Genomic DNA, 72089 nt, shown 5'->3' on the forward strand with positions numbered 1-72089 from the left:
GAAAGTGCACCTGCAGCTCCACCTTCCCCCACAGGCAGTCACACCTCCGTTGGGACCCTCGTTGTAGGCCTCCTGCCTTCCAGAATAGGGTTATACCCAGAAAGTGAAGACACTTTCTTTAGGCCATGGTATCCGAGGTTTAACCCAAGATGAATGAATGCACATCTCTGATGTTCACTGAGCAGCGTGGCCATGCGCTAGGTCAGGCATGATGCAGCACTAAGCAGAGCAGCGGGGAGGGGGACAGCAGGGGTGGGCTCTAGACCTCCGTCTTCAGCCCTTCCTCTGACCCAAGAGAGAGAACTTCCTTCAGGCAATGTGGCCTCCTTTGTGAGACAGATCCTTATCTCCCTGACTTGCTGTGAGGTTGACCTGGCAGGAAGTACATGACTGGGGTGGCAGGACCATCTTACACGTTAGCTGTGGTGTGGGTGTTAGCTGTGGTGTGGGCGTCAGCTGTGGTGTGGGGCCTCACCCGCCTTCCTTCTGTCCTCCTTTCAGGTGGAGAGTTTGGGAGGTGGAGCCCCATGTTTCCTGTCTGCCTCAGAGTCTTGAGTAGAGATAACAGAGGTAGCCTCTTTCTTAATTCCAGAACAGTTCCAAGTAGTCACTCCCCTGGAGGATCACTTCAATATTGTTTTGGGAGCTTTTTCTGGAACCTAAGTCTAGATGCTGTTCCTTCAGCCCTTCAGTTCTTCTACTAACTTACTCCTTGATGAGAGCCCTTCCTACTTAATATGAGGAAATCAATTTTTATTTCCTGCACTGATTCCTGATAGATACAGCTATCATTATTATTTATTTATAAAATTTAAATAATAGCAGCTACCACATATTGGTTATACTATAAGTCCAGATTTTGACAGATGTTATCTAATTCCATCCTTGAGGATGGCTTAATGTGATTTAAGGGACCTAATCAGGTTGTGAACCTAGGTCGTTCTGCACTAATGTCTACACCCTACTGTTCCCTCTCTGTAGGAGCTCACAACAACACAGTAAGGATGGTATTCTCATCCCTCAGGTGGCTACCTCACAGTATGAGAAATGCTGAAAAGAGCTGTGGCCCCAGAGCTATAGGCGTCCAGGAGACACAATGTCTAATTGCCTAGGGCTCAGAAATCCAAGATGGCATCTACTTTCCACCTAGACAAGGGGTCATGACCTCCTGACTCCTTAAAGTATAGTGGGTCCCTGTCTCAAAACTCCTGTGGCCTATTTCTCAAGTTATCATGATTTAGAAATTTCTGTTTTGGATAAGTACAAAGGACATCTGTCTGTCCTTATGTCAAGGAGAGTCAGGGCAAGGCCTGGGGTTCTCAGATAGCTTGGTGTGACATTCCTGGCAGCTGGAGAAGGTCACCAGGCCAGGGTTCAGCCAGCCTAAAGCAGGTGTGCACGCACCGTCAGCACAACTTTCTCCCTATTTCTCACAAGATTCCTCTGCAGCAACACCTTTTTCCTGAGAGTCCTTTGAGGTCAGGGACTTTCTCTTATTCAACTTATTAAGCTCAGTACCCTGGATTCTGATCCAGTGTAAATGCTCAGAGACAGACTGACTGACTGACTGCATCAATAAATCAATGAGTCAATCAGTGGAGTAGCTGAGTTAGGTTATCTGGAGAGCTGGGTCCTTTCCATCCTCTGCCAGGTCTTTTGCTCATGCTTCTAAGTTGCCCTGCTTCACTCTCACATTTGCCCTTACATGGGCTCAGCATCTTCTCAGCATCGGTAAACTGGGGTTTGCCTTTATTCAGTGCTACCTTTAATGTTCATGAAATGATCTATCTTTTCATGGACTGAAATCATTTTTCCTTCTCTCCAATTAAAAGCTATGTGCAAATACAAAGCTTAGGACTTCCAATGTTGTTTCAGAACAACTAAAATGTCTGTTGTTTCAGAAACAAACTAGACCTCTATTCAGCTGAAGCACTGGTGAGAGTTTCCATCTTTAAACAGAAGGTTCCTCTGAGTAACCAGTTGTAGGTGACCTTCCCTTAATGAGCCTGGCTCTAGGCTGTAGGAAATATAATTCCCCTTGCATTTGTATGCTTGACAATGACAATTGGTTTTTTAATTAAGAAAACAAAAATGTTCCTAACTGTTCAAGATCTGCAGAGGAGGTATTTTCCTATTGAAAGAGTAGCTTGACTCCAGAGTCCAAACTAGTAAGGGGCAGTCAATTCATGACTCCAAATTGGTGTATTTTCCAATTTTCCTTGGAGCTAACCCTCCCCAGAGCTGTTGGAACCAAGGGCATGGACATCTCTTTTTGCTCTTCGGTTGCTTCCCCCAAGCTGGAGTACAGAGTAGGTTCTGCAATCCCTGGCTGGTCACTGGAGCAGGAAGCACAGCCCAGCCTGCAGCCTCAGCCTGGATGGAGCAGATGCAGGGTCCTGTTGAAATACTCAGACTTCCTGGCTCTCCATTCTCTCATTTCCAGGATTCATTGCCACCCTCTCATTTCCAGATTATGATTCTTATAAAATTTTATAAATCGGACAGTCTGGAGCCTAGCCTGGAGCACATTTTCTGTTTCCTGGTCCCTGCATAGCTGATGCCTCTCCCTCCATATTTGACTCAAGGCTCAGTGGCTGCAGTCTCAGCAGAGCTCTGGACAGAGGAGCAGGGGATTGCAGGAGATTCTGGGCACAGACAACTCTGAGGTGATGTTAGAGAAACAAAGACCACACCTGCAGTTCAAATAGTCCCAGGTCACACAGGACCTGAAACATCATGAGGCATGAAAAGAGAAGCTTATAAATTACTCAGCTTCCAGAAAATGAGGTGATTGGAAGGAAGTTACAGTGGAAATGATAACGTGCTCTTAAAACAATGATCCCCAAAATGGCATGCATATATAGTACTTGACATTTTTGAATGAGGAAGTCTGAGATATTTATTATTTTAATTTTTAAAGAAATACGAGGATACAAACAATACTAATTAAAATTGTTAACTGGGAAAAGGTGAAGAATATTTTATTGTTGCTTTTTTAATTGAAGTAATATTGATAACATTATATAAATTTCAGATATGTATCTTTATAAATCAGCATCTGTATATGCTACACTAAGTTCACCACTGAAAGTCTGTTTCTATCATTCACCATTGTCTCCTTCACCTCAATTGCCCTCCCCACCTTTGTTGGTTTATAGTCTAAAAGTTTAATTTTGTTTCATTTCATTTACTCATTTGTTGACTTCTCTATATGCCACATATGCAGCTCCTGATATTTTTCAAAGCTCTCTCATATACATTATTGCATGTAATTCTCAAAGTCACACCCCTTGGAAGTAGGCAGATATTGTTATGCCAAAGACAATCAACCTGAAGCTTGAGTTTGAGGGCTTTTGATCCAAAATTCAGCTCCCTGGTGAAAATCAGGACCAATAAGTACAAGGTAACATCATTAAAAAAAGAAAAACTGGGCCTCCCCGGTGGCGCAGCGGGTTGAACGCCACGCTGTGGGGCTGTCCGCAGCCTCTGCAGTGCGGGTTCCATTCCTGGCCGGCAAGGGAGAAACCCACATGGCGCGGCAGACCTCTCCTGCCTCACCAGCTGCTCCCCTCCTCAGTGTCTTCAGTCCGTCTGCCTGTTCTGCTCCCCACTCTGTCTCTGGTGAATCCTCTCACCCTCCTGCACCTCTGACTGTACCCTAGTTCTTGTATAAATAAATAAATCTTTTTTCAAAAAAAAGAAAAACTGTAGTTGGACTTGCCCTGTCCTGGCCCGCAGCGTATGCAGGCATCCGGCCTCCCTCTTGGGCATCTGGCATTCCATAGGCAGTTTCCCTATGAACTCAGCAACAAGGCCACTCACAGAAAGTGCCCCCTCCTCCCCCCCAGGGATTGCCCAGTCCTGCCCGGCTGTGTGCAGGTCATACTTGCAGAGGCCAGAGCCCAGCACCACCAGTACTCCTCCCTGGAGCTATGCACTTTCCTGCCTCTCCACAGGCCTGGCATCCCTGGCTGTGCCCACGCCAGGCACAGGTTGTCAGGGATGTCAGATGGGATGTAGTAGGGGCAGAAGAGGACAGTGTCTCCCTCTTCATGGTACTGCACTGTGTCAGAAGCCCCAAAGCAATGTCATTATGACTGCAGTGTGAGATAGAGAATAATTTAACAATGATGTCAGCTTTTATGTATCCAAGGTAGGCTTGGAACTGGTGCATTGAACAGCCACAGAGTTCTGCTATCTCCATTTTTACCTCTACTGTAGGGCTTGTCACTAGCCTGCCGTCATCAGTCAAGCAGAACTCAGGAACCCAGAGCGATGCAGTGCTTTTTTGGATAAACCCTTGGCTTTCAAACCTGAGGAATCCAGCAAGTTAGGATAGCTCATTGTTTCTCAATATCTAAGTGCTTTTATTGTGCTTTTATTGAGTTTTTTTTCCTTTTATTTTTTTTCAAATTTCAGACAGTTTTTTTTTGTCTGCTTGTTTTCTTATGTTTTTTTTTTTTGGGGGGGGGGCTTGTAGGAAACCCTTGTCGGGGGCACAATTCCTGCTTTATTGGCTCCTGCAGCTGACAGGTCAAGGTCATAGTATTAGATTCCTTCTTTATGTGGAATGATTTCTTTCCTGGGACACTTATCTTGATATCCTATTTATGCCTGTCCCCCTTCTTTCATCTTTCATGCCACCTTCCAACTTGTATGTGAACTTTTTAAATTTGATTTTTATTCTGAGATGATACTAGATTCATCTAAGGAGAAAAACCAAAGGATGCCCAAGAATCTCAAACCAGTAAGGGGAAAAGCCCATACTGCCTGATGTAAAGGTCTGTGCTCACCTGTACACGTGAAAGCAAAGTAACCACTCTCTAGTGTGCCCAAAGATAATCACCGGTGTTTAAAGGGAATCTAGAGAAGGAAAAGAACAGTGGGGGAGAAAAAGGTTTCAAAATATGGGTTCCAGATCAAACTCCTAAATTAACCATTCCTTGTAGGCAAATTGTTCCTGAACAAAGGGTCTAAAAACCGACAGCAGGTCAGAACCACTCTCACCAGCATCCAGCCACCTGCCACTGAAAATGGAAACAAAAGGGCTTTTGGTGCATCAAATAGAGAAAAAGAATTTTGCTCTAAACAACAGAGTAGAGGAAGAGGTAGAAGTAGCAGGGCAGAGAGGGAGGGAGAATGTCCAGATACCAATTGATGGTAGAGCTAAAACTGCAGCCACAGGAGCTGGCAGGTTGTGGCAGAGGCCGGCTGATGCTGAGATTGCCACCCTGGGGGTGGAGATGACTACCCACCTGCCAGCAGGACAACTCCTTCCTCAATAGCACCAAAGAAAAAGAGACAAAAAATCCACCTGCTCTTCCTTTTAGTGAGGTCCCCCCCAAGATGGCTGCTCAGCTCCACCCCTTCCCAGCACCTACCTTGCTTAGAGGACCCCAGGACCAGAGTCAGATCACAGCATTTCATAGGTGTTGTCCCCTCTGATTTGTGGAGTTTCTGGATGTCAGATGGCAGAGTTCTGCCCTTCTTTGCCCCTAGCTGCTCCAAGGAAACATTCAGCCAGACAGACAGGATCCGAAGCAGAGGCAATCAGAAGAATGAATCACAGAAAATACAAGCAAGAGGTTGCACAGAGCCCAAAGGCCTGGGAGAGAAAGTGAACCAAGCTGCAAAATCTATCACTCAAGAAATACCCACCACCAGGTCAAGAAGGAGATTGCCATGGTCTCTCAAGAGAGTAGGATTGTGCTGTATTCCTGGAAGAGAGCCTCTGGCAGGAGCCAGCTGAAGGGTGCTGAAGGGGTGTGTGAGAGAAATGAGGGAAATGTGTGAGGGAAATGAGCAAAAGCAGGAGCTGCCGCCACCTCCAGAGGGACAGTAAAGCCAAAGGGTGTGCAGGAACAGGAAATCCTGAAAAGTGTAAAGTTCCCTTATGAATGTCTACAACCTCTGTCTTTAAAGTCTACCAGAGGCTCCACGCCACCCTTGGTTCAAGAAATCAGGGAGTATTGGCAGGGGTGGTTGGTGGAGAGTGAATGGAACAAGTGCATACAAGGAAGAGCAAAAATGTAACATCCAAATAAAAATAAATTAATAAATAATAAATAAAATATTTTTTCATAAATAATATAGATAAAAATAAATAAATTAATTAGTTAATTAATTAAGAAAAGAAGTCAAGGGGTGAAGCAGTGAGACTAGCCACAAATTTCCCCCAGCTCTCTTTGGGGAGCTAGGAGGTATCTTGGGGAGATTCACGACTCTCTTATAATTGTAATAAATAATACAGAGTCATTCCTTATACCACTTACCCAGTCTCCCCTGGGGGTAACATCTTGCAAAACTGTATTACAATGTCACAGTCAGGATAATACCATCCATATAGCAACATATGGAACAGTTCTGTGTCCATCAACGCCAGAAGGCCTCCTATCAGATATGTCTTCCCTGAGGTCAAATATCCCTTTGAGGGGCCTCCCCTTGTCGGTTGAGCACTGGGCTGCGAAGCTGCATGCAGCCTCTGCTGCGTTGGTTCCATCCCCAGCCCCCGGTGAGGGTCCCACATGGCGTGCAGAACTCTCCTGCCGTGCTCACTGCTCCCCTCAACAGTGTGTTTCGTCCATCTGCCTGTTCTGTTCCCTGCTCTGGCTCTGGTGAATTCTCTCACCCTCCTGCGCTTCTGGCTGTGCCCAGTGCTTGTATAGATTAAAAAAAAAAAAAAATCCCTTTGAGGCACTTCAGTCATTATGCAGTTATTGTCAGCCACCATGTTATTATAGTTACTCCACCTCCTTCCCCATCCACCTCTGTCTCTGACCCCTGGAATTCATGAATTTGTTCTACATTTCTAGAATGTTGTTATTTTAAAAATATTATAGAAATAGAATCATAAAACATATGTGTTTTTGGAACTGACTTTTTTTACTCAGGATAATTCCTAAGTTGTCTAGAGAGTCACTGTGGTTGCTCTGTGTATCAGTGCTTCATTCTTGTTTATCCCTGAGTAGTGTTCCAGGGTGTGGATATGCCAAGTCTGTCTAACCCTTCATCTGTTGAAGGACATCTGGATTGTTTTTCGTGTTTGTCTACTATGAATAAAATTGCTATTCTGTAGGTTCATTGTGTGAATCTAGGTTCTCATTTCTCTGGAACAAAACCCAGAAATTCAATTGCTTAGCATATAATAGTTGCATGTTTAGTTTGATAAGAAATTGCCAGACTGATTTCTAGAGCAATTGGACCATTGCACATTCTATATTCTAAGAGGGATCCAATTTTTCCATATCCTTACCAGCAAGATAACTTTCAACTGACTTCCCCATCAAGTCTCCAGACAAACCCAGATAGGTCAAAATCTACCAGGGGACACAACTTGAGGCTATGGGTTTTGGTTGCTGTTGTTGCTTTTTTTTTTTTTTTTTTTTGGTTCCTCCCACCCCTTTACTCTCTTTGCAAGTCTGACCAGTCCTATAATTTCTCTGGATACATCGAGACAGGCCTAAAACCTTAACAGCAGAAGCCTTCAGCTCCAGCTACAAATATCTGCATAGAATGAGATAGTGAGATGTGTTTGGGGAGGAAGGGCATTATTCCCAAAGTCCCTTCTAAAGATCACCTCTGCTCCATAACCAGCTGAAATGCAGATCCCAGAGACCAGTTTGTACCGGCCCACCTGACATGAAGGAGTCCCTCCAGAGTTTGGGTACTAACAAACCCATCTTTCTCTTAGTATCTGCTATGTCAGGCACTCTTCTGAGTGTTGCAGAAAAAGATTACGAACAATCAATAGGGCTCCTTCTCTTGTGAATCTTACGTTGTAGGAAGGGGAAATAGACAATCCCGAAACAGTGATTTCAGATGGTGATTCTCACTACAAAGACAATACACAGGCCGAGTGACAGAGTGTGAGAGCATAGGGAGACCCCTTCCCCCACCCCCCACCCTGCAGCTGAGCTTTCCCAGTGTCAGGATTCTTACAGGCCTCTTTTTCCCAAATTAATCATTTCCATTTCTTCCACCATTTTTTTTTATGTCATATCTTTTCTGATCTCAAGATACCATGGTCAACTTTCACTATCAACAATTTCTGTAGTTGTTCTAGATCCTTTTATAATGTGGTTCTTTGAATGAAAAAACATCAAATGTGGTTTTGAATTCCGTGTAAAGACAGACATGTAACATAGCTATGACTTTGGGGAAAGGCATGTGATTTTTTTTTTTAAGAGCTACAGAACCAAACACCATTAAATCATTTTCTCTTATGCAAAAGCACCCAAAACCAAAACAAAAACATTGACATTGTTTCTGCAAGTCATGAGGGAATTATGCTAATTAGCAACATGCCTCCTCCCTAGACAGAGCACTCCTAGTATTAAACATATTTTTTTTAAGTGTAATGGTTTCTTCTTCTTATTATTTTTTAAATTTTATATATTTTTACATCATTTTTCATTTTTGCACAATGTATGCATTTTCATCTTAGTTATAGTCCCCATACAATTCCAAAAGCAAGGGAGAGTTGTCGTCAAGTAAGAAATCAATCAAGTAATACCATCAAGTAAAAAAAGACAATAGATGGTTGGTCTGCTGAGGGGTGGGCCTTGTCCACACTATTCAATTGGGGAAAAGATTGCCTTGAACAAGTTACTTAACTGTGCTGAGTTCCTATTTCCTCACTTAAAAAGTGAAGAGAATAATTAGACTTGTATATCCTTGCCTGTTATATGGAACATTACTTGAAAAGGTTTTATATCTACAAATGGCAATGGGTCTGTTATTGATCTGATATTGATGGTATAGAAAGCTTTGTCAAATACAGTAAAGTCAGAGTAATTCTTAGTACAAGTTTTCTCTTAAAAAACTTCTAGCCAATCCAAACCAGGTCTTTAAAAAACTGGACTCAGTTTGTCTGATGTTATGGCCTAGTAATGTTACATCTCTCCAAGGTAGAATAGCATATTTAGAAAAGCTTTGTATTAAAACTTGCCTGCAGAAGAAAAAGAAAAAAGAAAAGAAAAAAAAAAAAGAAAAAAGAAGAAAAACCTCAAATGTGGAATGTATGCTAAAGATACAGTGAAAATTCTTTCTTGAATACCATATTCCTAGGAAGATAGCCAAAGTTTGCTGGCCTTGGGCAGACTCCATTCTTGCCCATCCCTCCTGTTTTGTGAGTTAATTTTCCTGGGTCCTTTTCAAGTCCATACCGTAAAGTCAAATCGCTCACACCCTGTACCAGTTCCAGTGATTTTTGGAGGCAAGTTATTTGCATAGATACATCAAACATGCTAGCCTCAGCCTGTCAGATATTTCTGCTACTTTGAGTCTGTCACTTAACATACATATCAGTCATCTCTTCCAGCTGCAGGTCATCTGTGAGTGTGATCACGTGCTCGCTCAAGCCAAATCACATGTTCAGATGTTGACAAGGCCAGAACACGGGTAAGCCTGGGCCCCTAAAGGTCCACAGAAGTCTCTTTGGATCTAGTGGTTTCATGTGTCAGGAAGACCTCTTGTCTTCCCTGCCTTGCCCATGAAAGTATGATGAGTGTGCTGTTAAAATGTTTTGCCCAGATGAAGCTATCTTTCCTGTGTGGTAAACCCATCAAAAAAGCAAATAAGAATTTGACATGACTAGTTTTGATGATCCTGGGTTGACATCCAGCTCTTTAGTCCTGTTTGTAACCTCACACCATCAACCTCAAGAAGTTAGCCCTGCCTTTGTTTTGTTCTTCCTGCTCTGAACAAACTAACACAAATAGCTTTGTTATCCTTAGGCTTTTTGCAAGTCTAAACTTTTTCCCTTGGCCTTTTGGAACCTTCTGTTCCATTTTTTTTTGTGCTCATCTGAGTGCCCTGAGTAGCCAAATCATTAGTTTCCTGTGATTATCTTCAGTGTGTTGTTGCATTGACACCTGGAAGATTGGGTGACATGAGTAAAAATATTATTTTTTATTTTTCCCCCATTTCCACGCCCCTTGACATGTCTGCCTTTTGGAGTCATAGGCTACAGATCATTCTCTCTTTCCTATTTATTTTATAAAATCCACTTTCCTAAAGATGAATGTGTCTGGATGATTCTTCCTAAAATTCTTTTTCTTAAATATACCATCTTAAAAATGCCATAATTACCTTTCACCAATCTTAAGAGTCTTCACTAACAATAAGAATACTTGTCATGGGCCTCCCTTTGGCGCAGAGGTTGAGCACTGGGTTGCAAAGCTTCCCGCAGCCTCTGCAGCGCCAGTTCGATCCCCGGCTGCTCCCAGCCACTGGAGGAGGGTCCCACATGGCGCGCAGACCTCTCCTACTGCCCGCTGCTCCCCTCAACAGTGTACTTCAGTCCTTCTGCCTGCTCTGCTCCCTGCTCTGGCTCTGGTGAATTCTCTCATCCTCCCACGCTTCTGACTGTACCCAGTGCTTGTATAAATAAATAAATAAATAAATAAATAAATAAATAAATAAATAAATAAATAAATAAATACATACATAAATACATAAATACATAAATAAATCTTTAAAAAAAAAAGAACACTTGTCAGGTAGATCTGGGTCAAACTCCTTAGTCCTTTATTACTTGCTAAGTAACCATGCCCTTGTTAATCTCTTAACCCTCAGTCTTTTCATCTGTAAAGTGGGGATAGTTTCTTACGATTGTTAGAGGATGAACGGAAGTAATGATTGACACATAGCAAGAGCTCAATGTCAACTTTTATAATTACTAATTAAAGCATTTATTACTTTGACTAAATCTGTTAAGGACTCAATAAATATATGGTAATGTTATTTTTTATTAATCTTATACATGAGAATCAAATCCAGAGCATCATTTCCTCAAGTTAATTTTGCTTTTTTTTTTTTTTTTTTTCAGGAAGGAAAGAATTGACCAGTGTGCTTTTGGAGTGTTAGTCTCCCTGGTGTCCAGATAAATTCCCTTCTCTACTGCTCTCAGGTTTCTCATTGCATTAGTTTTCTATCTACATTACAAAATGACCTCTACATACTTTAATGCTTCCACAGTTGATACAGACCATTTTTCTATTCATTAATCCTCCTCCAAAAGCATCTATTCTCCACTTTACAAATGTCCCTTGTGGTGCAGATAATTCTATTATATATTGCAATTTTCTTACCCTTCAATTAGTTGTGTGCCATGAATGCCCAATCACCCAATGTACACCCTAACAATGGGAGAGGACATATTCTAGCCTTGAATTACTTTGTTACAGTCTCCATTTTAAAAGGATGATTTTCTTTTTATGTGAATCATCACCTTCATTTTTATTATTTATGCTTAGCTCATATCTGAGATCATATGTTTGCTACCAAACTTTTCCAATCTTCTTTTCTCCTGAGATCTGCTGAGACTCTTCACTGCTATTGTTCTTTTTATTGAACACCTGAGCCCCTCCATCATCTATAGTTATCAACTTTGTCTGAATCTTTTTCTCCCTCTTCATCAAATGTTAATGTAAAGCCCTCTTGATCAGTTTATGAACTTCTGCCAAACTCTCTCTTCCTGTTCTGCCTCTTGCCAAGAGCCTGTTGCTCTATTATTATAAGCCATGGTCCAGGAAAATAAAACCTGTTTTTCAATTTGTTTATGAAGCTAACTGTTCCCTTCCAGTATCCCCTTTTCTGTTCCAAGGTCATTATTTCAACTGTGATGAAACAATCTTCACTGCCTTATAAATGTCCATTTCCTGCTCATTATTTCACAGTCATCTGAGATGCACCCTCAAATGTCATTGTGCTATATTTTCCCTTTCTTGAAGATCAGTGGAAGTGGGTGGTTGTCAGCAGGTTTGGCCGTTCTTTTTTTTTTTTTTTTTAAAGATTTATTATTTACTTTTATATAATAACTGGGGTACAGGCCAGATGTGTGGGATGGTGAGAGGATTCACCAGAGACGGAAAACAGGCAGACTGACGAAATACACTGCTGAGGGGAGCAGTGGGCTAAATAAGAGAGGTCTGCTGCACCATGTGGGATTCTCACTGGCTGGCCAGGATCGAACCCACACTGCAGAGGCTGCAGACAGCTTGAGAGTGTGGCGCTCAACTGCCTGTGTCACCAGGGAGGCCCAGGTTTGGCCATTCTTGCAGAATCTCTTACGCTTCAGGAACATGTGTCAATAAGCAGCAAACCTCCTGAGTGTCTGGCTGGATTCTTCTTGTTCAGTTCCATTTCAGTCACAAAGCATCCTTGCTGGTCCTTAAGTGCACTGAGCATGGTTCTAACCTGAGGCCTTTGCACCAGGTATCTGCTGGGCTCACTGTCTCACATCCTTCATCTGTGTGTCCATGTCTTTTGTTTCAATAAGGTACCTTGACCATCCTATTTAAAAATGTAATTGGGGCCTCCCTGGTGGTGCAGGGGTTAAAGACAGCACTGTGAAGATCTCAGCAGCCACTGCAGCACGAGTTTGATCCCCCAACAGCCAGGGACCAACCCACATGGCGAAGCAGACCTCTCCTGTCTCCCCACTGCTCCCTTCAGCTGTGCATTTCAGTAAATCTGTCTGTTCTGCTCCCCACTCTGCCTCTGCTGAATCCTCTCACTCCCTGAATCTCTGGCCTACACCCCAGTTCTTGTAAGCATAAATAAAAAAATCTTAAAATAAATAAACAAATAAAAAGTAATTGGCACCCCTCTGCTCCCCTATATTATATTTCCATGTTCTTAATACAGTTCCATCTCTTTTCCCATGGCACATATCACCCTCTAATATATTAGATAATTATTATTTGAGTTTTTGTTTATTGTTTGCTACTCCCCTGACTTTACTAGCATGTGAGGTCCATGGGACAGAGACCTCTATATCCTAAAAAAACCTAAGAGTGCTTCACAGACACAGATGTTCAGAAATTATTTTGTGGATGATAGTCAGGTTCTCATAGTAACTTGTGGTTGGAATGCATGTCCTGTCTTATTTCCTTTTTTCATTTCTTTCTTTTTTCCCTCCTAAAATAGATTCCCTTCACCTCCCCCCATATAAAAAAAATTCTTGCTCAAAGAAAAAAAAAGCATAAATAGTAAAAACAAAATTAAACATATTCCTATCACTTAGAGATAGACATTGATAATCATTGTTAACACTGAATATCTCTGTGTCTTTTAAAACTACATATATTTGGATGTGTATTTATGCATATTTCAAACATAGTTGAAATTTTGGAATTTTGATTTATATTATAAATTTTGATTTATTGGAATTTTGATTTATGTTATAGGAAAAGCCTATTTTTCCTGTTTTCTTGGTGGCTGGCCTGCTCTCAAAACAATGTCATCCCATTTCTTTGGCCTCATTAGGGAGAAGCCTAACTTAATCCATAACTGTTCTCCTAGATTAGAGCTTCTTCTCATGGGGTCTTGAGAGGACATATGATGGTATAAAAGCATTTTTGGTTTTACCATGAAGACACTTCTTCACAATCAATCTTTTAAATGGTTCTATTACATCTTATCATTTAAATACACCATGTACCATGTACATAAGGGTACCATGTACCCTTATTCCTTAGAGAGAGAACATAATTTTTTTTTTAAGTAGCAGTTTACTAATCTAAAGGAGCAGATGTCCATGCCTCCTTTTTGTTACTAAGTCTTGTGCAATGACATGCAAGCAACAGTTCTTCACATGACCCAAGGCAAGGCAGCCACAGGGGATGGTTGTGATACAACCATCCCCTTTATTTTTCTCTTTTAAAATATTTCTGAGGGCCTCCCCGGTGGCGCAGTGGTTGAGCACTGGGTTGTGAAGCTGCCGACAGCCTCTGCAACGCCGGTTCGATCCCCAGCCGCCGGCGAGGGTCCCACATGGCGCGCAGACCTCTCCTGCCGCCCCCTGCTCCCCTCAGCAGTGTACTTCGTCAGTCTGCCTGTTCTGTTCCCCACTCTGGCTCTGGTGAATTCTCTCACCCTCCCGTGCTTCTGACTGTACCCAGTGCTTGTATAAATAAATAAATAAATCTTTTAAAAAAATAAAATAAAATATTTCTGAGGGGCCTCCCTGGTGGCGTAGCAGTTGAGAGCTGGCCTGTGAAGCTGCCCACAGCCTCTGTAGTGCCAGTTCGATCCCCGGCCACCAGCGAGGGTCCCACATGGAGTGCAGACCTCTCCTGCCGAACCCGCTGCTGCCCTCAGCAGTGTTTTTCATTAATCTGTCTGTTCTGCTCCCTGCTCTGGCTCTGGTGAATTCTCTCACTCTCCCGCGCTTCTGACTCTACCCAGTATTTGTATAAATAAATAAATATATCTTTAAAAATATATATATTTCTCAGTCATTTTTTTTCTCTTTAATGACTCTTTTATGGGTTTTATAAAGAGAAAACTTTCATCTTGGTCTTTAAATTGACCTGAGGATAGAAGTCACTTTCTTGGATATTTGAACAGAAAGTTAGCCCTTGGCTACCTACTTCAGGTAGGCTACCTACCTACCTACACATCCCAAGAAATAAATATCTACCTTGTGTAAATAAATATAATTTTAGGCATCAGTAAAATTCAATTCAAAATGTGAAGATAACTTATCGATTTAGAATTTGATAAGCTGTTTTTAAATTTTATATGGAAAATCAAAGTTTCAAGAATAGCTAAGACACTTCTGCAAAGTGCTTATAAGATAATTATGAGACTATATACTTATAAATTGAACTATAGAGCTAAGTCAATGTGGTTTTTATGAAGACAGACAAGTTGATCAAAGGAAAAAAAACAGAAATTCAAGAAATAGAGCCACAAATATATAGAATCCTGATATACAAGAGAATAACATACTTCATAATAAGGGATATGATAGATCTTTCAAATCAACTTGGGATGATTTGGCTATCCAAATGGAGAAATAGTGAGAGGGGAGCACTGTCTCACACTCTGTACAAAAACATCAATTCTTGACATATTAAATACATATATAGGAAGACACACAAATGAAGTGTAAAAGACAGTAACAAAATGTGGGGGGGAAGAAATATAAAAGAACCGTTAAGAGCTCAGAGGAGGGAGAGAGATCAGAAACAAAACCCAAACCCTACCAACTAGCAAAGGAAGATTAGACATGAGCGGCCATTTCCATAAAAGACAATGCAAATGTCAAACACCTGATAACATGTTCAACATCATTAGCAAATAAGGAAATAAAAATACAGAACACCACTTTACACCCACCAGATTGGCAAAAAATTTAGATATGTGTCAATGCCAAGTGCTGATGGGAACATAGAACAATGAGAAAGTTTAGACACTGTTAATGGGTGTGTAAATTGATACATCAACTGTGGGAATAATTTCCCACACCCATGATTCAGCAATTTCATTCCTAACTACATGATCTAAATATATTTATACACTTAGTCACCAATATCCACTTTACAATAATATTCATAGTAGAATGGTTTGTCCTAGCTAAGATCTTATTGCAGAAAAGTTAATAAATCCTTGTGGTGTCTTTATATTTTGGATTACTATACAGCACGAAAAATAAGAACTTGAACTCCACACAATTATATGAATTAATTTTAGAAACTTGATGTTTAAGAGAAAGCAAATCCCAGATCTTAACACAAAGTATGCCCCTCCATTTAAAATTTTATTTTGGAGGCACAGTTTTAGGTTGATAGCAAAAACTAAGAGGAAGAGATTTCACTTATGTCCCTAAAACCCCTACATGCATCACCTTCCCTTTAATTAATATTCCTCACCAGAGTGCTCCATTTGGTACAATTGCTAAACCTACATGGAAACATCATAGCCATCCAGTCCATAGCTTATACCGGTCTTGGTGCTATGTGGTCCATGGGTTTGGATAAATCTAAAATTACATGTATCCATCATTAAAATAATGCAGAGCAGTTCACTGCCCTGAAATCCTGTGCCCTGCCTATTCATCCCTCCTTTTCCTCCAACTCCTGGCAACTAAAATCTTTTTCCCATCTCCACAGTGTTTATGCTTTTTAATCTTTATTTAAAAACAAAATTAAATAATAAGGGTATGTGTGTCTGTTTATAAGAGTGTATGTATATGTAAAGCAGAATAATAGATGCAAAATTTAATATAGCATTTAATTCAGGAGTTGGGAGTTAGAGAAATACAATGAGAGGTCTGCATAGTTCAACAAAAACACTTTATTTTTTACTACACAATTTATTTATTTATTTTATATATATTTTATATCATTGTTCACTTTTTTACAATGTTTGTTTTTTCTTAGATGTAGTCCCCATAGAATTTCTACCAGTTCACCTGTGCACCATCACCATAGTCCCTTGCGCTCTTCCCACCCTCGTTTTGATCCCTCTCTCCCTCTCTTCTGCAGAATGTCTCTGATTTATAGCTGTCTGTTTATTTTTGTTTTGTTTTGTTATTATTTTATTATTATTTTTCTCTGATGCTTTATTTGTTTTCCCTATATTTCTCCTATAAGTGAAACCATCTGATATTTTTCTTTTTCCTTCTGGTTTATTTCACTGAGCATAATCCATTCTAGCTCCATCCATGTGGCTGTGAATGGCATGAACTTTTAAAAGAAAACAGGAGAAAACAAGAACATTTATCAAATGCATTCCCCCTTTTCATCAAGATCTCATTTCTTTTAGTTTGTAAATAACAATGAATTATAGTGATTAATGTCCAAATGTTAACATACCTTGAGTTATGTAACATTTTTTCTTAAACAAATCATGATAAGCATGAAGCATAAGTGAAACACTGATAAAAAGAACTTCACCAAAACTGAAGATCTTAATTCTTTAAAAGACACTGCTAGGAATAAGTCACTGACTGGGAGAAAATATTTACAAAACATATATCTGATAAAGGAATCTATCCAGAATCTATCAAGAGCTTGTAAAACTCAATAAAAGAATACATAACAAATTTTAAAGATTTATTTATTTATGCACACAAGAACTGGGGTACAGGCCAGAGGTGCAGGAGGTGAGAAGATTCACCAGAGACAGAGTGGGGAGCAGAACAGGCAGACTGACTGAAATACACTGCTGATGGGAGCAGCAGGCAAGTCAGGAGAGGTCTGCTGCGCCATGTGGGTAGCTCCTTGGCCTCCAGGGATCAAAGTTGCGCTGCAGAGGCTGCTGATTGCTTCATAGTGCTTTGCTCAACCCCTTGAGCCACCAGGGAGGGCCAAAACAAATTTTAAAAGGAGCAAAATATATGAACAGTCTACCTATCAAAAGGAGGTGAAGATGGCAAATAAGCACACAGAAGTATGTGTGTTTCACATATAGGGGAAGGACTAACATTAAGAAGATTGACAATTGCAACTATTGACAAGAAAGCCACATAACTAGAAAGTTCCTGTGTTGGTGGTATACAACTGTTACTTTAGAAACAGTTGGCAGTTTCTTACAAAGGTAAACACATACTTACAGAGAATTCCCACTCTTTCATATTTGCCTTTATTTTACTTCAATTTTTTGAGATCTCTTATTTTAAGAGAAATGAAAACAAATATATACCTACAGACTTGTGCTCAAACATTCATAGCAAGTTTCTTTATATGTCCTGAAACTTGAAACAACCCAAATTTCCATGAACTGGACAAAGAAATATGGCATATCTGTATATCACAATGCTTCTCAACAGTAAAATTACATTACATATACATGCAGCCACATCAGTGAACCTCAGAAACTTCATGCTAAGTGAAAGGACCTAGACATAAAGGACTTCATAAGTTATTACTTCATTTGCTTGAAGTTCTAGAAAGGGCAAAACCGTAATGACAGAAATCATGCCAATAGTTGCCAGAGACTAAAAGTAGGGGATATTTAGACAGCATATTTTGGGGGTAGAAATTTTCTTATTGTACTTATTCTCTTAATATTGTGTTTATGGTGGTAATTATTGTATACTCTGATAAAACTCATCTAGTTATATACTTTAAATTCTGAATTTTATTGACTATAAATTATACCTCAATAAAATAGATTTTAAAAATCAAGATAGAATTATTTAAGGGTGGGGTAGGTAGTTGTGGGAATAGAATAAGAAGAACTTCACAGTAACAGTATAATATTGTTCTCTACTGATTTAAATAAGAATGTCATGGGCATTCAAATAATATTAAATTTTATCATACATGCTAAATTCAAGAAAAAAATTAGCGACATTATTTGAATATTAGTTGAAAGAGAGAAGACAGAATAAGATAGCAAATATAACAGCAGAAAATTATGAGTTAGAAACAGAAAGAAAATAAAACTTACAGCTTTTAAATAGTGGTTCTTTTTAAAAATATCGATGAAATAGAGAAACCATTAGTGAGCTAATTAATACATGAAAAGCACAAAATAAAAAATTAAATAGGAAAATTTAAAAAGTTATATAAATAAATTTAGAGATCTAAATAACAAGGATGATATCCTATGAAAATGCTCTTCCAAATTTACCCTAATAAAGATAGAAAAATTAAACAGACAAACTTCCATAGAAGAAATAATTTTATCAAGAAACTACCCTAAAAAATGCACAAGGTCCTCATTATTTCACAGAATTTTCATCAAAACTTTATTTCTGGTTTTAACTCTGTTATATAAGCTTCTGTTACTCCCAAACTCACAACACAAAATGGCTGAACAAACTGAAAATCCGCAAATATTCTTAGGCTCATTAGAAAATTTAAGTTACAGGGCAAGCCTCCCCCTAATCCAGAGAGACACAGGAATACACAGCTCACAGCCAAGACCAGTTTACCGGAAGCAGAAACCACTGAAGTCATTGATGGTAGGGACAGTTAAATGGCAATTTTGACTAATTTCTTCAGGCTGAGTGTAAATTAGTTTGAGAGTTAAAACCTCCTGGGGGCCCAATCTTATGGGAAATCCCACACTCTTCTGGGTTTTCACTTCCAGGTTCTCATGATAAAGACGAGAAAAATTCTGTGTTTCTAGCAGGGGGAAGGGAAAAGTAACCATTTCATAATATGCCTAGAGGAAAAGAAAACATTTTGAAATATGCCCAGAGCATTCTCCTAACAAAGACCTGCCAGGGGAAGCTTTTTTCCCAGAACCTTAACTGATTGGGAAAGAGAATAAATAGGTGAGCTTCAACTCTCTTTGGTCTTTCTATCTTAAGAAATGAATTATGAAGTTCACAGTGCAGGGTTGCTGGTCAATTCAAAATTCAAAATTTAATCATAGGTTTACAGAACAGTTTCCTCCTTAATAATTCACCACTACGCTAACAGGGGTCTGGTATAACAGTGGCTTAGTACAGAGAGAAATGTAAGATATAGACTGTTGAAGAGGTAGTTCCTAGGGAAACTCAAAACCAACAAGGCAGGAAAAAAATTCAAAGACCAGAAATTTCAGTGCTTCTTAAATTCTAGAACATAGAAAATTAAAGGGGGGGAGAACGGGATTTCTATTTTACTTATACCTATACCTGAACTAATTCAAAAATCTTAAAATATTAATCAATAAACTTCTAGCACATTAGGACAATTATATATATATATATATTAAAGATTTATTTATTTATTTATACAAGCATTGGGTACAGTCAGAAGCATGGGAGGGTGAGAGAATTCACCAGAGCCAGAGCAGGGAGCAGAACAGGCAGACTGAAGAAGTACACTGCTGAGAGGAGCAGCAAGCTCAGCAGGAGAGGTCTGTGCACCATGTTGGACCCTCACTGGTGGCCAGGAATCGAACCGGTGCTGCAGAGGCCGTGGGCAGCTTTGCAGCCCAGTGCTCAACCGCTGCGCCACTGAGGAGGCCCACAATAATATATTTTTATCATGTATCTATTTTTAGGACCATAAAAATGATAAAATAAATGCAAAGATGGTTCATTATTATGAAATCCATTACTCTACCCCATCATACTATTTATTATAAACTGAGTATTTCATTAGCTTCTTTATAGATTACTAGAAAAACTTTTGACAAAATTCAACACCTATTCCTTATGGAAACAACCACTAACATAAAAATGTATAATGGATCCTCAACATGCTAAAACATATAAAACTCACAAGTAAAGTTAGCCTCTCTTTCATAGAATATTTGTCCAACTCTCTCTAGGAAAAAGAGAAGGAAGCCCAAAATCCACTATTTAACATTCTAATGAAGTATTAGTCAATGAAATCCAGGAGGAGAAAATTATTAGAGACATATGAATTTCAGGAAAAGTAAAATAATCTATTTTCAGATCATATGATATTATACCTAGATACTAAAGAGAATCAATGCCAACATAGCTAAACAGTAAATGAATTCAGTATGATAGCAAGATATAAAATTAACATTTAAGAATCACACACATATAAATATTTATAAACAATAATAACTTTAAAAATAATGAAAGAAAAGCCCCTATTTATATGGCAACACAAAAGGTAAATGCTTAAGAACATTGCTAAAACCTACACCTGAAATATATAAGACAGGCTGTAAACTAAACTTACCTCAAAAAACAATTAAAAATTAAATATTTTTTTCACTTAAAAATGGAAAAATGCACATGTGGAAACATGAATCTAATCTATTAAAAACAGTACTCTTAACAAGAGTACTTGAGATGTGGCTAGATATAGTATCTCAACGTCTCTTAATTAAGCTTTTCATAAATGGGATAACTTAGGGAGGTTTGATAACAATTGAGCTTGACTTTCTGGAAGGTGTTCTATCCTGCTAATTAACATAATGCCCATGTTTTATAAACCAGATAAGTAGGTGGGAAGGTAGATATTTACTATGGCACTAGAGAAGTCTACCAATACTCTTAAAATTCCCTAGGCATGAATATTTCAAGTCAAGTTGTCTAACCAGAGTAAAATACCCCTAAGACTTGGGAGAAATACCTCATTTCAACTAACACAATTTCCTTATTGGCCATCAGAATGAATTAGATATAACTGTATAATTCACTCACCCTAAGGAGTTATTGAATATCAATTAATTAAATCTTCCCCATCCAAGGACAATTATTTTGTTTTATTGTAGTTAATGTTTAACATTTTTCTGATTAGTGTAATAAAATCATGCTGTCTGCATTTACACTTGGGTTATCCACTTCAAACTCTGCTCTGATATTTCCAGAAATTGTCTTGATTTGGGCAGTGGAACTAGAATGCATATTTTGCAGCTCTATCCAGTGATTGACAATGAATACTTCTATGGCATAGTTCACAACCATAGGAGGACTCATTCTTCGTGTTGTGTACATGTTGTGAATGTTCTGGAAACCTACCTCCCTAGCCTAAGCAGGCAAGAGAAGAAGACCATCTGCATAGGCTTTTTAATACACACACACACACACATTTATTACATCATCCTTCATTTTTGTACAATGTATGATTTCCTTGAAATCCCCACCACCAATTTACACTTGCACCATCACTATAGTCCCTTGTACTCTTCCCACCCCTGTCCCGATCTTTTTCCCTCCTTCTTCCCTACAGAATGTCTCTGGTCTATGTTATTTTTTACAGAAAGTTTTTATTTATTTATTTTTAAATAATAAATTTTATTTTTATATTCCCCCATACAATTGCAACCCCCCCATTCTGACCCCAATCCGTCCCCTCCCGCCCACCACCCCCCAAAAAGTGTCTCTGGTTCATAGTTTTTTGTTGATTCTGATTTTCACTTTCTTATAGTTATTCATTTTCCTGGTCCCTTATTAAAGTTTTCTAGATTCCTGCTATGAGTGAGACCATCCGGTATTTTTCCTTTTCTTTTTGGCTTATTTCGCTGAGCATGATCCCTTCCAGCGTCATCCATGTTGCTGCAAATTGCATGTGTTTATCTTTTTTGAATGCTGAGTAATATTCCATGGTGTATATGTACCACATCTTCTTGATCCAGTCATCTATTTTTGGGCATTTGGGCTGTTTCCAAAGCTTAGCTATTGTAAACAGTGCTGCTATAAACATAGGGGTGCAGGTGTTCTTTGGAATTGACGTTTCTGTGTCCTTTGGATAAATACCTAGGAGTGGAATTGCTGGATCATATGGAAGCTCTGGTCTATGGTTTTTAACTCAGAACTGGCTCACTTTCAGTTCTGTGAAGCAATCAGACTGGCATCTGCTGCCTGCTGGTAAACCATACTTTCACCCCAAAGAGTGAAGGAGCCAGGTAAAGAAAATTTAATAGGTGCCCAACCTTTGCATCAGGGAAGTAATTAAACCCTAGTATTTGATAGCATCAACATTTCTTTAGGTCAAGATAACAGAAAATTGAAAGATCAGAGCCTGTAAGAAAACCAGAAACGGCCACCCACCCCACCTCGCCCCATCTCATTCCATCCCACCCCTCTCCACCCTACCCCACCACCTGTCCAGAAGAACTACATTTTTTTCATGTTGATGACTCACTCTTCCCACCCATAAATGCTAAATTCAAACTTGTGATTGTTGGAGTAGTTCTTACAGAGTTAAACCTGCAGGACTACTTCTCAGGTTCAAATCCTGGTTATCTAACAAACTCTTTGTCTAACTATCATTGAGAATTTTATTTCAGTCAGCAATATTAACTGCATTCATAACAGATTTGCAAAGGGCATTTTGATTGTCTGATTGCATTAATGGGGGGAGGATGCTTCTTTCAAGAATTACCCTGTCCTTAGGGGATCTTTTACCACATAAATCATATCGGGTCACTCAGCCCTCAAAAATCTTTCTTGGTTTCTCATCATTCTTAGGTGAAATCTAAAATCCTCCACATGGTCCCTTGGATATGCTCTGCCTCCTTTGCTTACTATCTTCTTACTTTAGTCTCATTTATGAGACTCTCTCATCTTTTTTTTCACCAGTGGACTTTTACCACAGATGTTCTTGATGCCCGGAATATTCAACACCTCACTAATTCTCTCTTGCCTTCTAGATCTCTAATATTCTCCAGTTATCTCTCTTTAGTGTCCTCTCACACTAATCCTAAATTAGATTTTCTAGTTACGCTATCTCATGGTGTCCTCAAATTTTCCTTTGTAGCTTTACCCAGTTTTTAATTCTGATATTTATTTGAGTTATTCTAGCTTATCAGTGGATAACAACTTTTAAGTCAGAGGACTGGCTCCATCAGTCATCGTACCTAAAAAATTTTTTTTTATAGAGTAGTTTCTTGATCACCAATTTCAATAAAAGTTATAGCAAACATTTCTTCTACTAATCCATGCATGCTACCTGCAGGGAATTACTTTCTTCTTTAGACACTAGGAAAGGGGAAGAGGGAGGTCCAGGTATGAAATCCAGGGTGACATCTTATTATATCATGTAAGAGGCAGGGGTAGTTCAGAAGAAGGCTAGGAAGGGAGATCAGGGCCCAACTAACAGGGATCTTCATCATCCTGGTGCCGTCCAAGCCTGGCAGAGTTAGCAGGAGCCCAGCTATTCAGTGCAGTTGTAGGAAGACATCCATGAGATCTTCAGTTTCTTCATGAAATGAAAGTGAGGTATATATCTTACATATACTATATCAGATATTCATTAAGAATCTTTCCATTTTAACACAATTTGAACAATATGACGCCAATAGAGAAGAAAGAAGGAAGGAAGGGAGGGAGGCAAAGTGGAAGAAAGAAAGATAGGAAGAAAAGTAGATTAACTTTTTTTTTTCAGGCATCAGGCTTTATTTGACTTTGGGAAATTCACAGAAAGTTGAGACTCTCCTTTGGAAAAAGAGATGTCAAGTATGATGATAAGTTGGAAAGATTTTTTTTTTTTGCCTTTATATTCTTTTTTTAAAGTATTATTATTTTAATTTTATATATTTTTACAACATTTTTCATTTTTGCACAATGTATGCATTTTCATCTTGGTTATAGTCCCCATACAATTCCCACCCCTTACTCCCTCCCCCCTGTTGTGTGTCTCTAGTTTATAGTTGCTTGTGGACTATTACTCAGCAATCAAAAAGATAAACTCATGCAATTTGCAGCAACATGGATGGAGATGGAAGGGATCATGCTCAGTAAAACAAGCCAGATAGAAAAAGAAAAATACCGGATGGTCTCACTCATAGCAGGAATTTAGAAAACCTAAATAAGGGACCAGAAAAAAGACTAATTATAATAAAGTAAAAGTAGATTAACTTTTAATGTAAAGGCTAGAATATTTGACGAGAATGTTTGTCTGTGACAGAAAGCCATAAATAATGGTGACCAATAAATTTGAAGATTATTTTTCTCCCTTGTGAAAGCCTAGAGAGTAGCAACCTATGACTAGACTCAGGGGTCAGGACCCTGGCTCCTTCTCTCTCTGTGTTCTGCCCAGCATGGCTTCCATTGCCAAGGTCATCTCATGATCCAAGATGGTGGTTGACCATCAGTTTAAACTCCATTAGTGAGACCTAAATTTTATGAACACACCTACCTGTAAGAGAATCTATCAAATGTAGTTTTTATTCTAGATAGATGTGGGGTTCCAATTGCTGAGGAATGAGTGGAGTACACATACTAGGGAAATAATACCAGCCTCTGCTAGAGTGGGCCTCCCAAAAAGGGTTAATAAGCAAGATACTAGAAAATTATAGAGCAGAATAATCAAGATTACTAAGTCTGTTTTAGAGTTTGACCAAAATGCAAGTCAAAAAGAGCACTCCTTATACTTAGCATTTCAGGGGAAGGCAGAGGCTTTGGCTTGGCCTGGAAGGGAATGGTATAGTTGACACAGGAAGAGGAAATATATTCCTTCTGTAGATTTAGGAGGCAGCCAAAGAAAGATGACTGTGCCAGAAAATAAGAAACTCTGGCCACATGGCAGAGGAACCAGAATCAAAACAATCTCTAAACAAGACTGCGAGAAAATTTAAATGGCCAAAGCAGCTCTCCAAGTAAGCCTTAAGCCACTGAAGAGGTTTCTCCTCATTCACCTAACAATGTCTCCTGACCATGGCTGCATCCTCACTCTCTTCTGCAAGTCCTTTATCACGTCAGAGAATAAAGAGCAGAAAAAGAAAAGAGAGGAAAACAAAGAAGGTAAACATCTGAGTTAGATGTGCAAGTTGCTCTAATAGTTTAACTCAACACTCATGAGTGGGGCAATGCTAGGAGCTGCAGTTTCTACCATCTTCAGCATGTGGCTGCCAGCATTACCCTGCTTGCATTGATGATCTGGCAGGCAGATGGCAAAGAGCATGGGAGGTTACAAGCGGGAGTTTTTTATCAGCAAGCTTAGAGGTGGCACATGTCACTGCCACACATATTCTAGTTGTCAAAACTCAGGTATGTGGCCACATTTAACTCAAGAAAGACTAGAAGATGTGGACTGTGTGCCCAGGAACATGAGAGGATGAGTTTACATCAGTGGCTTCCACCATAGGGAATGTGAGAAGGAAAGACTGTTTATGCAGCAGTGAGAGTGCAAAGTTCATCTGGCCTAAGGAAGAATTTCAGACCATAAGGCAGATGAAAAAATGGAGAACTAGAATGACTAATTTTCCCTCAGTGAGTTATCTTACTTAATGCTGGGACTCCAGTGTTCAAATCAGAATAAACTATCAGTGCTTTGTTAGATGCTGGGATTCTTAGGGTTGCTAAGAACACTAATGATCCCAAAAATGCTTGAAATCCTCTCTGTGATTCTTGACAAGGGACTACTGCAACATCTCCTATGCTAGGGATCTCACTCTCCTATAAGGCAGTCCAAGCCTTTAATTCATTAATTATTTATCAAATACGTTTCCTCTGCCAGGCACTAGGAATATAATATGACGAAAACCTTGGCCCATTACTTGAGGATCTTATAGTTCAGAACAAATTTCTCTGCTGCTTCTGTTGCTGTTACTGTTTGTTAAGTAGGTGCACATACTTTGCTTCTGTTCATGGCACTAGTCACCCCTCTCTATCCCACAGGCCACCCAGCCATTTGGGTGAATTGCAAGCATGATACCACAGTCCTCTCCCAGGCCCCAATCAATCTCACCCAGTTATTCCTAGAGAAGTGCATTCCAGTTCCCCTGGGGCATTTAGAAACAGCTTACACAGCACTTTCCCAACCCTCTCCCCAGAGGACTTTTGGGGTCATTTGTGTAGTTGCAAAATTGCTTCCCCTCGCTCCTCCCCCGCCCTTCCCTTTTAGTTTTCTAAATTCTACCCCTGCATCCATTTCAAAACCTATAATTGGATCGTCCAGAGACTGAGCTTGCCGTGCCTTCCTAGTGTCCTTGTCCATATTCATGTGGAAACAAACCCACACCAGACTTTACTTTTCATTGCAAAATTTGTCTATGCTTGTTAGGTCAAAACCACTGCATCTGAAAAATGACCACCCGGTTTGAAAGCCACCTCCTACTTTATGTTGCCAATTACAAATATAGTTTGCATCTAGAAACCAGGGTGCTTTCAATATTCTTTTGGGAGATCTTCTAGAAGGTCAACTTAAAAACCACAGGATTATCTTCCCTGACTATGCTCCTGCCACTCCCTAGCTCTCCTCACACCTCTTCTACATCAGTCCACAGATAATCTTCCAATCTTTGTTAATATGTCAAACTCCACAGTTTTGAGAAATGGGCATTGAAGGCTATATATATATATAGAAACCATCACGAGGAACATATTAGCTGGCATCATAGGCTGTCCCAACCTATGACACTGTCCAGTAGTAGATCAGATGTTTTCTTGATCTGACCCCATGTCATTGGGTAAGCTTTCTGGGTCCGAGGCATGGTAGCTCGGGTCCCTGATTGTCCCGCCGCATTTAATCGCAGGCATTTCATCCCCCTACCACCTCAGGATTCATTGAAAGGTTTTATACTGCGACCTGGAACCCAAACACAAACATCTTTGATTTTAACACAAGCATTACCTTGCCCCAGGTCAGCAAAGGAGATGGTCCTTTCCCCTTGTCCATCCACAGGATCCTTCCAGTGTACCAGGGGTTGCTCTTTAGAGGCTTTTGAGGAAGAAAAGTGCTGTTGTGCTGGCGTAAGGCTGTCATCACCCATTGTGAAAAAAATTTAAAGTAACAAGCTTGAGAGAATACATCCACTGGTTTAGGGGATACTCTTCCCCCTTTTTGTTTTTGAGTCATAAGCTTTAATACAGCATTATAATGTTCAACTATGCCCTGATCTTGAGGGTTGTAAGGAATGTCATGTTTAAGCCTCCCTCGTGGCTCAGATGGTTGAGCACCACGCTGTGAAGCTGTCCGCAGCCTCTGCAGTGATGGTTCAATCCTGGCCGGCAGCGGAGATGCCCACATAGCAAGGCAGACCTCTCCTGCCTCACCTGCTACTCCCCTCAACAGTGTATTTCAGTCAATCTGCCTGTTCTGTTCCCCACTCTGTCTCTGGTGCATCCTCTCACCCTCCCATACATCTGGCCTGTACCCCGTTCTTGTATAAATAAATAAATCTTTAAAAAAGAGAGAGAGAGAGAGAGACACCCCATAGGTGGAGAAAAGAAGCAAAGGCCTTAGACATATAAGCCGGTCCATTGTCTGCTTTAATAAGAGGCGGCACCTCCATAACATCAAATGAGGAAAGGCAGTGAGTGCGTACATGAGTAAAGATTCTCCTGAAAAGCAGAGGCCCATAAAAACTTAGAATGTGTATCAACAGTCACATGAACAAAAGATTGTTTTCCCAAGGAAGGGAGGTGGGTGACATCCATTTGCCAAAGTTCATTGGAACGTGGTCCCCAAAGGAAGGTTCCTGGGGAGACAATAATAGGCGGTAAGTGTGCACAAGTGCCTCAGGCACAGAGGATATGAGACGTGTGAGAGAGCAAGAGGCCGGGACACCAAGCAAAGAGCGTGCATTTTTGATATAGAAGTGTGTGGGATGTAGATGCACGCTGAAAGACAGAAGCAACAATAGTGTCAGCATGTGAGTTGCCTTCAGTGATTGGGCCTGGCAGAGGAGCGTATATGTGTAATATAAAAGGGAGAAGAGCGATTTCTAATGAGCCCCTGTATGTCAAGGAACAGGGAAAACAATTGTTCATTGTTGGGATTTTTTTTAAAAGATTTTATTTATTTTTATACAAGAACTGGGGCACAGTCCAGAAACACAGGAGGGTGAGAGGATTCACCAGAGACAGAGCAGGGAACAGAACAGGCAGACTGACTGAAATACACTGCTGAGAGGAGCAGCGGGCAAGACAGGAGAGGTCTGCCTCACTATGTGGGTTGCTCCCTGGCTGGCCGGGAATCGAACTCATGCTGCAGAGGCCGCAGACTGCTTCATAGTGCGGTCCTTAACCCCTTGTGCCACCAGGGCGGCCCCAGATGAGATGAATTTTGCCCCATTTGTTACCCAACCTTGAAAATTCCTTCTTAGCCAGTCACCACCAGTGACTATAGAGGGTAATTAGAGATGGCACTTAACCACACATAAGGTCTGAGGTTCCAGGGTTTAAGACCTTGTTCTGACACCAATTGCTGCGGGCAGTTGATGAGAAGTTCTCAGCTGTGAATAAAGACTCAGAGTCTAAATGAATTTGCAGCAGGGGGAGACTGGGGAGAATGCCATCAAGGGTAACTCTGCCTTTCACTTTCCCAGCCCAAGTTTTTTTAATAAAAACTTGAACGAGGGCCTCCCCGGTGGCGCAGCGGTTGAGCACTGGGTTGCGAAGCTGCCCGCGGCCTCTGCGGCGCTGGTTCGATCCCCGGCTGCTCCCAGGCCACCGGAGGAGGGTCCCACATGGCGTGCAGACCTCTCCTGCCGCCCGCTGCTCCCCTCAGCAGTGTACTTCGGTCCTTCTGCCTGCTCTGCTCCCCGCTCTGGCTCTGGTGAATTCTCTCACCCTCCCGCGCTTCTGACTGTACCCAGTGCATGTACAAAAACAAAAACGAACAAACGAATAAATAAATAAAACATGCCTCTATTAAAAAAAAAAAAAAAAAAAAAAAAACTTGAACGAAGTTTTTATTAAATAAGTCTTTTAATAAAAGACTTGAACGAAGGAACAATAAAATAGCCTGCAATTGTGTTTGTGTTTATGCTTATACAAGGAAGTTTATTTTGTTTATCTTTTTTGACTGCTGAATAGTATTCCATTGTGTATATATACTAGATCTTCTTGATCCAGTCATCTGCTGGAACAAGTTTTTCTAGTTAGTAGGGATCATGCGTACACGCCAGTAAGTCCACAGAGAAGAGGAGTCAATTCTGGGAAAAGTTCTGTTTGCAGAACTTTTTTTTAAAAAAATTATTTTATTTATTTATATATATTTTACATCATTGTTCATTTTTTAATAATGTTCACCTTCTTTTCTCAGGTGTAGTCACCATAGAATTCCCTCCACCAATTCACCTGTGCACCATCACCATAGTCCCTTGTGCTCTTCCTGCCCTTATTTTAATCCCTCTCCCTCCCCCTCTCCTGCGGAATGTTTCTGATTTATAGTTGTCAGCTTATTTTTGTTTTGTTGTGTTGTGTTTTTTTATTGTTATTATTTTTGCCCTGATCCCTTGTTTGGCTCCCCTGTATACTCCTATAGTTGAAACCATTTGAAATTTTTCTTTTTCATACTGGCTTATTTCTCTGAGCATAATTCCTTCTAGCTCCATCCACATTGCTGCGAATGACATGAGTTTATCTTTTTTTTGACTGCTAAATAATATTCCATTGTGTATATATGCCACATCCTCTTGATCCAGTCATCTATTTTTGGGCATTTGGATTGTTTCCAAGTCTTACCTATTATAAATAGTGCTGCAATAAACATGGGGTGCAGGTATTATTTTGAATTAATATTTTGGTGTCCTTTGGGTAGATCCCTAGGAGTGGAATTGCTGGGACATATGGTAGCTTGATTTTTAGTAGTCTGAGGAACTTCCATACAGCTTTCCATAGTCGATTGGACAAGTTTGCATTCCCACCAGCAGTGTAGGAGTGTTCCCTTTTCACCACATCCTCGCCAACATTTGTTGTTGCTAGTCTTTTTTAATATGTGCCATTCTTACTGGTGTAAGGTGGTTTTGATTTGCATTTTTTCATATACCTGTTGTCCATTTGCATTTCCTCTTTGGAGAAGTGTCTTTTAAGTTTTTCTGTTTGCAGAACTTCTAACCTCCTGGAACTCCATGTGAGAGTAAACAGGTACTTTTCAGAGAACTCTGGCTCCCTTTAGGGCAGCAGGCTGCCAACAGAATATAAACTATCTTTTACACTTGAATGTGGTTACTAGATCAACAGAGGAGGCTATGCTATGTGGACCACAGAGCCCCAACTTACCCCAGGAAAATGTCTATTAGAGAAGGAATTTCCAGAATTATGCTCTCTGAGTTAGTCACTCTTCAGAATTTTACTACTCCCCTCTGATGCTCACTGAGGTCCATCTGTGGGCTGGTGAGGTGGAAGTGGAGACTGAGGAAAAAACAGGGGCCCCCAGGGTGAGGCGAGGAGGGCAGAAGAAGCCCCAGGAGTCACAGGATCATGGGTCAGTTGTTTTAGGTCATGCAAATGGGGAAATGGACTGAATGACTATGCTGTCTGCTGTGACTCTGTTTGTCTTTCTCTGGAAGGCAGAAGTACTGTTTAGAGGATGGCTGCCATTAGTCAGTGGCCTGACTTGGCCTGAGTCAGCATTGCCTTTGACACTCTGCTGTCCTGGATTTCCTGGGAAGTGTCCAAAAGGAGGTCACCAGTTTTTGACCATTGTAGACAAGCACATCCAAGTTTTGGAGTTTTCCCAAGCCCCAGTGGGAGTGAGGATGTGGCTATGTGTGCCAGCGTGGCAGTGTGGTGTGCCTCTCTGATCCAGGAAACGCACAAAAGAACCACCCCCCCCCATTCCAGCCCCACCCAGCTGGCCCCTGAGTTCTATTTTAAAAACTCCAGGGTAGCCTGATATGAGGTCTGTCCACCCCAACCCCTCCTTGTTTACTGGAACATTGGGTCACTGCGGTGCAGCTGGAATACAGCTCAGGCGGTGCAGTAAGACCGAGGCGGGTCCTACAAGGCATCATGTCATTACACTGTTTTTCCTCCCCTCCCACTGAGTTTTCTTGGAAGTTCTGAGCCAGGCACAGTGTGTATCTCCCGAGATGCATTCCAAATTTCCAGCTGCTTGCAACTCAGCAAGTCTCACTATTGCTCCCTTTAAAATCCAGGTGCCCTGAAAGGTTAATGATGAGAAAGCACACAGAGGAGTACCCAGGATGCTTGATGGGTGAGCAGCTGCCTGCTGTCACACTTAGCTCAGCCATAGTTCCTCTTTGTAAAGAGCAGAAGAACAAATCTCCGGGAGATATCTCTGTCACTTGGCATACTAGGCTCTGGTCTGTGCAGCTGCCCCAGTAAAGGGGAGAGGGGCAAGGAGCAACTTTGCATCCCTTTTCCTTCCTGAGCACAGATTTCCCATGATTCTCTGCCACCTTGACCTGTGGTTGATTTCTCCCAGATCTACGCCCTATTTCTCTCAGCCTTCATGCACCTATTTCTTCTCCTCAGCCTTTTCTCTCCTCATCATGATTGCTTTGTCCCTTCCTGAGCTAGTGGAAATAATGTGGAGTAGGGCAAACAGAGCCAAACACATAGACTATGTGAAAATCATATTTGTTTCATTAAGAGTGAAAAAGATGCCTGTATCTTTTCTTAGATTTATTCTTGCTATTGAAGGATGTATTGACTGTTTAGGGATGAGCCTTGGTTCTCAAAATACGCTCCCCTGACCACAGTAGCATCACCTGGGAACTGTCAGAAATGTGCACAGCCCACACCAGCTGAATCAGAAATTCATGTGGTGAGCCCTGGCGATCTGCATTTAAAAAGTCCTCCAGGTAATTCTGTCGTGTGCTAAAGTTTGTGAACTCCTGGAGTAAAGAATGCTCCCGAGTGCTGGCAGATGGCGAGGCTAAGGTTCTGTCTGCTCTCCAGGTGTCTGCAACATTGTGAGGAGGACAGAGCCTGTGTCACACTCCTCAAGGCTGACTCATGCCCCTGCTCTTTCAAGCCAGGCAGGTTTGAGAATATGAGGAGACAAGGGAGCAGGAGATGATGGGCCTATTAGATGTCCTCAATGAGCTGGGTTCATGGGGCACCACTGGTCAAGGATCTCACGCTTCCTGTTCATGTGTCCAGCATCCCTCTAAGAACTTGAGGACACCTGATACTTGTTAAGTCATGGAGTAGATGCAATCACACTGCTTCCCATCTGCCCTTAGGCAATTTAGCCAACCAATAGCTATAGATGGGAAATGTGGAATTTATTCCTTTCATTTTTTTCTGGGATGAAATCAAGCAAATAACTATAAACATGGTCTTCATATTGCCAATTTCTTCTTCTTTTTTTTTTTTTCAATTCTCTGAAGAGCCCCCAAAATTATTAAGAAGGTTGGGATCTATGAGTATCGACCTGCTTTGTTGTTTGGTAGCTTCTAGTTACAAATGGACAATAAGCGATTTCTGAAACATGGATAGTCTGAACTGAAATTCAGTATAAGTTTAAATATACACCATATTGAAAAGACTTAACCCAGAGAAAATGTGTAAATTATTTCATGAATTTTTAAGTATTGATTTCATGTTGAAATTGCAATAATTTGGATATACTGGATTGCAAAAAAGTTATTTACATTAATTTCACCCATGTCCTTTTCCTTTTCAAAATGTGGCTTGCTTTTTGCTAGGCTGCGAGGCTGCCTGCAGCCTCTGCAGCGCCGGTTCGTTCCCCGGCCGCTGGCAAGGGTCCCAGAAAAAAAAAAAAAAATGTAGCTTGCTTTTTTGGCCAAATTTTATTTCCATTGGGCAGTGCTGGTCTGGTTAGCCTGGGGCTGTAGTCAAATACAGGAGTTTGAGGGCCTCTCTGGCGGGGCAGGGGATTAAGGCATAACCTATGAAGCTATCTGCAGCCACTGCAGCACGAGTTCAAGCCCCAGCCAGGGAGCTACTCACATGGCACAGCAGACCTCTCCTGTCTCGCCTGCTGCTCCCCTCAGCAGTGTATTTCAGTCAATTTACCTGTTCTGTTCCCCGCTCTGTCTCTGGTGAATCCTCTCACCGTCCCCCCACACCTCTGGCTGGCCTGTACCCCAGCTCTTGTATGCATAAATAAATAAATCTTTAAAAAAAACAACAACAGGATTTTGAGTAAGACTAGTGGATATGGAGGAAGCAAATAAAATGCAGCAGGTATAAATTAACACACGTACAGCATGTTCTGGCAAGGAAATGAAGCCTCACTTCATTTTCATCTGAACTCCAGGGTTCTGGCTAGTCTCCGCACTTACTTGGGCAACTTAACCTCCCTGAACTGAGTTTTCTGTTCTGTAAAGTGAAGTATGTTGGCCACTAACCTAAGCGGCTTTTGTGAGAACTGGTTAAGACAATAACTATAAAAGGCTTAATATATGCTGCAAATAAGTGCTGCAAATAAGCACTCAATAAATATTAATTCTCCTTAAATAAGAAGAAATTCTATTACCAGATGGTGTTAAATCTTTATATCTGATTTTTACATTCAGAGATATTCCATTCTATCTGGAATGGTTTGTGTCATCCTATTCCAAAGTATAGGGTGTCTGTGTTACCTTTCCAGTGCTCCTTCAGGTAAAAATTCACAGCTGGTTATGGACCCTTCCACACAACTCCCAATAGTACTAGAGGTTCTTGAGGTGAAAACTGGATTACATAGAGGACTATTCTTGGACAAGACCTCCTGGTTTGTTGTGCTTAGAAAACTCAATAATTTATATGGCACAGGCTGTATGGACTCTGAGTAAGAAAAGTTAGCAACCTTACTGAATGAGAAGAATGGAATCTCTCTCTCTTTTTTAAAAGGTTGGTTTATTTATGCATACAAAGACTGGAGTACAGGCTAGAGAGGTCTGGGGGGGCGGTGAGAGGATTCACCAGAGAGAGTGGGGAACAGAACAGGCAGACTGACTGAAACACACTGCTGAGGAGAGCAGGGGGCGAGTCAGGAGAGGTCTGCTGCGCCATGTGGGTCACTTCGCTGGCTGGGGATCGAACTCCTGTTCCAGTGGCTGCCAATAGCTTTATAGTGCTGTGTCTTAACCCCTTGCACCAGGAGGCCCGACAATGGAATCTCTTAACTAGCATATACTCCAGGTGAACAAAATCAAGTTTGGGTAGAAAACTGTGAGACAACTCTATTATCCTGGTTTAAGATTTCTGACCAGCCCCCAAGAGAGTTTTTAGCCTTCTTTCTATAAGATGGCACTGAGCATTTAGTGAAGATTCTTTCCAAAGAAAAAGGCAATCCTGACTCCATTTTGAAAGACCTGAAGAGTATCATAGTAGGGCATTCTTCCATGTTCAAGTCTGTGAGTGACCAGAACATTGACACCATGATAAAGGATGTAACAATTAAGTCATTAAGAAAAGATCCTGAGTTTCCACCCATGGAATGAATAACTACAGGGATGAAGAAGCAGAGCTCTTGCAAGCTGTTTCTATCCAAGACTGGGGATTTTAGATGTTCAACCTGGAGCATAAAAGAAATTGAGTGTAGAGATGATGTAGTTGTTGAGGAAGGGATTAAAGAGTCTTTGGTCTCTTTCTTTATCTACCACTTAATTTACCATCATCACCATTCTCATTATCGTCATCATCAAAGTCATGCTTCCTACATGCCAGAGACTTTGCTAAGTACTTTTCATGGTTGATCTCATTTAATTCTCCTGACAGCTCTGAAGTAAGTAGTAGTATTATGTCATTTTTACAGATGAGGAACTGAAGCTTCGAGACGGTATGTGACTTGCTCAAAGTTACACCCCTGACACAGCTTTATGGAACTTCTATGCTCAGAAACTAGAGAGAAATGGAGAGTGCCTTATTACAGATCACAAAAGGAATCTTTAAACCAGAATAAGCAATCCTCACACCCCCAAGTTCCCTTTTTATAAGAAATATTTAATAGCACCACATATGTTATCCTAGAATGAAATTCATAGATTATGTTATTTACCTCAGACCCAGTGTTTGAAAATTAATATTTTGTCAAGGAGACATAAAAGGAATACATCTAATGTACTATGTCTACTATTCTACATTTGTAAAATGTAGAACATTTATAGTGAAATTATCAGATGCTTGCACTTGCTGATATGATTACTTGACAAGGTTAGCATGCCTAGTAATGTTCTGAACAAAATAAAGTATAATTTTACCTTAGTTGTATTTGATTGTATTCTGGGAAAATTCAGTGTTTATTCCTCAAACACATGCATTGGACTTACATGTAAGGTGGAGTTGAGTTCAGGTCACCTAAGTTTCTCAACTACAGCAAAAGGACATTCAAAAGGTTGGACAATTTTTCATTTGGAGTGAAATATCTATCATAGGTATGGTAAGACATTATATCCAACTCATATCTCTGCCAAGAAAGTGTGGGCAACACATTTCCTGCAATCATTGAGTCATCAGGATACATTGTAAAGTTCCCAAACTTAACATATTAGTTCTCAGCCTGGGCTGCACATAAAATTTACCTGAGGAACTTGAATGCAAGCACTGATGTCTGGACTGTCCCTGCTTTGCATTTGTGTAACTGGTCAGGGCTACTGCCTGAACATCAGAGTTTTTACAAAACTGCTCAGCTGATTCTCTTCAGCACCAAGATTGAGAACCATGCCCTAGGGAGGTTCTGCCCCTGTGAGCTTCATTGCTTTAGCTGAGTCAGTTCACCACACCATTGACCTGGCAGGCTTGCTGTTAGCCTTCTTTTTTTTTTTTTTTAGATTTATTTACTTATGCATACAAGAGCTGGGATGTAGGCCAGAGTTTGGGGGGGGGGGCAGGTGAGAGACAGACTGGGGAGCAGAACAGGCAGATTGAAATCAGCCTGAGGGGAGCTGAGGGCAAGACAGGAGAGGTCTGCTGTGCCATCTGGGTTAGCACCCTGGCTGGGGAGGGAATTCATGCTGCAGTGGCTGCTGATAGCTTCATAGTGCTCAGACTTAACTCCTTGTGGCACCAGGACCCCCCATCCTTGCTTTCTACCTCAATGAGCTATTTCCTGTTCAGATGGAGCCCCAAGGTCTCTTTACCTAAGGAACAAAGTCTCTGATGATAAGGCAGAACACATGAGGTGTGGGCTCTAGGATCTGTAAAATCAAAACCTACTTTGAAGGTATCCCAGAAATTGACTAATTAATAGTTACTTCCAAATGCAGAACAAACAGAAAGACATAATTTAACAAAATCAAAAATGAAGCAACTGGGCCTCCCCTGGTGGCGCAAGCGGTAAAGCTCAGCACTGTGAAGCTGTCTGCAGCCTCTGCAGCACTGGTTTGATCCCTGCTGCAGAGGGAACCCTAAATAGTGACTGACTATTTAGGAAATGAATTTGTACTGTAGTATAGCTAAGAACCTGCTGAAAGCCCTAACCATCCCTCCTTAAGCTTGACGTGGATCTTTAAGTTTGAAGGAAAATAATACATCCACTACATTTACTCTCCCAGGTCCGAAAGGATTGTTGTTGAACCCTTAAATGAAGAATTGTAAATACAGTTTGCTTTCCAGTGTTCACTCTAAATGCATCAGCCGTGTCTACCTGGAGGAGTTGAAATTCAGCCCAGGTTAATTAAAGAGTGCTACAGGAGGCTGGTTAGTGATTTTTCCCATTCCTCCCTTAAATTCCAAGATATAGGGGGAGAGGCATATTTTTGAAAATAATAAGTTAGCTGCTCAGTATTGGTTAACTTTTGAAAGCTGATGGAATTTTATCAACATTAACACTACCACCACCATCATCATCTTTACTCAGTGACAGTTTTCATTTATTGAGGAAGAGTCATATGTCATGAACTTCATGTTTATTAACTCAATAATCCTTACAACAACTCTACAAGGTAGGTATTTTCATCAGAGCCAAGCCACAGTTGGTAGAAGTAACTAGTCTTCAAGTCTAGGTTTGCCTGATGCTACTGTCCCATCATACTAAAAATGTGGAGCTAAATGTGACCTCAGATCAATGTCTGGAGCTCTAATATTCTTTTCCTTACATCCATATTCCCAGGATTCTTGTGAAATGGTATGAGATTCAACAAATATCAAGTGACACTACACATTCTTATTTCTCAACATTTCCCTTTCACTGTCTGGTATTGAATCCTGATGAGGTATTTAAGCAGCAAATTTTAAAAATATAGTAGGGACATTCTGGCCAATGAAATTTTCTCTTCTTTGTTGAAAATATTTTTGAAGTGTTCATTCTCTTGACACTGCCCTGATCAATAGAGGGAATTAAGTTCATTGCTACAATTTAACACCTAGAAAGATGTTGGCGCATAATAGACATTTCATAAACATTTAGAATGACTTAATCAATGCAATTTGGCATTTTTGTCAGAGAAACTTTAATTTTAATTCATAAATTTCCCTTTTATTATTTATCTCTTTTATGTTGAATCTAGAAACCTTTGCCTAACCCAAGATCACAAAGATTTTCTCCTATGTTTTCTTCTAGCAGTTTTATTTTATTTTATTAACGTTTGCATTTAGGCCTACAGTTCACTTAACTGACACTGTTTTTGATTACTAAGATTCTTGTGGACCTTAGGGTTGGCTATTTAAATACATCTTCTTTTACTTGAAGCACCTGAAGATACAGGTAAAGCAGTTTAAGAGAATGGCTATAAAGTTGCCTGTCTTAAAACAGGGTTCATAAGTTGTTTTTCCAGACAAAATCTCTCACAATAATGTCATATTTATCATTTCACTCCTCCTTCTAAGAGGGAATGTTTCCTTCGTCTTCTTTCCCCAACTCTCCCTTTCCTTCTAAAATCTCAAGAAACAGAAAAATCCTGTCTAGTTAGTGGTGTTCTCTGACATTTTTCTGTTTCAGAGTAACCTGTCCAAAAACCAGTGAAAGCAGTATTGCTGGATACTTTTCACCATTCATCTAAATAACCAGATAACAACCCTGAACCCCATTCTCTGAAGTAAAGTCTACATCATCTGTAAAATGGTCCGCAAGGAACAAATCATACATAACAAACTGAGGCCTGTGGGTGGGAAGGAGAGAGAAATCAAATACCTACCACTCTGGCTAACCTTTAGTCATTCTAGCGTTGAACTGTAAATACCCCCTGAGCAAGACCTTTCTGTTTAGGGACTTGGGGTGGGAGTCAGGTGAGGGAGATGTGATTGGAAGGATCTAGCCCTCTGAACTCATATAGCTCTGGAGAAGACTTGAGAATGGCATAATGAGAATGGCAACAACGATTTCCGTTTCTTCACAATTCTAATTTCATACTTACACCATATTTTTTATGCCTCTGAAATTCTGGGAAGGACTAAGACAAAGGAAATGGACCTCATTAGATCTTCATTAGATGTATGGGGACACCTTTGCTTTCACAGTTGGACTTCTGTTCTTCACTATTTGTTTCACATTTCCATGCTCAGTCACTTTGTGGTGGAGAGAATGCCCCCTGATCTTGAAAATCCTACTTACCTATTGACCAGGACATAACCCAAGACTTTTTCTATGAATTTAAGTATTTCGGCAATCTTAATTCAGCTGTTAAAAGAACACATATGCACTTAAATGCCCAGTACTCAGGAGACATGAGACATTCTGTCTCATTCAAGATAGAATACCGAGACCTAATTCACACCCACCAGCCTCAGGAGGGCTGAGCTACACTGATTGCTTATCAAAACACCAGTGCTGTGATAAAAGATGTGTCCCAACAATAAGGGGGTGCAAAGCATAGTTATCTAGTAAAGACCAGGCTAGGCCAGAGTGTAGTATAGAGTCAAGAAAGACTTTCTGAAGGAGGCAATAGCTTTTGTTGAGTTTTGAGATCAACTTGGTATAAAATATCAATGGATTGATTGCAGGCAAACCTGCCAAAGCACAGTGGCATGAGAGACCTACAGGCAGCTGAGTGGGCATAACCAGCCTCTTTAGCTCACTATTAATTATATGCCCCTTTGGACAGTTGTCAAACTTTAATTGTGTTTGGAGAGGAGCTGTCTCATGGCAGCATGCAGCTGCTCTTTGAGCTGATCCAAGCCAGTCTATTCCTTGGCCCCTGACTCAATTAAACAATATTCTGCACTTAGGAGAACACACTCTCTTTAGAGAGTAAATCATAAATCTTCTAGTGTCACCTAAGATTTCTTGGGGAAGTCACTCCCTAACCTTCAGTTTCTTGGAGGACCTCACATAAGTTCCTCTCTCTGAGGAGTTCTGACAATTCTGTTTTCACAGTCTTGCTAGAATTCCAGCAATCTTAGATATTGGCTTCCTGAAACATGGGCTGTAAGAGAAAAATGGCAAGAAATGTAGCTAGGTGGAGTATGACTGGAAACCCAGATTATGAAAATCTTTGAATGCAGGCAGAAGGGCCAAAGGAATGTCAAGTTGTTGATATGTGAACTGAACCACACAGATGAAGCTTTATTTAATCCTAATTGTTGTAAGGTACAAGCTGGTCTCTCCTAATGAAATACACATATATTAAAAGTGCTGCCTACTATCCCTTTGCTGTCCTCTCTGATACTAGGCTGACACAGGTTGGAGCACATAAGAGTAGTTAAAAGTGTTAAGCAACCAAGAGAGACTGTATAGGTTTTTAAAAAGTGATCCGGTACATGCATAGAGTCAGATTCTTAAAAACAGAGAGTAGAGCCTATGTGTTTCCTGGTTTCCTGGGTTCTGAGGTCCTCCAATTCCTCCTGTGGATTCTAGACACTGTTTCTCTCAATTGTCCATTCTGTCCACTAGGAGGCAGCATCATTCCCTTTGCCCTCTGGAACAGGGGGGAATCCTCTGTCCACTAAAACATATAAATACGCATGTAAGTGTGGGTATAGATATAGATATTCCATCAATAATGGATATACACCTTAAACTTTGACCTTAATTGACTGGGAAAATGTTGCCTGGTGTTTTGGCCAACTGGCTCCAAAGCTCAAGACAGAGAATTCTGGATCATACAACTCTCTGACCTCCAACTGTCCCTAAAAGAGCTGCCTCATATACCAATAAAAATGACTTTCTTTGAAGTATCTGAACAGTAAATTGATTTTCTAAGCAACAGTTGACAAGTCCAAAGATTACAGAACCCTATATTGGGTAAAGAAGATTTAGATGGAGTTGAGTTTTATGCAACCGTGTGTCCCTAAGAGAGTTTTCACAGAAAGTCCATACAGGGTATGCTGGCTTCTTGTGCTGTATTTTTTATGTTTATTTCATATTGGTTGCACTCTAGTGCCACTTGTGCTCATGCCAGCAAATTGAAGCCTTTTAGCAATCTGGAAATGAAATTGCCCCAGCAAGTAGTCACGGCATATTTTTCTCAACGGCCAGGTTTTCAGGATGACCTTTGCCAGGGGTGATAGTAAATCTTCAGGAAAGCTGTTTAATGTGATCATCATTATCAATGGACTTGTTAAACGTTGTCTAGGTGTGTCAGGAACTCCTGGAAAAGATTTGCCAATCGGTTCAGCAGAACTTGTTGCATCAGAGGAGTTCAGATTACTCCTGAGTCAGAAGATGGGACAGCCAAGGCCAAGGACACGGTGAGCCTGATTTAGACATACAGCTTCCATCAAAGGAAGTCTTTAGCCCACCTCCTGCTTTAGCCTCCATAAGAGAGATTTTGTTTGACAAGTGACTGATGCAAAGACCACGATTATAAACTACAACATGTGGGGGAAGGCAGATACCATGCAAGGTTTTAGGAGGAAATTGAGTTTTTCTGCTTTCAAGCTTTGCTAAAGTCCCTCCAGAGTTTTCAAAGGCAAGGCCAGTGCTGTCTCTTCAATAATCATGTATTCAGCCTGCATTCTGCTTGGACTGAAGACACAGGTGGGGATAAGACTGGGGGTACAAGTTTGACCATCCCCTGTTGCAAATAAACTTGCACTGTGCTAAGTACAGGCTAAGACAAGCCTTATCCATGTGACATATTCATGGGAATAAAAAATAAAAAGAAAGGAAATAGGACTTTTAAACTTTAAAACAAAACAAAAACATTAACTCATGTCTAGGAGCTGTCATGACAGTGGCAGCATCACACATGAATATAATGGAAGAGCTGATTTACAATATTGAAAATTGCCACCCATACAAGTACTGTCTAAATTAATATGAAACTGCAGAAGAAGGTGTTGACAATAGTTTAACTCTTCCTGCAGGGAATTTGCAATAGTAATGATAGAGAAAGCCCTGATAACCATCCACCAGGAAGACAATGTCCTTGCTTCAAGCAAATCTGTTCATTTGTTTAATAAATATTTATTGAGCATCTTTATTTATTGAGCACCTTTGTTAGGTTCTTAGGATTCATCAACACATAAAGGGAAGAAGATCCCTGTCCTACTGTTCTAGCAGAGGAAACAGGCAAGGAGCAAAATTACAGACTGAAATCTTTTTTGTTTTACTAATGGGACTACTAAAAGCCACAGGAAATCATCTCTCCATCTGGAAGTCTTGCTAAAACAATAGTAGCAGACAGCATGTTAGAATAGTGACAGCTTTTTCCTCAGGGCCTGCTCCACGTGGGGCCAGGGCACCAGGAAAAGCCAAAGGCAGAGGGGGAGCTGGTCTGCAGAGAGTTCAAGTGTCTCCGAAGCACACTCCTGGCAAGGACACAGCAAGGATAGGCCCAGGAGTGATGACATCTGAATAGGAACCAAAAATAAAAAATCTCAAAGTGGAAAGCACTGCAACACCCTCCCCCGCTTCCCCAAAGAGTGGCGAAGAGCTGGCTGGTTAGGTGATTTGTCCCTCATTTCCCATGGCCCATACCTATCAGGCAAGCTGATCACAATAAAATTGGAGTTGATGTAGAAAAGCTCATGGGGCAGAGGGTGGAAGAGTAGAAAATGACTGGAAGAGCAGAGACAAAGACTGAAGAGCAGAAAATGAGGCAGCCTATGTGTTTCCAAACTCCAGATCACTGTTATGACTTCTGCCTTATACCTTCAATGCTGAGGTTTTCCCTGGGATAATAATGTGTCCTCTGCTCTACAAGCTTGTAGTTTTGTGATTAACATTTTCTGCAAGCTTTTTGGTGTTTTCTACTTACCAGTTTCTATTTGGTTATTGTTTTTGTCTCAGTAGAAAACTTTGGCAGCAGGGCATTTTTAGCCAGTTTTAGGAAAGATATTGTCTTTAAAATAAGAAATTATAAAGCAGTTTAGGAAGGAAGGAAGGAAGGAAGGAAGAAAGTTCCAATGTACGTTCTGAGGAAGACTTTAAAATCAATGAAGGCCAGCAGGGTGCTGATAAGTGTTTAACAACTAACTGAAAATTAAATATTAAAAAATAATGCCCTCGTTTGCAGCATTTCCTTTTCAAACTACAAACAAGATGTCACTGAAGTTGGAATTGGGAAGAGATGTGTCATGGCTATTAAGAAGAGTTCAAGCAAGCTGGCCCCAGCATAGCTGCTGACAGAGGCCCAAAGAAGGTGGAACATTCCAGGTAGAGAGAACGTATCCTGGCAGTTCATAGACGGTTCTTGTTCATGGAGTGTCACATCAGTTCTGTGAATGGCATCACAAGTAAATTGCTATAAATACTATATTAACTTCTACAGTATAATCACCTAAAATCACCCCACTGATTAAGAAACAGTTTGGGGGGAGGGGAGAGAAATAGTAAACATATGTCCAAATTATTTTATTTACTAATTACAGTAAAATGTATCTCTTTTCACAGTCAGTTCTTAAAGGTTCTTTTTACTTTTGCCCTAGGGCAGCTATGCAAGGCCTTGCAGGGAGGAGCTGCTATTTGTGGGGGCAGGAGGAGGGGGGTGCTTGCTTTTGCTGTAAATATTTAATATTGACTTGGAACTTAAGGAATATTTAAAAATATCTGGGTTTTGTCTGCATTTCCTATTTGATTAAGCAAGTATTTTGCTTTTTCCTTAATTACATTTTGTAGGGAGGATTATTCGACAGTTACTCTTGAAAACCGGCCAGGAGATTTGACCAGAATCCGGTTTGAAGTTTCATGACAGCAAATGATTGAACTGAGGTTTTGCTTCCTCTAATTTCATTGTCTGTGTCTTAACAAAACCAAACTCTACGCAAGCCTGGAGGGCATTTGCTTGTTGCTTTACCAAAAAACATGAAAAGGTGATCACGCCTCTCCAGACAAACACATCCACTTCCAGTGTGTCATCTGAGTTTTTGCGCTTAGGGAAAATTTTCATTTCAAGGCTGACATGGGAACTAGCATTTCAGTGATGTCATAAACACATTTAGGGCACCACACGAAGTAAAATTCAACTAAACACCACATTTAGTTCGATTTGGAAATGGGGGTGGAGAATTCATAAATATGAAGACACAATACAACAACCCCAAAAACAAACTTTGACTCTTAGAATCAACACAATGTCCTGTAGGTTACATTTTTTGCAGAGTGTCCACCTATTCTAAATAAATCCCAAATCAGAGGCTCAGTCATCATGCCAGCCACGCTCTATCCTCCATGCCTGGTACCTGAATTGAGGATATCAAGGATTCTCTGCTCACAGCCAGGCAGAAGGATGCAGCAAGATCATGAAAAACATGGATTATGTGAAGTTGAAAGTCTAATGTAACCAATACCTTTACATCTTGGACATCACAGGCAAAGAGAAGCCGAGAAACTGAAACAGTCCCTGCCTCCAGGTCTGGCAGCAAAGGAACTGAATGAACCAGGCATTCTGATAGTAAAAGTTAAAAAAAAAAATGTTTTAAGAAAAGAGGTGCATCTGGTTTATATGGTAGAGGAAGGGGCCACTGGCCACAGAATGTGGGTGGTATCTAGAAGGTAGAACTTAGACCTGTTCCATTTAAATGGAGCACGGGTTCCCACAATATACTTTCATTCATTCAGAACAAGGACGCAGATAGTCCTTAGAGCCTCTGGAAGGAATAAGCAACTGCTTGATTTTAGCCAGACACATGTTGGACTTCTAACCTACAAAACTGTAAGATAATAAAATTATATTCTTTTAAGTCACAATGTTTGGGACAATTTCTTACAGGAGCAGTAGGAAACTAATGCACATGGCTTCTCTACATTTTCCAATCTCTCTACAAGGTACTACAGGTGGGACCTAAGGTATGAGGGTGTAGTGCACCCTATCGGGTCCTCATCCCTGAGAGATGTGCCACACTCCCTCCTGCTGGCTGGACAGTTGAGGTCAGAAGGTCTGTAGAGGATTCCACACAGGCTGCATCCACACAGGCCACGGTTTGCAAGGAGCAAATTCTGAGTCACTCTTTGGTGAGCATAGACTGAGGGAGCTGCCCTGACCAAATGTAGAAGGGTAATCCCAGAGTTTCCAGATTTTTCCTGTTGCAGAGTGTCCACCTATTCTAAATAAATCCCAAATCAGAGGCTCAGGAACAATGTCTTTTAAAGAATTTGACATTTGAGGTTTTGAAAAAGATCAACCTATTTTAATGGAAAGAGTCAGAACTTTGTCAGACATCCTTAGCCTTATTTTGTATCTTAGTGCCCTTAAAATTTCAAGTAACACTTAGGGAGGACTATAATCATTTCCATGCTTAAGGCTTGTGGAGGTCTTAAATCAGTTCTGCTTTCCTGGCCTCTGACACATTCACAGCTTCTCAGTTCATTGGTCATTAACAGGGTCTTCTAGCCCTTTCCTATATAAGCTCTCCCTTCCTGTAGATTCCATTTTTGTTCAGGGATTCCCTTTCCTAGGAGTACTTACCCACCCACTCCTCCAAGATCAGTTGAATTCCGTTTTTTTTTTTTTTTTTCCTAGATTTCCCAAGGAAGTGTCAATTTCTTCCTGTAAGAGCCCATTTCCCTTTTCGTACTACTCATTACATTTGTGTCTGCCCCTCCCCACCAGTATCATGCACACGTACCCACTAAGTGGTAACTTCTAGAACTGGACTACTATTCCTTGCTCACTTTGCCCTCACCATGACTTAGTGCTCTTAATGGTTCAGTGCATTTGTAAATTTTAGTAAAATCATCTTTGGCTGGCGGGAGAGTTTTTCTTTGTTTTATTGTTTTAGGTGTGCTTGTTTTACCAATCAGTGTTACGTGATGCCTTTTAAATGGCCACAGACCTGTTCCATTTAAATGGAGCGGGGTTTCCACAATATACTTTCATTCATTCATTTAAAAAAAGAAAAGCAACTCTGACACTACTCTATACTAGGGAATGTGCCAAACGCCAGAGCACTGTGTACCCTGTGAAGTATCCTCTGTCACCCACCGGGACAGCTGTGTGACACATACCAAGTGCACCTACCACACGCCAGGCTTTGTGTGGATGACTCACATCCACTGGAGGCTCTGGCCAGTCTCCCCTTTCCAGGACTCCTTCCTTTTCAGGGAGATGTAGCCTCCCAGCATCTGGGGAGCTGACTGAGCATCTGTTGTTTGTTTGCACATCAGGCTTTTTTACATTTAGGAACAGGCTGTTCATGTCTCCTTGGCTCCAATCTCTGTATTCCCATACCATCATTTATGACACAACTTAGAATCTATTTTATAGAATTATACTCAATTCAGTTTTGAAATTGTGCAAGAGCTTTACTCCACTCATCTTTCTGTTAAAATGCAAGAGGGGTATGTAAAAGCCATTTATTAGCAGACTCTGGGGCTTATCCCAGCCCATTATTTTGCCATTTCCTTAAAGTTTGCTGAGAAGGGTGGGGGAGAACAGGAAAGGAGAGACTTTTCTTTCCTGAGTGATTGTTTGGTCAATCCACAGGGACCCCTACTATCCTACACCCATCAGGGAAGTAGCATTCAGAGGGTCACCCCAGGGCAGGGCTGACTATGATGAATCGCTCACAATTTGGTCAACAACAGGGGAAGTGTAATAGGAGGTGATAATCACAGAACATTAGACTTTGAAAATAAGATCCATGTCTGTCTTATATTCCCTGCATAGCAACACAATGACTTCCCTTAGTAACTGCTCCATGACATTAAAATGGATATTTAAAAAAATGATTGAACATATAAATGCCGCATTCTGGCTTCCTTCTCCAAGCACTCTTTATAAAGGCATTTCACTCACGCTTCCTCTCTGCATCAGGAATTTGGGGAGGTATTCAGTCCTTTGCTCTGGAATCATTGTGCTAATCACACAGGCCCTAGGCTGCAGTGAGAGAGAACAGAATAAGATTTTTCCAGAGACTTTTCAAATGAGCCAGAGCCCCACTTCCTTGTATGGTTGTTTTCAGACTTCTATGCCATCCTCCCTATAGGTTAAAAGTTCTGTGAGAACAAGGAAAGGCCACATAGGACAATGCAGACTGACAACACAGGCAATCTACAGCTCTCTATTCCAGGCTCGGTATTCCACTGACCATGGGGAAGTTACTTCAATTTCTCATCCCCAAAATGAGGATAATAATAGTATCTATCTCATAAGGTTGTTATGCGGATTAGTTTATCTATCATGCCCTTAAAGTACTCAGTCCAGTTTCTGGGACACAGTAAGCTCTGACTAATCAGAGCTATATTATAATTAGCCCAAAGCCTACCACACATAGCACTTCAAAGAGATTTTTGATTGCCTACCTGCAAGGGGAGCTAGCTTAGAGGAAGCAATGCAAGCCAGGATTGGATAGCTCTTCAGCATTCCTTCTAGATCACATTCCAGTTTAATTGCCTTGGCTTGGTCATTTCTCCAAGTGTTAGCAATTTAGGACTTTTCACAGTAAAGGAAGAGGGCATGTCAGTGGCAGTTACACTTACACTTGGAAGGGATGGTTTTTCAGGGAACTCACTCCTGACTACGTGCCTCGAAGACATTAAAGGGTGTTAAGTTATCATTCCTCTCAACTGAGGGCAAGGTAAGGGGGAATGGAACCCAGTGGCAGCTGGAGCATGTCTTGCTAGACCAGAAGAAATTCCTAGAAGCAATTTAGTCTCCTCAAGAAGGGCAGGTGAGGGCCTCCCCGTTGGCGCAGCGGTTGAGCGCTGGGTTGCGAAGCTGCCCGCAGCCTCTGCAGCGCCGGTTCAATCCCCAGCTGCTCCCGGCCACCGGAGGCGGGTCCCACATGGCGGGCGCACAGACCTCTCCCGCCGCCCGCTGCTCCCCTCAGCAGTGTGCCTTGGTCCTTCTGCCTGCTCTGCTCCCCGCTCTGGCTCTGGTGAATTCTCTCACCCTCGCGCACTTCTGACTCTACCCAGTGCTTGTATGTATCAATCAGTCAATCAATAAATTAAAAAAAAAAACCACTTAAAAAAAAAAAAAAAAGAAGGGCAGGTGATATGCTTCCCAGAAAAAAAAAGTTATGAACTTTATTAAAATATAATTTACATCAAACAAAATGTACTAATTTATTGGTAGACTTTGATGATTTTTAGTAAATTACTACCACAATGAATTTATAACACATTTCTCTGGGCCCCCAGAAGTTCCCTCATGCCTCTTTTTGCTCAGGATTCCCCCATTTTGGTCCCCAAATAATCACTTATTTGTTTTCTATAACTCTCTGTTATTTTGCCCATTCTAGAATTTTATCTGAATGGAATCACATTCTTCTGTGGTTGGTGTTTTCTGCTCACCCATGCTGTTGCATGTGCCCTTGTTCATTTTTCCACTGATTAATATTTTATTGTGTGAACATAGCATAACCTCTTCTCCCTATTTACTTTGGGTTGTTTCCAAAATGTGATCATGATAAATCAAGACACATTTATTTAAAAGTCTTTATGTGTACATTTCCCATCAGTAGGATTTAGGAGAGTTCCAGTTGCCCCACATCCTCTCCAAAAGCTGGTATTTGTGATAGATAGAATAATAATCTCCCAAAGATATTTGTGCTCAAACCCTTCAAACCTGTGAATATATTATCCCAGCATATACATGGAAGAAGGGACTTTGTAGATGAATTGAATCAAAATTTTCAGATGGGAAGATTATCCTGGATTATGTGGTAGAGCCAACGTAAGCCTCAAGGTCCTCAAAAGATAGAAGGAAGAGGCAGAAGAGGCAGAGGAAGAGATATGAGGATGAAAACGAAGGTCAGAGTGATGAGGCCTGGGCTGAGGAATGATGGCAGTCTCTAAAAGCTGGAAAAGACAGACACCCGATTCTCCTTTAAAGTCTGCAAAGAGAGGGCCTCCCCGGTGGTGCAGCGGGTTGAGCCCAGCTCTGAGAAGCTGTCTGCTGCAGCGTGTGTTCGATTCCCGGCCGGCCAGGGAGAAACTCACATGGCGCAGCGGACCTCTCCTGTCTCTCCCGCTGCTCCCCTCAGCAGTGTATTTCAGTCAGTCTGCCTGTTCTGTTCCCACTCTGTCTCTGGTGAATCCTCTCACCTCCCACACCTCTGGCCTGTACCTCAGTTCTTGTGTAAATAAATAAACCTTTAAAAAAATTAAAAAAAAAAAAGTCTGCAAAGGGAATACAGTTCTGCAGAGACCTTGGTTTTAGGCCTGTAAGACCCATGACAGTACTACCAGTAGCCATTTGAGAAAGGACTGCTGAGAATCTCTTCTGTGGCCTCTTGGGAAAGGCCAGAGCAGCAGTGATCACACTTATCAAGTGGCATTGTGGCTCCCTTCAGAACTAACTGTGATTCCCAAACTAATTTCTTAACTTCTCACAGACTCATTTCTCAACTTCAGTTACAGAAGCAACAGGACTGTTTTGTCCCTGTGTTATGTTGCTGGTTTTGAATTCTGACCCCATTTATTAGCTGTGTGCTTTCAGACAAGTTGCCTCATTTCTTGATGTTTAATTTCCTCATCTGTAAAATGGAGCTTTGAGATCAATGACCCCAGATGATGGTTGTGACAAGGATTTAATGAATTAGTACAGGAAAAGGTTTTGAATGCCGCCTAGCATATAGGAAGGGCTCAATAAATCTTATCAGTTATAGGGCATTCATATGTGCCTTCTTCCTGCTGTAGCTCTAGTTGAAAGAAAAAAAAAAACATTAATTCCCTTCATCAAAAATGTATTTTCATTCCTTTGCACCACAATGTTAGAGCTTTAAATAAAAGGTTCTATAGAAGATTACCCAATTCCTTTTTATTTTCCTGTCCAGATCTGATAGCTTTTAGGTTAAATCATTAACTGGAAGGTATGGAGGGAACCCTAATATCATTTGTTGCTTTGTCTTAAACACATGGTTTGGTCCATTCATCAAAGGCTCAGCTGAGCCCCTAACCAGGTCTGCCTAGTTTATAACTTTACTCACTCTGCAGCTCAGCCTTCTCTGTTAGCAGTAGACACTATCAACAGCAAGACGATTGTGGGTTTTGCTGACTGACATTGGGATTGGGGGGGGGGGCAAGGGTATTAGGAGGAGCTGGGGTAAGAGTGCCAGAGCCAAAAGAAGATTTGTGATTCTCTGCCTGTGGACCACAGATGATTTCCACTCCTCTGTCTATGATGGGTCTTACTTATCTCAATATCCCTAGTACCCAACACAGAGCCTGGTGAATGGTCTGTGTTCCTTACTTGTCAAACTACTGTTGAACTGCATTGATTACCAACCATTCTAGTCTTGAAAAAGTTCAAGGGATCTGAGCTGGAACAAAGCTCAAAAATAATTGACCCCAAACTCCAACAGCTATAGGAATTCCTTCCATGGTAAATCAGGGAGCTGTGGTTTAGACCATAAGATCTGGAGACAAATTTCCTGGTTTTGAGTCCTACCTCTGTTATTCCAAACTTTATAAGGCATATACTTAACTTCTACATGACTCAATGCTTTTCAGGGATACAGTAAGATTTTAACAAAAGAATATATGTAGAGTGTTTAAAACAATGCATGGCACATAGGAAGTGCTCAGCAATGCTGACCATCATTATTATCCATTATTTTATCAATGACAGGATTATTTTGAGGCAATCTTATGTTCCCATGTTTCCTATTGATTGATCTCAAACTTGTGTTGACATGAAAACTTTCAGAGAGCCATGACAGCTGCTAGGTCCTCCAGAGCCTTGTCTAAATGTCTGCACCTATACTTTACCCCAGTCATGCTTCTCTTTCTGTGGGGTCTTCAGATCTTTTACCATTTCCTCAAACTCTAGTTCATGGGCTGTGCTGCCATTGAACACGACCCTAGTGCAGTTCTTTCAGAAGGAGAGTAGGGTGGGCTCATTCCTTCTCCAATCTAGACATTGCTCCAACTCAAAGAAAGGTTTCTGGGTGTCTTAGAGGTTCTGTGAGGCATCCTCTGTCTCCCACCATGGCTGCTATAACACTATGGGGCTGGGGGAGGGTGTGCAAAGTAGATTCAGACACCCTGTGCTTCATCGAGGACCACAAAGGCCAGCTTCTATGCTTGGAGCAGGGTAAGGACTGTGCCAGAGATACCAGCAGAGTGATTGGGGAAATCCCCAGACCTTACATTGATCGACATGGTGAGGGCAGAAATCGCTGACCATGGAATCGCTGAAGATCTGAAAACGCTGAACTCCTGAACCCTGAATACCGAATTCCTGGAAACCCACTTCTGCAGTCTCATATTTCCTATCAGAATCTCCACCCTCACCAATGCTTTGTTCACATTTCCCCTGGGGCTCTCCATCCTCACCAGAACCTCCATCCAGGGGGCACCACCTGTAACAATCTTTGGCTTCAGCCCCTAGTTACAAACCTGGGGGCCACTGGCTGGCTCAGCCAACAGGAGGGACTGCAGGAAGAGTAGGCAATGCCCACTCTGGACTACAGCTTTGAGAGTTTGCCCCTGGTATCTAGACCTTCTGCATTCACCACTTCTATCCTGAACTGCCTGTTCCTTCTATCTGGCTTCCCTGTTGCTGACTCCTGCTTGTCTTTCTCACCCCAGGTCTCCCTAATCCTAATTCCACTCAATCATTTGTTTTTTTCCATATATTTTAGGAAAAATATATCTATAACCTCAGTCCCCTTCAGACCTTTTGTTCCTTCAATAATAATTAATATTTACTACTTACCTGGTATAGGATAAGTGAAGTTATCGGGCTTTTTATGCCCTCCCACCGTTGGCATCTATGTCTAGCACCTGTGGTCTTGCACTGGCACCTGTAATTACGGACACCTGGGCCCAAAGAGCACAGGGCATGTGCATATGTGAATGGGGACACCTGTGGCAAGGGGATATAAGGGCACTGTCACTCTGAGATGGGACTGCAGGACAGACGAGAGGAGATAGCCAGAACTGAGAGAGAAAGCTGGTCTGTCCCCTGATTCGGTATTAAAGGCCTATACAAATCTACTGAAGGTGCCAACATTATCTTTTCATCTACAAGAACTGAAGATGAACCAACCCAGCCTGGAATGGTTGCAAAACACTTAGTGAAGTGCTTTACAAGCAATATGTCATTTATATTTTTAAAAGATTTATTTTATTTATTTATACATATAAGACCTGGGGTATAGGCCAGAGGTGCAGGGGTGAGAGGATTCACCAGAGAGAGAGAGAGTGGGGAGCGAAACAGGCAGATCTGCTGAAATACACTGCTGAGGGGAGCAGCAGGCCAGTCAGGAGAGGTCTGCTGCACCATGTGGGTCACCTCCCTGGCCAGAGATTGAACTTATGCTGCAGTGGCTGCGGATAGCTTCATAGTGCTGAGACTTAACCCCTTGTGCCACCAGGAGGCCCAATATGTCATTTAAACCTGAAAAAGACTCTCTGAGGTAGCTAATGTTCTTGGCTCCATTTTACCAGTAAAGAAAATGAGACTTCAGTGGTTAAATATCTTATCCAAGCTCCCTCTGGTAATTAGTAAGCCCCTCTCTCAGAGAATCGCAGGATTCAAACAGGAGAGGAGAACCACCGTGTGCTACAGGAAAAGGGGTTTATTATAGAAATTAGAGAAATGAAGTTACAGGCGCTGAGTTGAAGGGACAGCAAGAGTAGTGACACAGCCAGGCGTGTCCCACTATGACTAAAGCTACCCAAGGAAGCTTGCGGGGATTCCATGGGAACCTGCACCCCACTGCCAAGCCTCTGGTGATAGACCTGGACCCTGCTGGTCAGCAGGGTCTAGAGTGTAAGGAGGTGACAGCAAGGACAAACTCGAATCTGCCAGCACCTGTTCATGGGTCACCACATATAATCGTGATGACTCGGAGTTCATCGTGTTTCCTTGTTTTAGCCCTCTAAACCTCATGCAAATTTTTGTGTTGACAACTCTAAGACAGTACCATACAGGGAATGGAATTCGGGGAAATTTACTTCCCAGAACCCTACCTGACATATGCTGACTATCCAAGTGACCTCTTCCCTTGTACTGCAGTGGGTTCAGCAGCCATTGGAGAGCCCAGACATGCCCCAGGTTCCTGAATGCACAAGCATTCAGGACCTGAGGTCCCATTCAGTCACTTAGTATGTGGCTATTTTTCATTTACTTTCTTCTTCCTGTGTCAGAAGATTAGTGGAGGGCTTACATTTCAATCTTGGCTATTGCTTTAAAATGAAAAAATAAATAAACAAGTTAATTTGTAAAAAAAAAAAATATCACAGACAGGCAAAGTGACAAATTTTTCAAGCATTGGAGCAGAGATGACAATTAGTGCTGATATGGATTCCATTTAAAACTTCCACTTTTAAAAGGAAGTAAAGTTTAAAAAAAAAAAAAAGGCCTTCTGTAGTTGCATGCCAAGGATTCCAGCAAAGACAAAACAGCCTCAAAACACAAAATGAGTCATCCAATCTGTTTGCCTAAGTCTGTCCTGCTAGTCAGGGCTGTGTTCTTTTTCAGGGAGAAGTCCTAGTTTCGGCTTATTGGCAGCAATCACCAAGCCAGTAGCTATAGTAGCTCACCATCAAAAACAGCATGGACAAATGAAGGTGACCATTGGGCCCTGTTCATCTGATTTAGGGTATAATAATTTCAGCGGGACCCAGAAAACTGAAGTTCTCAGCTCTCCTGCCTACCTCACTGTACCCAGGGTCCTGATATCAATCCATTCTCCATGCCTTGGTTCAACTTCCGTCTCATCAGTTTCAATGTCATCAGGCTAAGAAATTCTCTCCAGCAGGAATGCAAATTTTTCTCCAACAAGCAAATTCCCACAGATGCATAGAGGAGAGAAGCATCCCATTCACTAGTGTGTGTGCCCAGGGCAAAGAAGGCAGGTGCTGAGAGCAGTGAGCCCGGGCACTGTTCATCCACACATGTTGAGCATCTACTCTGTGGGTGCCAGGCACTGTACTAGGTGCCGTGGGGACGTGGAAGAGAAGATAGATGGCTCTTGTTTTTTTCCTAGACAATGCTACTACAAATATTCTTTCATGTTCTCCTTGAGAGTAACGTTGCCTTTGCCTGAGGATCTGAGTCTGGAAAACCAAGGGACATGTGTATTCCTATTTTCTCATTTCATGTGCCATTGTCCCCACCTAACTCCAGGCCTTGTTTGATATTAGTAGTCACCTGGACGATTAAAAAGCAGGGCCTGTGCATCATTGCCTCTTTCCCTAAAATTTTTTTGTCATTTACTTTTGCCAAGACAAGGCTGAGAGCAGCCTGCATCCTCCAGGCACATACCTGCTGCCTGCACCGGATCATGCCGATGCCTGCCTTTTTCACAGGCTCAGACTTTATTTCTTCTGGGTGGAAGCCCTGTGGTTTGTTTGTTTTTTAACTTAAAATTCTCCAAGCAGTAGAGATGGCAGTGTGGATTGATGTGGGCAAGCAGCTCTCACGGCCTCTCAGACCCGGGGATTGCGCTCTGTCAGAGTCCTCGCCACATGGTTCCATTTTCACCCAGATGTTCCCAAATTCCAGGACTTTGCAGCACTGGTTGTTACATTTGGGTCTTTCCAGAAGGTCTCAATGACAGCCCACATGAATAGTCAATGAAATAAGTTTCCCAGCTTCAGCTGGATCCTCAAAAGTGCCAGGTCACCCAACATTGCTTCAAAAACAAGCATCTTACCTTGGCCCTGAGGTGGCCGTTTCCAATCTCTGCCCTTCTGCAAGGCTGAAGCCTCAGCTTTCCTCCACTTCCTACTCAATAGAAGCTAGAGGGACAGAAACAAATGAAAAGCCCTTCAGTCCTCTGCCTGTCTTCCCTTCTTTTCCAAACAGAAGCGGTGTCCACCACCCCCACAGATGGTGGAGTCCATGTCCCCTGTTTGCCCCCCTGGTCTGCTCGAGGACCACGCATTGACCACCATCCTCTCTGCTGACTGCTTTCCACTCACTTTTTAGACATACTCGAATTTCTCCCATTTGTTAGAAACCCTCTCTGTCTATCCCACATAATCCTCCAGTTGTGCCTTCTCTCTCCTCATCCCCTTGGTGACTCGCAGTTTACAGAAGACGAAAACAAAAACAGAAAAAAATGCTCCCGATCTATCAGCCTCTTCAACCTCTTGTATAAGGTCAGCTCATGGTCACATGAAAAAAACCTTTGCAGACAGGTCCTTTACAAGCCCTGTGTGGGCAGCTAGCACCTCACTATGAAAAAGTGAAGTCCCATTTTAACATGCTCTTGCAAATGTGTCTCAGCCTTAATACTGCACCTCTCAGCACATACAACCGGTCTGGATTTCCTGAAATGCCTTTTCCCCCTTTAGCTTCAAAAATAGATTAGCCTCCTTCCTGTCTGTCCTGTCATTTCTCTGGGTGCTCCTCCCAATGTCTTCATTGTGTCTTTCTGTGCTGCACGGGGGCAGATACCACCACCTGTCCCATGCCCAAGCCTCTCAGATTGACCCTTGACCTACTTCCTAATCCCGCCCATCCTGTTCACCACCTGTTGATCTGATGACCCAAACACCCACTTCTCTCTCCCTACAGCCCTTCATCCAGCCCAGTATCATTTCTCCTCTGGATTCTCCACCATCACTTCCTGCTGGCCTCTCTTCCTCCTGACTAGCCCCTCCAACCTAATCTCTCCATTATCACTGGCATTCAGATCTTTTTTTCCATGCAAAGTTTGTTTTTTTTTTTTTTCCATCAAAGCCTTGCCCTAAGAACCCTCCTGTTGCTTCCCACCACCATCAGGATAAAGCTCAAACTCAACCCATGTTTCACCTGGCCTGAAATGTCTTCACTTCTCCTTGCCTCTCTGGTCATCCCTCAGCTTTTTTTTTAGCATTGTGCCCCATGCTCTGTGCTTCTTTCATTTCTTTTTTTTCTTTAAAAAGATTTATTTATTTATGCATACAAGAACTGGGGTGCAGGCCAGAGGTGTGGGGGGTGAGAGGATTCACCAGAGACAGAGTGGGGAACAGAGCAGGCAGACTGACTGAAATACACTGCGGAGGGGAGCAGTGGGCGAGTCAGGAGAGGTCTGCTGCACCCATGTGGGTAGCTCCCTGGCTGGCCAGGATCAAAATTGTGCTGCAGAAGCTGTGGGACAGCATCACAATGCTGTGTTTAACCCCTTGCGCCCCCAGGGAGGCCCATTTCTTTCATTTCTTGCAATTTATCAAGCTCTTGCCTCTAGATCATCACACCCACATACTAAATCTTTCTTTAATGCCAATGCTCACCTTCCTCCCACCCTTGTCTCATCTTTTCCCCTTCTTCCAGGAAGTCTTCCAAGTCTTACAGCAGGTCAAGTATCCTGGGTATGTGTTCCTGCACACACTGCACTTCTTCCCACAGGAATGAAGTCAGATTTTATCGGAGCTTTTTGTTGAATTGACTTCTTTGCTAGGTGGTGAGCTGGGAGTACACAGGGACTGCTTTGTTCTCTGTTGTATGTCTGCTCCTAATCAGGGCCTTTATACATGCTAGTCAGTCAGGCAGTCACTACCTGATCAGCTCAAGGAATGATGCAAGATCACAGAAACTGAAAAAGTGAGGCAAAAATCATCATAATTCCTGACTCTAATGGACCATTGTCATTTTTATCCTTTCTGTCCCTACTCCCTCTCCCAAAATTTTGGAATTGTGAGCAAGCTACTAGTTTTCTTCCTGTTTCTGGAAATAAGCATTTGTCCCCATCACGCATAATGAAAGCCAAGCTTGGAGGTTTTATCCTTGTTGTGTGAGCAGCACTGGAACTGACTGCCAGGAGGAAGGCAAGCCAGAAGAGGAGAAAAGAACGATATGGATGGCATTGTTGCATTTTTACTAGACAGTGACCTTCCCTCTTTCTAACCCTAGACCAGCAGGCATGGACTTTGTGTTTGGCAATATAAAACAAGAGAAAAATTCAAGGGGCCTATGAAAAACTTAGATTTGTTGTCTTCTAAATCTAAAAGCCCTCTGACTGGCATAGGTAGGTGCTTTCTGCATCAAGCAGGGACTCTGGAGTTAAGGGGACTTGGAATTTAAAGGTTGCTCCCCTGCTTACTAACTTTAGGAAAACCACTCGAATTCTCTAAGCATCAGTCTCCTTACCTGCAAATGAGGGTATTAACAGTTCCTTCCTCAACTTGGTGCTATGAAATTTGAAAGAAATGATTTATTTGAGTGCTAGCATAGTCATAGGCACATAACATACGCTCTGTGAATGATAGATGTTTTTGAATTTATTCAAAGTTGATGAACCTCCCCAGCTTACTCAGGAGGCTCATGAAGTATTGTTAGATGAACAAATCACTGAGGTTTGCACACTATCAAGAGCTCTACATAAAAATGGCCATGCAAGAGCAGCTGGAATGCAAATCAAGACTGCACTCAGGATCACCTGTTCCTCCCTGTATAATTGGGGCTCACGTTAAGGTCTGTGGCAGCATATGGTATGAGGCACATTTCCCTTTCACATTTCTGTGAAAAGACTGCTTATTTCCAACTTACTCAGCAAATTGGATAAAAGTCCTACCAGTCATTTTCAGTGATGTGACAGTCTTACAGACTGAACTTTTTTTTTTCTTGGTATCAATGAGAATACTCTTCTCAATCAAATTTGAAATAAACACAACAGTGGCGCACCTTGGAATGGTTCCTACCCCCTGTCCATGGATAGGTCAGTTTGCCATAACATAATTATATTTTCAGAGGGAAAGAGGATGTATGATTGGCTCTGCTTTAGCAGAGGGCAGGAAAATGGTGTCCCTTCTTTCAACTTGGTTCATTCATTTTTTTAAAGATTTATTTATTTGTGTATACAAGAACGGGGGTATAAGCCAGAGGTGGGGGTGTGTGGGAGGATTCACCAGACAGTGTGGGGAGCAGAACAGGCAGATCTACTGAAATACACTGCTGAGGGGAGTAGCGGGTGAGACAGGAGAGGTCTGCTGTGCCATGTGGGTTGCTCCCTGGAGGGCTGGGGATCCAACTTGTCCTGCAGTGGCTGGTGCTAGCTTGATAGTGCTGCCTTTAACCCCTGCGCCACCAGGGAGACCCCAACTTGGTTCATCCTTTGAACAGACACTTAACAGCACAATGCACAGAGCCAGGCACAGCACTGCACAACTGCATGAAGGGATGTGAGGAGAGCCCAGAAAGATCTCACAGAGAAGTGAGGGAGCCCAGGGCAAACTTGACACAGTCTATTTCCATATGATAAATGCTGTTTTCGGAGCCGGTGTAAAGTATACAGAGAACCCAGTTGAGAATGCTCCCATCTCATTTCAGTAATTGAACGTGCCGCTGATAATAAAATGCATCCCAACTCTCAGGAATAGTGCTGTGTCTCAGCATAGCACAAGGATTCTTACATTCACAAGTATTCTTACTCAAGCCAGGTAATTTATTAAGAAAGAATGACCAGGGGACCCCAATAAGAGAATGGGGAAAACAGATCAAGGAAGGGGAGGAAGTCCTTTCTGTATTGGTGGAAAGATCTCTAAGACAGGTTTACTAAATAGGATTGTATTATATAAACTTCTTGTAAATTGTCTTTTCACCTAATATCCAAGAAAGTTTTTTTTTTTCATGTTATTAAATGCTCTTAAGTAATGTCATGTGTAATGCTGCACGGTTTCTTACTTTGCATGGACAGGGATTTATCTAATCCATTTCCTCTTGTTCACTATTTGGGTTATTTCCAGTATTTTCCTCATATCAAAACTTTGTTAATGTAAAGCTTTGTATAAATCCATGATTATGATTATAGCCTTAGAGTATATTTCCAGAAGTGATATTTCTGGGTCAAAATATGGTTTGAGGCGTTTTATACATATTGTCAAATGGTCCTCAGGAAAATCACAATTAATTACATTCTCCCAGCAATGTGTAAGTGTGCCAGTTTCTTCTTATTATGCTGACAAGACTTTGGAAAAGATGATGATTTGACTAGCTACAAATAGCTCTTGACTGTCTTAATTCACACTTCCTCAAGGGCAAATGAGGTCAGGCATTTTTCATATACTTGCTCACTATTTCTTTTGTGAACTACTTGTCCTTTGCCAATTTTAATTGAATGGCCACATTTTCCTTATTTATTTTTAAGAACTATTTATATATTAGAGAAATGAAAATTTTAGTTTTCATATATTTGAAATGTCATCACTGATTTTTCATGTACTTTTAAATATAGCTTATGATTAATTTTTAAAATATGTGTATTACACATTTATGAGATGTTGCCTCTGAGGCATTTCATATGTAAAAATTTTATTATAAATGACACTTTCACATGACATTTTTGCATTTGTTATTTCCAGAACAAGGTATTGATATGTGTAGATTTGTTTTCCGACTGACCCTTATCTGATGGTCTAACTGACCATATCTTTTATTTTCTTTTGTTATTCAATATGTCCTCTTTGACTTGTGATATAGAAAATTATATCATTTGCAAATAATAACAGTCATCTTTTCAATACTCCTCTCCCTTCCCGTTGACTAGAAGCTCCTCACCATTGTGAAGATAGCAATGTGAGGGCCTTCTCCTACAGCCTTCCGGGCTTTTAATATGAACGCCTGTATTTTTCCACTATTACATGTGTTGTTGACTTTTGGGTTTGCACCAATATCTATCACTTATTAAAGATATAGTTTTCAAGATTCAGGTTATAAAGAGTTGGAGGAGGAATGTTCACTAAACTGTTATCAAATTCCTGCAGTCCCACCCCTATCCAAATCTTAGATCTCCACCACATAATTTTATTTCTTATATTACTCATGATTTTTTTTACTTCTAAATTTATCACTGGCATTCACCATAATTTTTTTACTCTTGTAGATAAAGTAAAATAAACAGAAGATAAAAGTGAATAAGCTGAAGAAACCCCAACTCTCCAAGGGACACCAACAACTGAAGTAGGCTCTAGCTCTAGAACAATCTTCTGGAGAATAACATTAAAAATCAATGACTTGAGTAGGTTATTTTATCCCAGGCATAGTCAACCTTCTAGGTACTTGTGTGTGTGTGTTGTGTGTGTGTGTGTGTGTAAGAACTGGGGTAGGCCAGAGGTTCAGGTGGGGAGGGTGAAAGGATTCACCAGAGACAGAGTGGGGAGCAGAACAGGCAGATTGACTGAAACACCCTCCTGAGGGGAGCAGCAGGTGGCACAGGAGAGGGCTGCTGTGCCACATATGGGTTTAGATCCCTGGCCAGGCATAGAACTCAGGTGGTGATAGCAATGATACTTAACCCCTAGGCCACCAGAGAGGCCCTAGGTACATTTTATTTTCTTCTGATATTTAAAGACTTTCCTAAAGGTGTTAGTTTGCTGTACTCTCTCTATCTTATGTTTCTTCATTAAATTTTCTATAATCCCCATTAGAGTTTTACTACTTATTGAGCAAAAATACTTTGAGCACCTACTGTTTATTAGACTTTGATAGGACTCTAGGTAGTCCTATCAAGCAGGTGATACTAACACAGTCCTTGTTCTCTAAAATTTTATCCAGTATGGGAGGAGGCAAGGAAAGCACAGGGCACAGGCAAGAAAGTCATAGCATCAGTGGGGTATGTTAAGTTCTTCAACAAAGTTGTCAAGAGGCCTAAATAGGCATGGGGTGGGGAGCACAGAATGATGCCCTGCGGTGTCTGGCAGGGGAGTCAGGGATCATTTCCCTAGATGCCACTCAGTTGAGAGCATGTCACTTAAGATTACCTGTTTATCTGTCACTCCACAGATGCCAAACAGCAGCCATCCTCTTGCCCCTGCAAATAGAACTACAAGTCTTATTAAAAAAAATTATCCTTTGCCATGTTTTTTTCCAGTAAAGTCAAACCGAGGCTACCTCATAACTAGATCCACTGTAAGTACCAATTACAGATAATACTAAGTGAAGAAGGAGAAAGATAAACACTGGATGGTGTCATAATATGTGGAATATAGTGTAACTAAACTAAGCGTCAGATAAAGACATGCTTAAAAACTAACCCTTGAAAGCTGGCTACAGACGGAAGCACCAAGGGGGCTGGGATGGGGGAGGGGTCAGAACAAAGAGGAGAGGAAGCACAATGGCCTGTGGTGGTGGGAGGCAGGTAAGCGGGTGCTGGGTGCACAATGGTGATAATGCCTGCTTGGGTATCCTAGTATTACCTCAATTAAAAATAATAAAATAGGGCCTCCCTGGTGGCGCAGGGGGTTAAGCTCTGCACTGTGAAGCTGTCTGCAGCCTCTTTAGCACAAGTTCAACCCCCAGCCCACCAGGGAGCAACGCAGATGTCACAGCAGACCTCTCCTGTCTCGCCCGCCGCTCCCCTCAGCGGTGTATTTCAGTCAGTCTACCTGTTCTGTTCCCCACTCTGTCTCTGGTGAATCCTCTCACCCCCCACATCTCTGGCCTGTGCCCCAGCTCTTGTATGCATAAATAAATAAATATTTTAAATAAATAAATAAATAAATAATATATTTAAAAAATCATCCTTTGCCATGTTTTTCTTTCAATAAAGCCAAACCTTGGCTACTCCTAACTAGGTCCACTATTAAGTTCTGGTTTATCAGGAGCTGTTCCACATGCTGCCTCCCATCTAATTGTTAATAGGGCCCATTCTCAAAAGGGCCCCACTTTGGACAGGAAGTGACAAGGTACACATTGATTTCTCTTTTCCCAGCCTTAATCAAATGTCAGTCTAATGAAATGTCATGGAAGAATTATGTTTCAGAGCCAGACAAAAATCATTATCAGCATCTTCACAATTATTTCTAATTAAATCAATTTTCTATTTTTTTAAGTTAATACATGTGACAAAGTTTTAAAGACAAATGGAACTACAAGTCTTACTGAAAAAAGAAAAACCCAGGAGTCCCCCTTCCTGAGCCCTCTGCACCCTGTTTTCTGCCCCATGGGCAATCTCTTCTAACTCTTACTATTCCTTCTTCTCTTTACCACCACTTTTCTAAACGATATGCTACTTCTTGACTTTACCGTTTCATATCTTCTACTGATTTCTGTGATGGACTCAGTTGTGTCCCCCTAAAATTCATGAGTCTGTTAAATGAGGTCAGGGCTTCCCAGATGGCACAAGGGTTTAAGATGCCACCTATGAAGCTGTCCACAGCCACTGCAGCACGAGTTCTATCCCTGGCCAGGGAGCTACCCACATGGCACAGCAGACCTCTCCTGTCTCACCTGCTGATCTGCTCAGCAGTGCATTTCAGTCAATTCACATGTTCTGCTCCCCACACTATCTCTGGTGAATCCTCTCACTGCCCCTTCCACCCCCACAACTCTGGCCTGTACACCAGCTCTTGTATGCATAAATAAATAAATATTTTTTTTTTAAAAAGATTAAATGAGGTCAGAGGATGGGAACCAATCTGATGGGATTAGGGTTTTTACAGGAAAAGGAAGAGACTCCAGCGCTCCTCTCAGAGTACACAGAGGAAAGACCATGGGTATCCTGGTCAACACGAACCAAACCGGCCCACATTTGGGAATCCCCAATCGCTAGAGCTGTGGTAATGAAATGTCTTATTTAAGCTACTCAGCCTGTGGTGTTTTCTTACAGTGACCTGACTATGACAGCTTGTGGAGGCGGGATAGGACAGGGCAGGATCTCTATGATCAGAGCAGACGGGTAAAGAGGAGTCCTGGAGCCCTCAGCGGCTTTTGCAGGCTTTTATTGGGATTTACCAGGTACACGGCAGGCAGGGATGCCGGGGGCCCGGGAGGCTGGCAGGCCTCCTAGCCCCTGGCGTATTTTTACTCTTTCACTCTCCTGGCATTCTCTCGTGGCCTTTCTCTGCTCCTTTCACCCTCTTCACTCTTCTGCTCTTTTTGCTCTGCTGCTATTCCCCGTGATGCCGCCCTTATAAGCCCAGTCTCTCAGCCCAGGTGGACCCACCTATACATGCCTGCACCCCACTCCAGGGGCCCGCCATCAGGCAGAAAAGCCTGACACTTTACTTACCCTACACAGCTTCTTACTGTGAAGAAGAGACCTTAATAGTTGTAGGGTAAGGTAAAAAGTATCTGGCTTTTCTGCCTTCCCACAATTAGGATTGATGCTAGAACCCTGCGGTCCTGAATGCATGCCTGATGGCAGGCACCTGGAGTAGGGTGTGGGCATGCGTAAGTGGGTACACCTGAGCTAAGACTGGGCTTATAAGGGCAGTGTCACAGGGACTCCAGAACAGCAGAGAAGCAGAGAAAACGAGAGCAAAAGAGAGAGCGAAAGAGAAGCCGATACTACGAGAGAACACTGGAGAGCCCAGATAGAGTGAAGGCTTGCTGGGGGCTGGGAGGCCTGCCAGCCTCCCGGCCCCCCAGAACCCCCGCCTGCCGTGTACCTGGTAAATCCCAATAAAAGTCTGCAAAAGCCACCGAGGGCTCCAGGACTCTCTCCTCCTTTACCCCGTCTGCTCAGATCATAGAGTTCCTGCACTGTCCCTTCCTACCCACTACAATAGTCCTTCAACCTCCCTTCACACAAACACTTCAAACATACACACACCTCACACCCTCCTTCTACAACACTATGCACATGTCTCACAGAGTCACACACCTCACACACACACACTGCAGACATAATAAACACCGCAGTCTAGATGGAAACATGGGATATTGTCCACATGGAGAAAAAAAGAAATGAATTGTTGAACTTGGAGGTAAGGATAATCTAAGCATTGGAATCCAGACCATGGAAAGGATGAGCAGGCGTGATTTGGAGGAGGTATGCAGGGGAGTAAAGGAATCCCAGGTGACTTGGAATAATATGTTGAGGGGGTTGAAAAAGGTGATCTTTAAACTTTCTGACCTAACTTCCTCTCTTTGGTTTTGATGTTTGTACGGCAAGTGAAAATTGTCAGGATTTTCTACCCTCCTGCCATTAGTATTAATGATAGACACCTGTGAGCTGGCACGTGTGCCTGATGGCGGCACATGGAGTAGGGTGTAGGCATGCATAAGTGGGCACAACTGGGCTGAGAGACTGGGCATATAAGGGCAGCCTCACGAGAGAACACCAGACCAGAAAGAAAGAGTGAAGATTTGCCAGGGGCTGGGATGCCTGCCAGCCTCCTGCCCCCCCACCTTCCACCCCGCCTCCCTGCCTGCTGTCTATCTGGTTGCTGCACTACAAATGATGTACAAAGCTCAATAAAAGCCTGACAAAGCCACTGAGGGCTCCAGGAGCCTTTACCCTTCTGCCTGGATGATAGAGAACCTGAACTGTGCCATGATGGCACACTACAATGTTGCATCCTGTGGCCTCTGATGTGGGCGATTTCCATTATTTATCTGGAAGTCATAATCTAGAGATTGCCCAAAAGTCTACATGAGGGAGCACAGGGGCCCATCTCCCTTCCTATCATGAGGCACATCTGTGAGAGGGGGAGTCGAGGGGGAGTCGAGGGGGAGCCAGCAACCTGACTCTAGAAGCCCCAGATCCTATAATGCAAAGTGTTGCCTGACTGCCTTGAGCACTGATGCCACGCCAGGGAGTGTCCTGGCTTCAGCAGAGATAGGCATCGTGTTTAAAGTTAATTCTTAGTTTAGCTTCTGGCCTCTGGAAAATGTAAGTCATTTCAACATAATCTGCCAAAAATAATAGGTGTTTTATGGTGCCCAATACTTGTTGCAACATGATGTGTGCTTTTCCACATGATCCCAGTCAATGTCAACTCTCATCCTGGATCAGACTGTAAGTGCTTAGTGGGCACATACTTCTCTGGAGGGGCTGCTTTTTTATTTCAAGCCTCTTTGATACTCACAGGGAAGAAAGAAGGAAAAAGAAGGGGTGGGGGAAAAGCAGGGAGGGAAGGGGAGAGGAAGGGAGGAAGGGGAAATTAGTTAGAAAGGTTATTTCCAGCTCCCTAGGCAGCACAGCAAGAAAGATGTGGATGGTTAAATGGCTGCCCAAGGTTCTGAAAAATTCAGGACACACATGTGTTCTCAGACATGTTGTGAATTTTTTAATTCCCTCCTGAACAATTGTCACACAGTTCATGCACACCCCTCCTTTGAAATGTTTAACCAGACTCCAGTTTCCTGTCTTTGCCTTTTCTCAGTTCAGCCCAAATTAGATTCAATACGATTAATTCCTTGCGGCAGTATCCAAGACGGGTGGACTTTGCTGACGCCCCTTTTTGCTGTTTCTGCTAAAGGGCAGACACGTGATTCAAACTTCTCCTGCTGAGCCCTGTCTGTGGCCCGGGGCTCATGCACACACCTTGTGCAACTGGGTCCCTTGTTGCCACATCAAGTTTTTTTCCTTTTGAGACAGAAGAGGAGAGACTTGCCTGAGGACTCCTCTCACCAGCCAAGTATCACCTGGGGTTGACCCTCCGGAGCAACCGATTTAATGTGGCCTCAAAAACTGAATCACAGACGCACTGCAGTATTGCTCGGACTGCAGATCAAGACCCACTAGAGGGTCCTGAAACAAATGTTATGAGTACGATCTACATTTTAAAGATGCCACAGAGTGAAAAAGAACTGAAGAGAAAAGAAGTAAAATGTTAGTGTTCTGCATGCAATAAGGGAAAGTATTATTTGGTGAAACTGTCCTTTCAGGTGTATGAATTCCACTATATAAAAGCACACATGATGTCATGATGTAAAATGCATTTCTTATCGTGGGGTTGCAACTGAAATAATCTGGAAGCTACTGCAATGCTAAATTTAAATTTGATTCCATTATCTCTTGGGAAGTGACAAGTACATCAATTTACTTAGGGAACTAGAAAGAAAAGCTTTTTTTAGTTACCTACCGCATAAATCCAGTGACTCTAAGCACCGGCATTTCTATCAGGAAGTCAGCTGCCTTGTGCTCTCCAGGAAAATACTCAGTAGTTCCACCTTTCATTCCTGCCACCTCCTTAGCGAACCCCCAAGAGAAGCAGGCACTGGCAACCATTGAGGCAACTCAGAAGATGAAAGCATTTTCCACCATTGCCCCAATGACATTCACTGAAACATAATTATTGTAATATCCACCTTTATGGTTCAAAAGGGGGCACCTGGGCCTCCCTGGTGGCACAAGGGTTAAGATGTATCCTATGAAGTTATCCGCAGCCACTGCAGCAGGAGTTTGATTCCCCCCACCCCCCCTGCCCCACGGCCAGAGAGCAACCCACATGGTGCAGCAGACCTCTCCTGTCTTGCCCGCTGCTCCCCTCAGCAGTGGATTTCAGTCAGTCTGCCTGTTCTGCTCCCCGCTCTGTCTCTGGTGAATCGTCTCACCCCCACCCCCTGCACCTCTGGCCTGTGCCCCAGCTCTTGTATGCATAGGTAGATAAATCTTTTTTAAAAAAGAAAGGAAAAGGGGGCACCTAGCATATAAAAAAAGCTGGAGTGGGTCTGCCCCTGAGAGGGAAGTAGAACCTACATTCTCTACTCGAACATCATTTTTCTTCATACAATTTTCCTACTATGGTAAAGTGGACCCATTCCATTTAACCACTTTTCATTTCATAGTTCAGGGGCATTAAGCACAGTTACATTGTCATGCATACTCAGCATCAGCCATCTCCACAACTTGCTCATCATCTCAAACAGAAACTCTGTGCCCTTAAAGAACACTCTCTGTTTGTTCCTTCCTGCAGTCCTTGCAACCATCATTCCTGTTTTGGGGTACGTCATTTAAGTAGAATTAAATTTTCATATAAAAATATTTGTTCTTTTGAGCCTCCTTTATTTCACTTAGGGTATTTTCAAGGTTCATCCATACAGGCGGTATCATGTAAGTTCATTCTTTTTAAAGGCTGAATAATATTCCATTGGCTGTATATATTCAGATGCTATTTTTTTTAAAGATTTTATTTATTCATACAAGCACTGGGGTACAGGCCAGAGGCACAGGAGGGTGAGAGAATTCACCAGAGACAGAGCAGAGAGCAGAACAGGCAGAAGGACCGAAGTACACAGTTGAGGGGAGCAGTGGGTGAGGCAGGAGAGGTCTACCGTGCCATGTGGAAATCTCCCTGGCTGGCTGGGAATCAAACTGGTGCTCCAGAGGCTGAAGAAGCTTCACAGCACAGTGCTCAACCCATTGCACCACTGGGGAGGTCCTCAGGAGCTATTTTAAGTATACTTTTGCTTCTCCCCTGTGTAAAGCCCATGTTGGATCAACAATAGAGGGAAGAATGCTATGAAGCTATTATTGTCCCAAGAAGACCTGGAGGTAGTGGCTCAAATCTCCCACAGCCAAAACAGTCTGGTAACTGACTTCTGATCTCTCTTTTGCTGACTCTGGAGGTTTTAAAAGGTTAAAATAACATTCTTCTATTTCTTTATATCAAACTTCAAAACCTGTTGAGATGTTCCCCAGCATCTTTCCCCCATCTCTATGTTTTCCTTAATGTAACTTAACCATGATTCTAGAGTAGATGTCCTGCTGTGTGTCACTCCCCTCTTTTTCTTACTTACCAAGGTTCTAGATAATCTAGATGATCAGTAAGATTGTAGACAACCAACAAAAGAAGGAATAGAATACTGCAACTATCTAAATAGTACTGCAACTATCAAAGGAATAAGTATTTTTTAAAGACTTTTTTTTTTTTTTTTTACAGAAGACTATAAACAGGACATCTGTATAGAAAGAAATTGTTAGAAATGAGTCTGGAACATGGCAAAGAATCCTTGTGTTTAGGTATCTGATGTTACTGTACCCAGTGGTTCAATGACATGAATTCCGGTGTAGAAAGTTGCTTGGGTAGGAGATATAGACAAGGCAGAATCCCACCTGAGTGTGTCTGTGGGCTCTGAGCTATAGCTGTAGTCCTGAGTCTTTTGTTGATGATTCAATCCAGTTCCAATGATTCTTCAACAATTGTAATAATAGTTAATATCAACACTTACTGTGGGCTAAGCAATTTTCCAAATGCTTTACAACCATTCTCCCATTTACCTCTCACAGAAACCTTATGACAGAGTCTGTCATGAACCCCATCTTACAGATGAGGACAGGCCTAGTAATTTGTACGGAGTCATGTAGCTGGTAAACAGTAGAGCTGGGATTCCGCCGGGCAGTGTGGGTCCAGGACATGTACTCAGCACTCTTCTGTACCTTCTTCGCTAATTCCTCAGTTCAGAAGCCTAAGTGGGATCAAGCTCAGTTTTGCACTGCTTCCCAAGGATCCGCTCTGGCCAAGCTCTCTGGAGAGGAATCACAGACAACACATACCCATAGTCAGAAGAAAACACTGCAGGTCTCTTTCTTTGTTGTCTCATCCCAGGGCGATATCCAATAAATAAAACCTGAAAACAGCTGGTGGAGACATAAAACCATCAACATTACTTCTTAAAGTCCACTGACGTACCTTGACTCTGAGCTCTTGCTCAGTGGCCAGCACAATGCTGGGTCTTATTATGGGTACAGAGATGTGACATATCTATACACTTTGCTAAAAACAGCCTCTGGGAATGAACCTGTACAAGGTAGTATAGAAGTGAGGCTTTTGTTTTCCAGTGTGTGGCTATCAAGCAGTGGAAGTGTCAGTGCTAACTTAATGTAAGGACCAGCGAGTTTCCTCCACGAGTCCCCACTCACCTTTCAGAAGAGATTCAGTCACTGTCTACTTCACTGTGGTTTTCTTGTCAATTTCTGTAAGACATTACAGTATTCCTGCACAGATTTCCTTCATTTCTTTGCTTTAAATAGCGGGGCAACCAAGGACCAGATGAGGCTCACAGCAAAATCGAGTCACACACCACACACACACACACACACACACACACACAGAAAAAAAATCCCACTTAAAAGTAATCAGCGCTGAAGTGGAAAGCAAGGTCAATACAAACGTTTCCTCTGTTTCCATCACAAGAGAAATTCCTGCAAGTGTTTTGGTCATGCTCATTTCTGTCCATGTTCTGGTTCATTTCATGGGTCTTTCCCTGGGTCTTATTTGGTTTGCTAGAACAGGATGAGAAGAACTGAACCCACTATCCCTTAAGTCCAGCATTGCATGGACTGTGCTGTCCTTAGAGACCTTGGAGTCACTTCCAAGGAGCAAACCTTTCACTAAGAGAAGAATTAGAACCTCCATCTTTTGAAAAGTTTTAGTGTCAGTTGAAAAATGCTAAAGGATACTCATTCCAGTTTCAAATGGTCTGAGACGGACACCTCCTCCAGGGTGGGAAAGACCACTCCTTGCACAAAAGGACATTTTCTCCTTGTCTGGCCTACATCTGACTACATGCATGGACATCTGTTTATCCCAGGGCTTTAGTTACATTCCAAGCTAGGTGACCCCTGAGAAGAGCTTTTTAGTGTGTGTTCAGCATCCTTCAAAACCTGCACAGATGAGGCGGCCTGTGCAGACTCTGAAGTTCCACCCGGGACTTACTGACTCTGCATCTTGGAGGTGGGTCTGCGGTGAGACTTTCTTTAGCATTCCCAGGGTGCCTTTCTCTCTCTATCTGTCAGCCACTGAAAGGGCAGAGGGACTTCAGCCAGTTCCAATTTGGGAACAATATCGGCAGCAGAGTATCACTTCCAGTGGGCAAGAGTGATAGCCAGGGAAGGGCCAGGAGGAGGCAGCAACCAGTGCCCTTTGGCTGTAAAAGAGTCTCAGGAAAATGCCAGAACTGGAAGTAAATAAATCACACACACACACACATACGCACGCACACATGCAGCCTAGAGATCCACTGACTTTAATTTTTTAATTTAATATGGAAACCAAATTTCTTATTCCCACACCTCAGTACTTCTCCAGCCCCTGCACTCCCAGTGCCTCTTGTTCAACCTATCCTTTACCCAAATGGAAAGTTTCCTCTGGGAAGACAAGGGATGTGGAACTGGTTGCCATGGGAACACAGCCTGCTGCAGGGTCTGAATGGCTTTCTGTTTGCTGACGTCCAATTCTTTCGGGCCTGCCCTGGGGTTGGCAGGGGCCTGGGCACCGCATCCTGTGTCTCCCGTTTCCAGCATCCGGCCCAGTGGCATCCACCCCAACAGGTCTCCGGGTAGCAGGCAGGGTGTCCGGGATTGAATGCTTCCTCCTGACCTCTCGTCCTGCCGCTGCTGCCCTCCCCAGCTGGGAAATGAAGGGAAGCAGAGGGTGTTTCCCAACTCTTTGAAGAGAGAGTCCTTGTTTTCTCTGCATTTTATTCTTTCTTCCCCTGTCATCCAAGCACGAACCATTGGCCATTTGCCTGTCTCCCTGCTGGCCAGCTGTCCTTGCCATTCTCAGTTCTGAATTTCTATTGATCTCATAGGGACCCCAGAGCTGTTTTCATCCAGTGTGGCACACTGGGTGAGCTGCTGTTGCTGCTTTACTCACTTAAATGTTGCCTCCAGCTGCTGATTAGAAAAACTGAAATGACTGCCATGCAGATGGTTCAGGGAGATGCTCAAAGGTTTTAGCCTATTTGAAAGGTTCATGAGATCTAGATTAGGAATCACCAAGGCCTCTGGGTGCCTAGCTCATGCTGAGCGTGGAGTATATATGACCACTCTCTCATGCGAATCCCTCCAACCGCCTTCTGTGCTCACATCCCGAGTTCTTTACGTGAGCTATTCCATCTGCTGGGAAAGCCCTTGCAGCCCATTTTCACTTTGGGCAACTCAGCCCTGGATGTAGCAGCCCCTGCTGTATGCCATGCCTCTCTCTTTTTCTTATTCACCTCTCTTCACCATGTAAACTTTTATGCAGTTGCTGAAATAGACTTGGCAGTTTTCTGCCTCAGTCTTTGCACAACCAGATTTCCTATTTGGAAAGCTCTTAGCTGACTTTCCCATGGTGCATCCCTTCTTGTCTTTCAGATCCTAGCTAACATCAACTCCTCAATGTGTTCCTTCTTAATCATATTAATGTACACCCTCCCACTTCTCTATCTCAGCACCTTCACTTCTCTTCCTGAGACATCACTCTTTGTGACATTTGTTTATCTTTTATTGTCTAACTCCTGACCAAACTGTGAGGACCTCTGAGTTAGAGATTTTATATTTCCATCAACTCTTGGAATTCCTACCACACTGCCTGCTGCACCAGGTACTCATTAAATATTAAATTTTTCTTGCCTTCCAGATTCTACCTGGAAGTCAGTTACTTTCTTGTGTAAATCTTCTCCCCATCCCATCCCCACAGAGTCTCACCTCCCAGGTCTGCCCACACCCCTCCCCGGGCCCCAGACCTACCTCTCCATGTGTGTGATGGTGCTTCCTGGAATATCTCTTTCTTTAAGCAAATAGGAAGGGCAGAGTTGTAACTTTCTTTTTGTATCCCCACGATCTACAAAAGTGTCTGACACATAGAGATTGCCTGACTTGACGAATGTTGGCCAAAGGAAGAAATGAATGTTCAGTGGAATTTCAGAAATATACCAAAAATTCAGTGTAAAGCTACTACCTGTTTCAGAAAGAGATAGAGATAAGTTTCAGAAGAAATATCTGGTGTAATTATTATGTTTCCTAGTTCTTCATTTTGTCTAATGATCTAGATAAGCAACAATCTGGTAAGGTCTTAAAGATAAACCAAGGAGTTCTAACTCTTACAACTGAAGTGACCCTTTCATTACCAGACCTTATGATGCTCATTTCCAAATCTGGGAATCCTTGAATGGGGGGCTGAATTTCAGACACCTTTTTAATACTGTTTCCTCATTGTCATGAGAAGGATAGATAATGCACATCTCTAAAGAATCCTTCAGCTCTACCATTTCAGGATAAAATAAAAATTCAAGTGAACTGACATTGACCTTTAAATGCTTTGGAAGTTCCCCCTGGCTCTGGAGCTCACTGGGGATGTCCTAGGGCTGATGAGCATCCTGGCTGGGAACAAAGGCTTTGGCATCTTGGGTTTGTTGCTGTTCTGTCACCTTCTTTCCCATGTCATCAACTGGGTCATGGTTCAAAAGATTGTGGAAAAAGAGAAGAATGTATGAGTTCATGCATGAGGAGAAAAGAAAGACTCAGAATATGGCGTGGTCCCCTGAGTGCAGCCAAGAGACATGATGAGGGGCAGTGACAGGCACAGCTGCATCAGAGGGCAAGTGTGGGGTGTGTCGGGAGGTAAAGAAAGACTTCAAAGGTGGAGAAAGAGTGAACTAAGTTGAAATGAGTAGAGAGAAAGGAATATTAAGACCAATGAAGGAATAAGCGGGTAAGATAACAGGCAGCCAGTAAAACATAGCAGATTGTGAGTCCAAAGGTCGAAAGACCTTGTACTTAGCTCAGGTTGACCACTAACTAGCTGGGTGAACCTAACAAATCACTTGACATCTCTGGGCTTCAGTTTCTGAATCCATAAACATGGAACTAATAACAACCTTCCCTTAATATGGCATTCTTTCAGACTGAAATACATTTATGAATGTGAACGCACTTGAAAAAAATTTTAAAAATGAATGAAGATAGACATAATTGGGTCAAAGAGGTTAAGAGCACAAAGATTTATGGAATAATACAGAGAAAGAAAAATGCTACCACATTAAAGAAATACTACCAGGAATTTATAAATCACAAGTAAATGGATCAAAGAGGTCAGGGAAATGTCCCCCTACCCCCACCACCACTCCCTGCCAAAGGCTTGGTCATATTTTTCCAATTGTTTAAAAGAAAAAAAAATCATAAATGTTATCTTTATTTTGCCCAAAGGTAACTTTCAGGAACTGAAAGGGTTGGGCCAGGACAAGGGTGGAGAGGTCACCACATGCCTTTGATGGTGCTAAAACCCAGGTAATTACAGTCCTGGAAAAGTTCCCTAAACTGAAGGTCTTGGGTTAGCTTTTCAATCGTCTCCATATTCAGCCAGGGAACAGAAAAATCTACCAACCGGAAAAACTGAAATCCAGAGAGGACAGCCTAGGTGAATGCAGCTCAAGTAATAGACTTTGAACAAGATTGATTAAACTCATCACCCTTTGAGAATAGATGAAAGAGTGATCATGAAGAGCAGAGAGCTGATGTTTCCTGTATTGATTTTAGTTGAGGCTCAAATCTAAACCCTTCACAGGTGAACGGGGCATACGTCTTGGCCAAATCCATCTTCTGAGCCCCTTGTTCTATGGGGTGTCATGTCTGACCCTCATGTAATATCCTGCCACATATGATGTCCCATGCCCCTGCATTGGGCCTGCCTTACTCTCCTTTCTGAAATGGCATCTTTGTCAGC

Source organism: Talpa europaea, assembly GCF_964194135.1.
Source record: "Talpa europaea genome assembly, chromosome: 12".
NCBI classification, from domain to species: Eukaryota; Metazoa; Chordata; class Mammalia; order Eulipotyphla; family Talpidae; genus Talpa; species Talpa europaea.